We start from the raw sequence: 72,089 nt of genomic DNA on the forward strand, positions 1-72,089 counted from the left end.
GGAGAATGAGCACATTGGGCTGGAAAAGTTGCTTAAGACCAGGCTATACAATGAAGGGTTTGTTCCATGAGGGGCCCCAGAGGACACACATTCATTAAGGTTCTTAAGAGTGAGCTGCAGTGATCACCAAACCAGGATCATCAATCCCCATACCTAGGATGATGCCTGACATAACAGAAACCAGAGAGTAGTGGGTAATTTCCAATAGCCAATGACTACAGTTATCACAAGCATCAGCAGGCCCAAAGAATAGACAAGAGAAATGAACAAATAACTGTTATTTTCACCTAGGAATATACAGAAACAAAACAAAGGGTCAGATAAAACCAAACCAATAATAAACCCTAGAAATCTGACTGAGAATTTGATGTTACCAGAGAGGGAGAGAGAGGAAAAGAACAATGTGGGCAACAGATGGTGGAGGACCATGGGTGGGTTTTATGTGGTATCATATCCATAAAGGGTATGATCCTATAGACCTCTAAATCACTACCTTCCAATGAAAATTTTATGAAAAATTCAAAAATTATTATTTCCTATGATATAACCAGATATGTTCTGGGTGTTTTTGATAATGCAAATACTATTTTTTTAAAAATGCATAGTCTTTGTGCTGCATAAAAATTATCACAAATGTAATTTTGTTAAAAGAAAGAAATTTTTCTTAAGGTCAACTTTCATTCATTTCCTTTAGCACAGCTGTAACCGGCTGCCCACCACCCCAGGTCCTTCAATCACAGCATGAAACTCTGAAGTTTTAGGTCCCATGGAAAGTGGCAGTGTCTACACTGGACAAACTGGAGAATCACTGGGCCTCAGGACTCAAGCACCATCTATCTGCTGTAGATGAGCCCTTCAAGTAGGGGCCAGTTTTGCCTTCTATATTCCTTCACTGGGGCAGATCATCTCTGGAGAGGAAGAACTGCTGGCTTCTCTTACTGTCCTTTCCTTAGTTCTTCCACAACCATGGGCACTGCCTGTTGCCTTCCCCAGAGTCTTCATCGGAAGGATGGCCTTCCACATCATCCAGAAGAGTGACTGATGCTTCAGCAATTGTTTCCTCTTCAAGTGCCTCCTCTTGGGTTTCTCTGATAAGGCCCTGTCCAGCTCAAACAGCTTCCTCTAGATGAAATTTCCCATAATTTCATAGGTCCAGTCTTGGTACAATTTCACTTAATCTGCTGGTCTATAAACAAAGTGTCATCAGGACCAGAGTCTCATTGAGAGTCCCCTGCAGCGGTTGTGCATTAGATCACAGGGTTGTTCACAGGATTCAACTAGTTCCTGTGTCCTGGGCGATTCAGGGAACCAGTTTTCTTGCCATGGACTCAAGGAGGCCACATTAATTCCTTTCTGCTCTTGAATGCAGACAGGCATCAATTCTTTGCCATTGGGCAATGAAACGTGTTACTGCTTAACAAAGCCAGGTGTTATGCGTCATAACACAGAAATGATATTATGTCATCTTTTCCATAATCATAATCACTTAGAACAAGTTGCAGGTCATACCCACATTCAAGAGCAAAGGATTATGCAAGGGCTCAAGGAGGCAGGATCAACCATGGACTATTTTATTATGTATAATCTGTCTGTTAGGGTAGAATTTAGGTAGGCATCTCAGTTAGACTGGAAATTCATTGATGGCATTTGCAGGGAAATTTTGCCTTGCTCAACACGGCTCATCACTTCACACAATCATTTGCTTAAGGCTCTTTTTTTTTTTAATTTTCTTTCTTTTTTTTTAATTAATTTATTTATTTATACAAGCACTGGGTACAGTCAGAAGCACGGGAGGCTGAGAGAATTCACCAGAGTCAGAGCGGGAAGCAGAGCAGGCAGAAGGACCGAAGTACACTGCTGAGGGGAGCAGCGGGCGGCAGGAGAGGTCTGCACGCCATGTGGGACCCTCCTCTGGTGGCCGGGGAGCAGCTGGGGATCGAATCGGCGCTGCAGAAGCTGCGGGCAGCTTCGCAACCCAGCGCTCAACTGCTGCGCCACCGGGGAGGCCCAAGTCTCATTTTTGTTGTTGAATTTAAGTACAAACACTTGGCAGGAATTCCGGGTAAATTTATGGTACTTAAACTTCTCATATTTTGTGCTATTAAGTCTTCTCAAAAAAAAAGGGCACAGAATAAAAGGCAAATAAAAATCAGAGAAAAGTCACCAAATGGGGAAATATTACTGGATTTATTGATATTAAACAAACACAAAACTCTCTGCCAATTCATACTTCCCTAAAAAGGAGAAGCATGTTTGGATGTGCATCCTCCCCTTTCCTATGAATCTAGACTTGCAAGATCTGGAAAGCTGTCTGCACCCATTACTGAACTGCTCACATTGAGAGGAACATCAAATTCCACCCAAGATGTGTAAGTCCTTGCACCTATTACCATAGGAAACAGCAGTTTTGAGAGAAAGAATGCATGCCCATGAGAACTCACCATTCACCCCAGCCACTAGCAAGTGGGGTCCAGTTAACAATTAGGAGTTGACACATTTCCTGGGGAAAATTCAGTGATGGCTGGACAGAGATTGATGGGGAAATGTCATGACATCTTACCTATGGACCAATGTGCTAGTGCAGGAGTAGGGGCCTGGAGACTGAGGCTCATAATGACCTCTCTCTTCATCATCACCATAATTATTCCAGCAAACACCAGTTTGCTGTCCTAGCTATCAACCATACTGATAACCCAGGAACAATGATAGGCATCTCTCTTTTCCCTGCTGCCTAGAACATCTAAACTTTCCATTTATGTGAATAATTTGGCTTCCTTTGCTTTGCATTTAAGCTAACTGGGGACACTTTTTGTTGCAGGATACTTGTCACTACAGTTAGTCACTGAAATTCTTCTGAGATTACACAGAATTCATGGTATTTATAGATAGAGAGAGAGGTAATTCCATTTTCCATACAACATATGGCCCCCGGGAGATTCATATTTTACCAGCGGTCCCAGAGCTCCATCCTCTTTACTATAAAGTCCAAGACTCCAGAACTATTTTCTGTCTGTATTGAAGACGGAAAAGGCTCGTGGTTACACATGATGCTGGTAAGAGCAGAGAAAGGGGTGCATTGTGCTGACTTGTGCTTTGATTGTTACCTATTCGCAAATAATCATGGGCTTGTAGAAAAGTCAGATAATATTAGGGGCCACCCTATCCTTAGGGATCCATAAAACCCTCAAATACCTGACCACCAACTGGTTAATCAAATAGTGCAATCTATCTCAGATTGAATTGACCACCAGTAATTGGAGACTAAAAAAGAATCACAGAAAAATACCCAAAAGTGGCCTATCTATGTGTCAGAGGGCTTTTACTCTTAGGAAGAAACATTAACTAGTATTTTTATAAGTTTGACTGAGCAAATTATATCACTAATGTGGATATTATTTGATTTTAAGTCCTCTTATAATTATTTTAACAACGTGATTTTCTTACTTAAAATTCATTTTTAAAATTGGGCCTCCCCTGGTGGCGCAGCGGTTGAGCGCTGGGCTGCGAGGCTGCCCGCAGCCTCTGCAGCGCCAGTTCATTCCCTGGCCGCCGGCAAGGGTCCCAAAAAAAAAAAAAAATTCATTTTTAAAATTTTAATTGCACAAATCATTATGTCATTTAAAAATTTATATGTGTAAAGTCAACTGCCTTTCCATGCAATGTCTTTGAAAATGTCTACCTTATCCTCAAAACAGCATTCAAACTTAATACTTTTGAACAGCAGCAATTTCCACAAGTAAGTCACAGAGAGAAAAAGTAGACACGGATTTACTAAGGAAAGAAATTCTAATTTAACACAAGGAACACAATTTAACACAATTCCAAATTGATGGATTACTTTTTTTAACTAATTCTCTATTCCTAGATTCTTATGATGTAATGGAGCTAAAAATTCCATCACATAGAAAATTATTATAATCCAATTGTATAAAATTAATAGACATATATTCCCAGTATTCAAAAGTACAAAAAGGTTTATGTTTTCTAAATATTCTTGATAATGATTGCAGATAATTGTTAGAATGCTTGAGTTTTCTCAGTGAGAAAATTTATATACCCATGAATTTAGGCACTGTTAAACAAAAGAAAAATGAATTTACATATTTTGTGCAATTGCATTATTTATTATTTCTATAGGAGGTGAATGTTGTGAGGACAAATGCCACAAATCCAAGACAACATGGAGAATCTCAGTAACCTGACATCTAAGTTTCCAACCTTCCTCTTGACCACCATTCCTGGCTTGGAGTCTGCCCAAGGCTGGATCTCCATTCCCTTCTGTTGTCTCTATGCCACTGCCCTTACTGGGAACAGCATGATCCTGTTTGTCATCATTACCCAGCAGAGTCTGCATGAGCCCATGTACTATTTCCTCTCCATGCTGTCAGCCACTGACCTGGGCTTGACTGTGACTACAATGTCAACAACATTAGCTATCTTCTGGTTTGATGCAAGACAAATCAGTCTAGATTCCTGCATGATCCAGATGTTTTTTCTTCATGGATTTACTTCCATGGAATCTGGAGTGCTGGTGGCCATGGCCTTTGACCGCTACGTGGCCATCTGTGACCCTCTCAGGTACACCACCATTCTCACTAACTCCAGAATCATTCAGATGTGTCTAATAATCAGTGCACGCACTGTAATATTGATAATGATAGTAGTCTTGCTCCTTAAGCGTCTCTCTTTCTGCAAAATGAATCTCCTTTCCCACTCCTATTGCTACCACCCCGACGTGATTAAATTAGCATGCTCAGATACTCGGGCCAACAGCATCTTTGCACTAATTGTTCTTGCCCTAAACACAGGAGTAGATATACCAAGTATTGGTATTTCTTATGTCTTGATCATTCGCTCTGTTCTCAGGATTGCCTCCCCTGAAGAACGACACAAGGCCTTTAGCACCTGTGTCTCCCACATTGGAGCAGTTGCTACTTTCTACATCCCCCTGATAAGTCTGTCCTTGGTGCATCGCTATGCTCATTCAGCCCCCAAAGTGGTTCATTCAATGATGTCCAATATATACCTGCTTTTTCCCCCAGTCATCAACCCCATCATCTATAGTGTAAAGACAAAACAGATTCGCAAAGCTATAGGCAGTATTCTCCTTCCAAATAAACAGTGATGATTAAGTAGAGAAAAACCTGATAAAGCGACTTCCACTGCAGAAAACATCCAAGGTAATTGACTGCCTATCAATAATTTTTTCACAGCTAAAAAAAAAGTTCATGATGTAAAAATAAGGAAGTTTGGGAAGGGAAGGGTTCATAAAATTTTGTACTCACAGTTTCTTTGGACTCTATTAAAATCCATGAACCTTTCCAAGAAAAAAAATTCATGTCAAGACACTCATATTTTCCATAAATTTTCAGAGGATTCACAAAAGCCATGAAGGTGTAACTGTGATTTTAACCGACAATGTACCACTAATTCATGATGCACAGACTAAAAACAGTTATACATAAGTAGACCTAAATTTTGACTCCTGAATTGGGACTCACAGTAACTACATCAATTCAAGAGTTAGGAATAACCTTAAAATTCAGTTGTATAAAATGATACTGTAATTCACTGAAAAAATAATGATGAAAAATTGATGAATGTCTCTCATGATTTTGATTTCAGATGAAAAGATGGTAATAGGAAGCATTTTTTCACGCATTTTTCAAACACAGGGTACAAAACAGTTGAATCAGCTGGCATAATTGCAACAGCCATAGGAGGCAATACTTCTTTTCTCAACTCTCTGTTCAATCTCACCACAACTTCATACAGATTATATTATGAACATTGTTAAGGCTAATATGAGGACTTTTCTTTCAGAAAATTACCTTAAAGGACACCAGTGATTGGGGGTCTTATGTTTGGCCTTGTGAGAAAAAATTGAAATTAAATTATCAACAAGTCATATTTTAATCACCCAGAAAGTATAAAGTCTACAGTGTGAAGTAACTAAATAGATAAAAATATTTCCCAATAATGTACAGTTATTATAGTTGACATTACATAATTATACTCTTTAGAGTACATTTGGAAAATTTGATTAATGACCAATATATTTTAAGACAATGGTTCCAATACTAGGGATTAAATGATTGACTAAATAGAAGGATATCTTAATTTTTAAAGATTCTCTTTTATTTTATAAAATTGCTCAAGGCAAAGTCCAAGGATTATAAAAGCACAGGTTAGATGAATAACAGAAGAGATACATAAAATTACAGATTCAAACACATGTAATAGGAGTTATATTTTTCTTCAGATTAGAAAAGAGTTTCATGTAATTTGAAAAAAAATTAAGAAGTAATAAAGATTAAAAAATCACTATTTTAGACAAAGAACAAAAAATCCCACTAGCATAATTTTGATCCAATTTTCATGTTTATGATATTCTTAAATCTATATTCTGTAGTCATTGTCCTTTGATATGTAAACAGGAAGAACAGAAATCCATTATAAACAACTATTTTCCACAAAATTTTATTTTTTTTCTATTGTGAATTTTATTTTACTTATCTTTTTCTACAAAACTTTAAATATATTCAGTGATTTAGGTGATTTAGTTTCCTTTTTAGAAAAATTTTGAACAAGTGAAAATGACTCTTGGCTACAAGTCCTTTTGTTTAAATTGTTCTTTAATCAGAACTAACAATGTTTATGTCCCTCTGTGACGCCATCTTCTTTTCAGCCTTCAGAACTTGATCTATGATATCACCTATGGCCTTTGCCTTTCTCTTCAACACTGAAACTCTTAGCATGTAACATAAACACACCATCATTGATATTGCACTTAACACTATTCCAAAACCGCTATTCCAGGACTTGGAATTTCCTGACTCTGGGCACATTCTGCCAGGTGGTTCTACATTCAGTCTCTTCTCATTGTGATTAATCCCCAAGCAAATGTCAGATCAATCTCATAAAGGAATCACATTGCTTCAAGTAACTTTCAAAGCTTTGCTTGCTGTTCAAATTGTCCAATTCTTGCCAACCAAGAAAAACTAACCTCCCACAGTTCTCTAAAATTTTCAGGCTACCTAGTTCATTACTGTTCTGCAAATAAAGAAACTGATATCCTTGGCTATACTGTCTGTTTTATGTGCTACACAGCTAATAGCAGAGCAAGGTTTTCTGCTTGTATAAGGCGGGATTCTTGGAATTCTACTATGCTATATCTCTCAGCCGTGAAAACACTTCAAATATGTGCATGCAATTCCTGGTGAATTTCTTTTTCCCTGTTTAGACACTTTTCTAAAAATAAATACAATTTTAATGTAAGTATTTCTATGTAGTAATCACTGGCATCCAACAATGTCTTTGAGATCCCAATTACAATACCTTTAGACAAATAACTAGATGTGGGGCATGTGTTAATTAATTTTTAAATTTTGAGAAAGTTACACTCTGTTTTCTGTACTTGGATTACCAATTTAAATTCCCTAATGTAGAAGACTCCATTTTCTCCATCCCTCCCAAGAGTTTTATCAATTCTTTTCATAATAAATTTTTTAACAACTCTGAGATAATATCTCGTGTATGTTTGATTTTCATTTCCTTAATGATTAGTTAATGAAAACATTTTCTTGTACCATCATTCTGTAGCTAATAACAATGCATTTTGTATATAACATTTTGTAAAGGGTTAGATTTTCTTAAGTGCCTTTACCACACAAAACAAAATAATAATAAGGGGCATGGGAAAACTTTGGAGATGACAGATATGTTTATCGCTTTGGTAATGAATATGGTCTCTGGTTGCATACTTGTCCCCTAATATATCAGACTATACTACTAAATAAATGCAGCTTTTCACATATAACTCACACTTCAACAGAGTAGGATTATGCTAAGTGAAATAGCCAGAAGGAGAGAGTTAAATACTAGGTAGTGTCACTTATATGTGGAATATAGAAAAGCAAACAAAGTGTCAAAGACAAACTATAAAACCAGTCCTTGAAAACTGACCATAGGCCTGAGGCATGCAAGAAGGGAGACAGACAGGAGGGGCAAGAATAAAGGGGGTGAGATCACAATGGACTATGGCTGTGGACAATTGGTGCTTTAGTGTTGGGAGAGCTACAATGACCACATCTAAGGAGTGAAAACCGATATTGTCAAAATATTAGAAATATGTAAAACAATGGCACTTTATTTTAAAAATCATTAAAAAAATCTCTGGGCAAATTCCACTATCTCAAGTTAAGAAATGAATTGTCTTCATTGTTGCCTCTGTAAAATGTATTGATTGATGCTAGCAGCTGGTTAAATACTCATAATTCATTCTCTAATTATAAGTTCTCACTATCCCCAATAAGTGAACTGTGGCCATTTATATTTTCCTGAATCATCATAATTATTACCATGGAAATTACATGGTTATTGAACATGTGGTTTATGACAAGTGGATAATATGGAATTCCAATTTGCAAAATACATTAGAAGACCCTAACTCCATATGAAACTTGATGAATAAATCACATATGAGAATTTTAGGTTCAAAGAAACTGCATCAATGAAGATTGAAAAATTGCATGAGTCCTATATTTAAACAAATACATTAAGTAATTAATCAAAAATCAACCAAGAAGAATTGAATAAAACGACTTCATTGTTCATATGATCACCTTTTATGGTGTGAAATACACCTTAAGAACACTGGATAAGTTAATTCAATAAAACTATTGACCACTTATTTTATGTCAAGCAAGGTGTTCATCAGTACTGTAAATTTAAAAAAATGTTGATTTCCACTTAAGTAAATTTAACTAAAGCTCAAGTAGATAAGGTTCCTGAAATTCCTTTACAAACATTAATCACTATGTAGATATTCATAAAATCTTGACCTACAATCAATTTTTCACCCTGGAAATTGTTTTCTTGTCAATTGGCATGTTGCTAAATCATCTTTCTCCTCTTACAAGCACTTACCCGCATGAGCCACTACATTTTATAATGTGCGTACCTATGAGCTGTAAGCATGCATTTGCAATTTTAACAAACATTTAATGTCATTTGTATTATGTACCCAGTACTACACTGTTACAGGGAGATACATTCAAAGAATCTGTTATTTCACATTTTTGTGCAAAGTCAATGTAGTAGATTTTTATACAAAAATAATTGAAGAATAAAAATCAAGAAGTTATACCTTCCCTCAAGTGCTATACCGCATTCAAACTTATGATACCTGAAATGGAATATTTTTAATTAAAACTTGTGAATATGATCTAATATGTCAATGTTCATCTTTGCTTGCCTTAGCATTCACATTTCCTCATGCCATTTACTAAGCCAAAATCAGAGGGGTGAAGCACAACAGAATGACAGAAATCTCCTCCAAGTTGTATTTCTCCTAGTGTGAATGAATACACTCTCAAGTTTCCCTACAAAATTCTCCACTCATAGGAATAAAAGAGTAACCTCTTATGCCCACTCTAAGTGGGAGTGAGCGAAGTTTCTCCTCCCTTTCTACGGATCAAGTCAAGCATTTGTGCTCTCACTCAATAACAGAACCTGTTTTATCTATGCCTGGTACCCATCTTATAATATTTTGACTTGATGTGTTTTAATTTTCAGTAGTGTGAGATTATAGCCCAGCCAGTGGTTAGAGAGGAAGGTGTTGCAGCTTTTCTGTCTATGCCTCAGGGAGGCTCAGACTTTACCCATAACCCCAGAGCTTTCTCCTCCTCACTATAAAGTCTATGACTGCTCTCAGAACTTGCTCTCTGCTGCCAAACACAGAAGGTTCTCCTCCCCCAGGGACTGTGGTAAGGAGATAGACAAAGGTGCTCACTGGGTTGACTTCCTGCTTTGTTACCTTTGCACAAGTAATCAGGTGGGCTTGCAGAAAAGTCTGATAACACTATTTTCACCCCATCCTCAGGGTCCCATGGAGCAGCCAGGTATCTGTTCCTACTAGTTCATGGTTGAATATGCTGACCTTTCTCAGAGTGAGGTGAAATTGGAGAGGGACAGTTAAAAGGAATCACAGAAAGCTAGCAGTTAAAAGACACAGTAACATGTATAATTATCTCACAGTCATGACTCCAGGAAGTAAGTTTTACCAACTATTTTTTACAGTTTGACTGAAAAATAATATTATAATAAGGAACACTGAAATTGTTTTATAAGTTTTCATTGAGTGATTTCAATGATGTAATGTTTAATTTAAAAATGAAATTTTAATTTAATTGCACATGATTTTTAATATTTAGAGCACTAACATCCGCATGTACGGTAAGTAAATATCCTCTCCTATACACTTCAATGTATCTTAAAAACCCTGTTTTCTCAAACTACCGTCCATTCTTCCTGTGCCTTCAACAGAAGCAAATTTTCTGCTAATAATTTACATTTTAAAAATCGACACTCAGTAAAAGGGAAGAAATGATTTTTAACACTCTGTAACATGTAATTCTCTGATGATGTTGTGGTACATGGATAGTCAGTGACAAACTACAAATATTTATGATTCCACTCACATGTGACACTTAAGAGTAGTCAAAAGCAGAGAGAGAGAGTACATGATGGTTGCCAGGGTTGCAGAAAAGGGGTGCTAGGGAGGGATTCACTATTTAATGTGTACACATTTGTTTTACAAGATAAAAATATGAACATGGGTGTAGGAGAGAATTGCCAGTAATCTGTACACATAATATTGCTCAGAATGATGTGTTTAACCACAATTTTAAAATAATGGAAAAAACAAAACTTGAAAGAGCTACTGGGTGATAATTCCTTGACCTTTTCAAAAGCTAATTACTATCATGCTCTATATTCAATCACCTAATACTTTCTAAAAATTTTTCTGTTACAATTAATTTCTATGGTTTAATATTCTTTAATGATTTAGCCACTGCTACTTTAATTTGTTTATAAATATGTACATTCTTGTGTGTTTTTCCCATTTTCAAGCAGTTAATTCACCTAACATTTTCCTTTACTCACAGCTTGTTTCTCTTCTTCACAGTTTCTGCAACAATGTACATTTTATCCCAACTGCTTATTTTTCCTTCATTGCTCAGATTTTAGCTTTGATCTATAGACATTAAAATCTTTTTTGGATCATTAAAATACTCTCAGCTATATTGGAAATTTTTAATCTTTGACCTGTTCAAGTAGTCAAGTGATTCAACACTGTCATTCACATAACACCCAGTCATGGCACTACTTTCCTGTTTTCAGTGGTTTATGTAAATGTGTCTGGTCTCATTTTGGTTTAATGGATATAGTCCCTTCCAATAACTTCTATAGACTTATACCTTCTTTGTTTTTTCTTGTAAATATGCCCTTTGAAGTTGCTCACCCAGAGTGTTAGATTGAAGTGGCACCTAACCAATGATAGCTTCTACCACCTAGAGAAAGTGATGCCTGGAGATTCACACCCACATGTGTACTGCAGACATGGATGTGTGGGGTGGATTTCTCTTATTCATTTCATACAGAACATATTCCAAACTGATGGATTACTTTTTAAACTGATTTATTATTCATAGAATCTCATGATACAATGGAGCTTGAATTACCATCATATAGTAAATAATTGTCATCAATATGTATAAAATCAATACACATATTTTTCTAAGAATTTGAGTACAGAAATTCTTATATTTTCTAAATATCATCAATAATGATTGCAGGTGAATATTAGAATGATCTAGAGTTTTATAAGTGAAAGAGCTTGTACCACAAATATAGACAATTTCCTAAACGAAAGAAAATAAATCTGCACATTTTGAACAACTTCATTATTATTTTTATAGGCTATGAGCATTGTGAGGACAAATGCCATAAATCCAAGACAACATGGAGATCCTTAGTAACTTCACATCTACATTTCCAACCTTCTTGTTGACCGGCATTCCAGGCTTGGAATCTGTCCATGGCTGGATCTCCATACCCTTCTGTTGTCTCTATGCCATTGCCCTTACTGGGAACAGCATGATCCTGTTTATCATCATTACCCAGCAGAGTCTCCATGAGCCCATGAACTATTTCCTCTCCATGCTTTCAGCCACTGACCTGGGCTTGACTGTGTCTACAATGTCAACAACATTAGCTATCTTCTGGTTTGATGCAAGACAAATCAGTTTAGATTCCTGCATTATCCAGATGTTTTTTCTTCATGGATTTACTGTCACGGAAACCGGAGTACTTGTGGCCATGGCCTTCGACCGCTATGTAGCCATCTGTAACCCTCTCAGGTACACTACCATTCTCACTAACCCCAGAATTATTCAAATATGTCTAATAATCAGTGCACGCACTGTAATATTGATAATGATCGTACTCCTCCTCCTTAAGCGTCTCTCTTTCTGCAAAAAGAATCTCCTTTCCCACTCCTATTGCTACCACCCAGATGTGATTAAATTAGCATGCTCAGATACTCGGGCCAATAACATCTTTGGATTAATTGGTCTCATCCTGACCACAGGAATAGATACACCAAGTATTATTGTTTCTTATGTCTTGATCATTCGCTCTGTTCTCAGAATTGCCTCCCCTGAAGAACGACACAAGGCCTTTAGCACCTGTGTCTCCCACATTGGAGCAGTTGCTACTTTCTACATCCCCCTGATAAGTCTGTCCTTGGTGCATCGCTATGCTCATTCAGCCCCCAAAGTGGTCCATTCAATGATGTCCAATATATACCTGATTTTGCCCCCTGTGATCAACCCCATCATCTATAGCGTAAAGACAAAACAGATTCGGAAAACTATAGGCAGTGTTCTCCTTCCAAATAAACAGTGACGGTTAAATTAGAGGAAAAACTAAAAAAAGTTACTTCCACTGCAGTAGGCATCCAAGGTAGTTGATTGTCTATCAGTAATTTTTTACAAGTAAAAAATTGCTCATGATGTAAAAATAAGGAAGTTTGGGAGGAGGTTCATAAGCTTTTTCTACTCATAGTTCCTTTGGATTCTTTTAAAATCCATGTATCTTTCCAAGAAAGCAAACACATGTCAAGGCACCCATATTTTCTATAAATTATCAGAGCATTCACAAAAGCTATGTAGGATTACTATGGTGATTTTAACTAACAATGTACCAGGTATAAAATTCATGATGCACAGACTATAAACAGTTACACATAAACAGAACTAAATTTTGACTCCTTATAGGGACTTACAGAAACTACATCAATTCGAGAGTTATGAAGAACCTCTAAAATCAGTTGCATAAAATGGTACCGTAATAATTCATTGAAGAAATAAAGATGAAAAATTGATGAATATTTCACATGAATTTGATTTCAGATGAAAGTTGGTTAAACCCCAAGCAAACGTCAGATCAATCTCATAAAGGATTCACAGCATCAAAATTACTTTCAAAACTTTGCTTGCTGTCCAACTTGCAAACAAACTCTACCAAGCAAGATAAACAAACCTCCCACAGTGCTCTAACATTTTCAGGCTACCTAGTTCATTACTCTGTTCTGCAAATAAAGAAACTGATATCCTTGGCTATAATTTCTGCTTTTTGTGCTACACAGTTAATAGCAGAACAAGGTTTTCTGGTTGTGTAAGGCAGGATTCTTGGAACTCTGTTATGCTGTTTTCCTCAGCAGAGGAAATACTTCAAATATATTCATGTAATTAATGATTAATTTCTTTTTCCCTGTTTGGGCACTTTTCTAAAAATAAATACAATTTTAATGTAAGGATTTCCATGCAGTAATCACTGGGATCCAACAATCTCTTGGAGATCCCGATTACAACACCTTTAGACAAACATCTAGATGTGGGCATGTGTTAATTAATTTATAAATTTTGAGAAAGTTACATTCTGTTTTCTGTACTTGGATTACCAATTTAAACTCCCTAAAACAATGTAGAAGGCTTCTATTTTCTCCAAACTATTTTTCATTTTTTTTTATAATAAACAGTTTTATAACTGAGATAATGTGATTTTCATAGTATCATTCGTAATAAAATGATTTTCATAGTATCATTTGTAATAAAATGATTTTCATCTCCTTAGTGATTAGTGCTATTGAGAACATTTTCTTAAACCCATCAGTGTACAGCTAATAACAATGAATTTTGTATATAATATTTGATAAGGGGTTACAATTTAGAAACTTTGGGCAATGACAGATATGTTTATGTGATGAATATGGTCTTTTGTGATGAATATGGTCTCAGGTTGTATACTTATCCTCTAATATATCAGGCTATAATACTAAACAAAGTAGCTTTTCATACACAACTCACAGTTCAACAGAGTAGGATTATACTATGTGAAATAGCCAGAAGGAGAGAGTGAAATACCAAAGGGTCAAAGACAAATTATAAAAACATTTCTTGAAAACTGAGAATTTCTTGAAAACTGACCAATACTCGAGGCCCCCAGGAGGGGAGGTAGATCGGGAAGTCTAAGAATGAAAGGGGGGAGATCCCAGTGGACTATGGCTGTGGACTGTGGGTCCTTCAGTGTTAGGAGAGCTACAATGACCATATCTAAGGGGCAAAAACCAATATTGCCAAAATATTAGAAATATATAAGATAGTGGCACTTTATTTAAAAATTCATTTAAAAATCTCAGAGCAAATTCTACTGTCTCCGGTTGAGAAGTGAATCATTCTTTGTTGCCTCTGTTAAATGTATTGATTGATCTTCACAGCTGGTTAAACACTCATAATTCATTCTCTAATGAACAAGTTCTCACTATCCCCAACAAGGGCACTGTGGCTACTTATAATAAGGGAACGGTGGATACTTATATTTTCCTTAATCATCATCATTATTACCATCAAAATTATATTGTTTGTTGAACATATGGTTTATGAAAAGTGGATAATATGGAATTCCAATTTGCAGACTATATAGAGGACCCTAACTCCATATGAAACATGATGACTAAATCACATATGAGAATTTTAGGTTCAAAGAAAATGCATCAATGAAGACTGAAAAATTGTATGAGTCCTATAGTTAAACAAATATACTAAGTAATTAATCAAAAATCAACCAAGAAGAATTGAATAAAATGACTTCATTGTTTATATATCCTCTTTTATGGTTGAAATATACCTTAAGAGCAATGGATAAGTTAATTAAATAAAACCATTGACCACTTAATTTATGTCAAGCAATGTGTTCATCAGTACTGGAGGGTAAGTTAAAAATATAAATAGATTTTCACCTAAATAAATTTAACCAAAGCTGAAGTAAATAATGTTCCTGAAATTCCTTGACAAACATTATTCACTATATAGATATTAATAAAATCTTGACCTACAGTCAACTTTTCCCCCTGGAAATTGTTTTCATGTCAATTGACATGTTGCTAAATCATCCTTCTCCTCTTGCAAGCACTACCCCCATGAGCCACTAGATTTTATACTGTGGGTACCTATGAGCTGTAAGCATGCATTTGCAATTTTAACAAACATTTGATGTCATTCATATTATTTACCTAGCACTACACTGTTGCAGGGAGATACATTCAAGAATCTGTTATTTCACATTTTTGTGCAAAGTCAAAGTAGTAGATTATTTATACAAAAATAATTGAAGAATAAAAATCAAGAAATTATACCTTCCCTTAATTACTATAATCTAAATTCAAGCTAATGATACCTGAAATGGAATTAATACTTGCAAATGCAGATCTACTATGTCAATGTTCATCATTCCTTTGACTCTTCTTTGCTTGCCTTAGCATTCACATTTCCTCATGCCATTTAACTAAGCCAGAATCAGAGGTGTGAAGCACAACAGAATGACAGAAATCTCCTCCAAGTAGTATTTCTCCTAGTGTAAATGAATACACTCTCAAGTTTCCCTACAAAATTCTCCACTCATAGGAATAAAAGAGTAACCTCTTTTGCCCACTCTAAGTAGGAGTGAGCAAAGTTTCTCCTCCCTTTTCTCAAGTCAAACATTTGTGGTCTCATTCAATAACAGAACCTGTTTTATCTATGCTTGGTCCCCATCTTATAATATTTTGACTTGATTCGTTTTAATTTTCAGTAGTGTGAGATTATAGCCCAGCCAGTGTTTAGAGAGGAAGGTGTTGCAGCTTTTCTGTCTATGCCTCAGGGAGGCTCAGACTTTACCCATGACCCCAGAGCTTTCTCCTCCTCACTATAAAGTCCATGACTGCAGACCAGCAACTCAGAACTTGCTCTCTGCTGCCAAACACAGAAAGCTTCCCTCACCCAGGGACTCTGGTAAGGAGGTAGAGAAAGGTGCTCACGGGTTGACTTCCTGCTTTGTTACCTTTGCACAAGTAATCAGGTGAGCTTGCAGAAAAGTCTGATAACACTATTTTCACCCCATCCTCAGGGTCCCATGGAGCAGCCAGGTATCTGATCCCTACTAGTTCATGGTTGAATATGCTGACCTTTCTCAGAGTGAGGAGAAATTGGAGAGGGACAGTTAAAAGGAATCACAGAAAGCTAGCATAAAGGGCACAGTAACACGTATACTTAGCTCACAGCCGTGACTCCCAGGAAGAAAGTTTTACCAACAATTTTTACATAATACAATAAGAAACATTGCTATTGTTTTATATACTTTCCTTGAGTTATTTTAATAAGGCATATTTCTTACTTTAAAAATTAAATTTTAATATAATTACAAATTATTATTAAGATTTATAACATTAACATTTGCGTGTACAGTGAGTACTTATCCTCTCCTATACACTTTAATGTATCTTAAAACCTCTGTTTTCTCAAATCAGCTTCCATTCTTCATGTGCCTTCAACAGAGTAAATATTCTGCTAATAATTTACGTTTAAAAAAGTGGACACTCAATGCAAGGGAAGAAATGATTTTACCAGTCTGTAACCTGCATAATTCTCTGAGGATGTTATGGTATATAAAAATAGTCAGTCATAAAGTACAAATATTTATGATTCCACTCGCATGTGACACTTAGAGTAGTCAAGTTCAGAGAAAGACAGAGTAGATGATGGTTGCCAGGGTTGCTGGAAAGGGGGATAGAGTGGGACTCACCTTTTAATATGTACACATTTGTTTAACAAGCTGAAAATATGAACCTGGACATAGGAGACTATTGCTCAACATTATGAATATATTTACTGCCAAAAATCTATACATTTAATAATGCTCAGAATGGTGTGTTTTTTTTTTCAAGAAAAAGAAAAGTTAAATTCCTCAAAACAGAATGTGACAAGCTTCCCTTATTAGGTTACATGCAAATCTACTAAGCACAGACTCCTCCTTAATAAATTCAAGACACACAAAATATGTGAAGATATCCGAATGATCAGAAACATAGCCATTTTAAGGCAAGAACCAGCTTCAGGGTAGCCATCTACACACCACCACACCAGCAGGCCTTCTATGGCTTTAGAAATACTACTACTGAAAAATCACAAAATCTTGTGAAAACCGAAACAAGAATGGTGTATTTTGTCATGATTTAAAAATAATGGAAAAACAAAACTTAAAAGAGCTACTGGGTGATAATTCCTTGACCTTTACAAAAGCTAATTACTATCATGCTCTAAATTCAATCACCTAATACTTTCTAAAAATTGTTCTGTAATTTCTACGGTTTAATATTCTTTAATGATTTAGCCGCTGCTACTTTAATTTGTTTATAAATATGTACGTTCTTGTATGTTTTTCCCATTTGCAAGCAGTTAACTCACCTAACATTTTCCTTTACTCATAGCTTGTTTCTCTTCTTCACAGTTTCTGGAACAATATACACTTTATCCCAACTGCTTATTTTTCCTTCATTGCTCAGATTTTAGCTTTGATCAATAGACACTAAAACCTTTTCTGGGTCATTAAAATGCTCTCAGCTGCATTTGAAGTTTTTAATCTTTCACCTATTCAAGTAGTCAAGTGATTCAACACTGTCATTCACAAAACACCCAGTCATGACACCAAGCTCTCCTGGTTTCAGTGGTTTATGTCAAGGTGTCTTGTCTCATCTTGCTTCAGTGCATATAGTCCTTTCCAATACTTCTACAGACTTACGTCTTTGTTTTCTCTTGTAAATATGCCCTCTGAATTTGCTCACTCAGAGTGTTGGATTGAAGTGGCACCTAACCAATGATAGCTTCTACCACCTAGAGAAAGTGATGCCTGGAGATTCACACCTACATGCAGACATGGACGTGTGGGGTGGATTTCTCTTACTCATTTTATACAGAACATATTCCAAACTGATAGATAATTTTTTTAAATGATCCTTTATCATAGATTCTCATGATGCAATGAAGCTTAAATTGTCATCACATAGTAAATAATTATCATCAAAATGCCTAAAATTAATAGACATATTTTTCCAGAATTTCAGTACATAAAGTCCTATATTTTCTAATTATCCTTGATAAGGATTGCAGATGAATATTAAAATGATCTAGAGTTTTATAAGTGAAAGAGCATGTACCACAAATATAGACAATTTCCTAAACAAAAGAAAATAAATCTGCACATTTTGAACAACTTCATTATTATTTTTATAGGCTGTGAGCATTGTGAGGACAATGCCACAAATCCAAGACAACCTGGAGATCCTCAGTAACTTCACATCTACATTTCCAACCTTCATGTTGACCGGCATTCCTGGCTTGGAGTCTGCCCAAGGCTGGATCTCCATTCCCTTCTGTTGTCTCTATGCCACTGCCCTTACTGGGAACAGCATGATCCTGTTTGTCATCATTACCCAGCAGAGTCTGCATGAGCCCATGTACTATTTCCTCTCCATGCTGTCAGCCACTGACCTGGGCTTGACTGTGTCTACAATGTCAACAACATTAGCTATCCTCTGGTTTGATGCAAGAGAAATCAGTCTAGATTCCTGCATTATCCAGATGTTTTTTCTTCATGTATTCACTTTCATGGAATCTGGAGTGCTGATGGCCATGGCCTTTGACCGCTACGTGGCCATCTGTGACCCTCTCAGGTACACCACCATTCTCACTAACTCCAGAATCATTCAGATGTGTCTAATAATCAGTGCACGCAGCATAGTATTGATAGCAACTGGACTCTTCCTCCTTAAGCATCTCTCTTTCTGCAAAAAGAATCTCCTTTCCCACTCCTATTGCTACCACCCAGATGTGATTAAATTAGCATGCTCAGATACTCGGGTCAACAGCATCTTTGGATTAATTGTTCTCATCCTGACTACAGGAGTAGATACACCAAGTATTATTGTTTCTTATGTCTTGATCATTCGCTCTGTTCTCAGGATTGCCTCCACTGAAGAACAACACAAGACCTTTAGCACCTGTGTCTCCCACATTGGAGCAGTTGCTACTTTCTACATCCCCCTGATAAGTCTGTCCTTGGTGCATCGCTATGCTCATTCAGCCCCCAAAGTGGTCCATTCAATGATGTCCAATATATACCTGATTTTGCCCCCTGTGATCAACCCCATCATCTATAGTGTAAAGACAAAACAGATTCGCAAAGCTATATTCAGTACTCTCCTTCCAAATAAACAGTGATGGTTACATTAGAGGGAAAAACTGAAAAATTTACTTTCACTGCAGTAGGCATCCAAGGTAGTTGATTGTCTATCAGTAATTTTTTACAAGTAAAAAATTGCTCATGATGTAAAAATAAGGAAGTTTGGGAAGAGGTTCATAAGCTTTTTCTACTCATAGTTCCTTTGGATTCTTTTAAAATCCATGTATCTTTCCAAGATAACAACCACATGTCAAGGCACCCATATTTTCTATAAATTATCAGAGCAATCACAAAAGCTATGAAGGAGTTACTAAGGTGATTTTAACTAACAATGTACCAGGTATATAATTTATGATGCACAGACTATAAACAGTTACACATAAACAGAACTAAATTTTGACTCCTAATAGGGTCTTACAGAAACTACATCAATTTGAGAGTTATGAAGAACCTCTAAAATCAGTTGCATAAAATGGTACCGTAATAATTCATTGAAGAAATAAAGATGAAAAATTGATGAATATTTCACATGAATTTGATTTCAGATGAAAGTTGGTTAAACCCCAAGCAAACGTCAGATCAATCTCATAAAGGATTCACAGCATCAAAATTACTTTCAAAACTTTGCTTGCTGTCCAATTTGCAAACAAACTCTACCAAACCTCCCACAGTGCTCTAACATTTTCAGGCTACCTAGTTCATTACTCTGTTCTGCAAATAAAGAAACTGATATCCTTGGCTATAATTTCTGCTTTTTGTGCTACACAGTTAATAGCAGAACAAGGTTTTCTGGTTGTGTAAGGCAGGATTCTTGGAACTCTGCTATGCTGTTCTCCTCAGCAGAGGAAATACTTCAAATATATTCATGTAATTAATGGTTAATTTCTTTTTCCCTGTTTGGACACTTTTCTAAAAATAAATACAATTTTAATGTAAGGATTTCCATGCAGTAATCACTGGGATCCAACAATCTCTTTGAGATCCCGATTACAACACCTTTAGACAAACATCTAGATGTGGGCATGTGTTAATTAATTTATAAATTTTGAGAAAGTTACATTCTGATTTCTGTACTTGGATTACCAATTTAAACTCCCTAAAACAATGTAGAAGGCTTCTATTTTCTCCAAACTATTTTTCATTTTTTTTATAATAAACAGTTTTATAACTGAGATAATATGATTTTCATAGTATCATTCATAATAAAATGATTTTCATAGTATCATTTGTAATAAAATGATTTTCATCTCCTTAGTGATTAATGCTATTGAGAACATTTTCTTAAACCCATCAGTGTACAGCTAATAACAATGAATTTTGTATATAATATTTGATAAGGGGTTACAATTTAGAAACTTTGGGCGATGACAGATAGATTTATGGCTTTTGTGATGAATATGGTCTCAGGTTGTATACTTATCCCCTGATATATCAGGCTATAATACTAAATAAAGTAGCTTTTCATACACAACTCACACTTCAACAGAGTAGGATTATACTAAGTAAAATAGCCAGAAGGTGAGAGTTAAAAACCAAAGGGTCAAAGACAAATTATAAAAGCATTTCTTGAAAACTGAGAATTTCTTGAAAACTGACCAATACTCGAGGCCCCCAGGAGGGGAGGTAGATCGGGAAGTCTAAGAATGAAAGGGGGGCGATCCCAGTGGACTATGGCTATGGACTGTGGGTCCTTCAGTGTTAGGAGAGCTACAATGACCATATCTAAGGGGCAAAAACCAATAATGTCAAAATATTAGAAATATAAAAAATAGTGGCTCTTTATTCAAAAAATACATTAAAAAATCTCTGAGCAAATTCTACCATCTCCGGTTCAGAAGTGAATCATTCTTTGTTGCCTCTGTTAAATGTATTGATTGATATTTGCAGCTGGCTAAACACTCATAATTCATTCTCTAATGAACAAGTTCTCACTATCCCCAATAAGGGCACTGTGGCTACTTATAATAAGGGAACGGTGGATACTTATATTTTCCTTAATCATCATCATTATTACCATGGAAATTGTATTGTTTGTTGAACATATGGTTTATGAAAAGTGGATAATATGGAATTCCAATTTGCAGACTATATAGAGGACCCTAACTCCATATGAAACATGATGACTAAATCACATATGAGAATTTTAGGTTCAAAGAAAATGCATCAATGAAGACTGAAAAATTGTGTGAGTCCTATAGTTAAACAAATATACTAAGTAATTAATCAAAAAACAACCAAGAAGAATTGAATAAAATGACTTCATTGTTTATATATCCTCTTTTATGGTGTGAAATATACCTTAAGAGCAATGGATAAGTTAATTATATAAAACCATTGACCACTTAATTTATGTCAAGCAATATGTTCATCAGTGCTGGAGGGTAAGTTAAAAAATATAAATAGATTTTCACCTAAATAAATTTAACCAAAGCTCAAGTAAATAATGTTCTTGAAATTCCTTAAAAACATTAATCACTATGTAGATATTAATAAAATCTTGACCTACAATCAATTTTTCCCCCTGGAAATTGTTTTCTTGTCAATTGGCATGTTGCTAAATCATCTTTCTCCTCTTGCAAGCACTACCCCCATGAGCCACTAGATTTTATACTGTGGGTACCTATGAGCTGTAAGCATGCATTTGCAATTTTAACAAACATTTAATGTCATTCATATTATGTACCTACCTAGCATTACACTGTTACAGGGAAATACATTCAAAAAATCTGTTATTTCATATTTTTCTGCAAAGTCAATGTAGTAGATTTTTATACAAAAATAATTGAAGAATAAAAATCAAGAAGTTATACCTTCCCTCAAGTGCTATATCCACATTCAAATTTATGATACCTGAAATGGAATATTTTTAATTAAAACTTGTGAATATGATCTACTACATCAATGTTCATCTTTGCTTGCCTTAGCATTCACATTTCCTCATGCCATTTACTAAGCCAGAATCAGAGGGGTGAAGCACAACAGAATGACAGAAATCTCCTCCAAGTTGTATTTCTCCTAGTGTGAACGAATACACTCTCAAGTTTCCCAACAATTCTCCACTCATAGGAATAAAAGAGTAACCTCTTATGCCCACTCTAAGTAGGAGAGATTGTAGTTTCTCCTCCCTTTCTAAGGATCAAGTCAAACATTTGTGTTCTCACTCAATAACAGAACCTGTTTTATCTATACATGGTCCCCATCTTATAATATTTTTGACTATGTGTTTTAACTTTCAGTAGTGTGAGATTATAGCCCAGCCAGTGGTTAGAGAGGAAGGTGTTGCAGCTTTTCTGTCTATGCCTCAGGGAGGCTCAGACTTTACCCATGACCCCAGAGCTTTCTCCTCCTCACTATAAAGTCCATGACTACAGACCAGCAACTCAGAACTTGCTCTCTGCTGCCAAACACAGAAGGCTCCCCTCCCCCAGGGACTCTGGTAAGGAGGTAGAGAAAGGTGCTCACTGGGTTGACTTCCTGTTTTGTTACATTTGCACAAGTAATCAGGTGGACTTGCAGAAAAGTCTAATAACACTAGCAGCCAGGTATCTGTTCCCTACTAGTTCATGGTTGAAAACCTGACCTTTCTCAGAGTGAGGTGAAATTGGAGAGCGACAGTTAAAAGGAATCACAGAAAGCTAGCATAAAGGGCACAGTAACATGTATAATTATCTCACAGTCATGACTCCCAGGAAGTAAGTTTTACCAACTATTTTTTACAGTTTGACTGAAAAATATTATAATAAGGAACATTGCCATTGTTTTATAAGTTTTCATTGAGTGATTTCAATGATGTATAGTCTAATTTAAAAATGAAACTTTAATTTAATTGCACATGATTATTAATATTTAGAACACTAACATCTGCATGTACGGTGAGTAAATATCCTCTCCTATACACTTCAATGTACCTTAAAAACTCTGTTTTCTCAAACTACCATCCATTCTTCCTGTGCCTTCAACAGAAGCAAATTTTCTGCTAATAATTTACATTTTAAAAAGTCGACACTCAGTAAAAGGGAAGAAATGTTTTTTAACAATCTGTAATGTGTAATTCTCTGACGATGTAGTGGTACATGGATAGTCAGTGACAAACTACAAATATTTATGATTCTACTCACATGTGACACTTAAGAGTAGTCAGTCAAAAGCAGAGAGAGAGAGAGAGTACATGATGATTGCCAGGGTTGCAGAAAGGGGTGGTAGGGAGGGATTCACTGTTTAATGTGTACACATTTGTTTTACAAGATAAAAATATGAACATGGATGTAGGAGAGAATTTCCAGTAATCTGTACACATAATATTGCTCAGAATGATGTGTTTAGCCACAATTTTAAAATGATGGAAAAAACAAAACTTAAAAGAGCTACTGGGTGATAATTCCTTGACCTTTTCAAAAGCTAATTACTATCATGCTCTATATTCAATCACCTAATATTTTCTAAAAATTTTTCTGTCACAATTAATTTCTACCGTTTAATATTCTTTAATGATTTAGCCACTGCTACTTTAATTTGTTTATAAATATGTACGTTCTTTTATGTTTTTCCCATTTGCAAGCAGTTAATTCACCTAACATTTTCCTTTACTCACAGCTTGTTTCTCTTCTTCACAGTTTCTGGAAAATATACACTTTATCCCAACTGCTTATTTTTCCTTAATTCCTCAGATTTTAGCTTTGATCTATAGATGCTAAAATCTTTTTTAGGTCATTAAAATGCTCTCAGCTGCATTTGAAGTTTTTAATCTTTGAGCTATTCAAGTAATCAGGTGATTCAACACTGTCATTCACAAAACACCCAGTCATGACACCAAGCTCTCCTGGTTTCAATAGTTTATGTCAAGGTTTCTGGCCTCATCTTGCTTCAGTGCATATAGTCCTTTCCAATAACTTCTACAGACTTACATCTTTGTTTTTTCTTGTAAATATGCCCTCTGAATTTGCTCACTCAGAGTGTTGGATTGAAGTGGCACCTAACCAATGATAGCTTCTACCACCTAGAGAAAGTGATGCCTGGAGATTCACACCTACATGTGTACTGCAGACAGGGATGTGTGGGGTGGATTTCTGTTACTCATTTTATACAGAACATATTCCAAACTGATGGATTACTTTTTAAACTGATTCATTATTCATAGAATCTCATGATACAATGGAGCTTGAATTACCATCACATAGTAAATAATTGTCATCAATATGTATAAAATCAATACACATATTTTCTAAGAATTTGAGTACAGAAATTCTTATATTTTCTAATTATCCTTGATAATGATTGCAGATGAATATTAAAATGATCTAGAGTTTTATAAGTGAAAGAGCATATACCACAAATATAGGCAATTTCCTAAACAAAAGAAAATAAATCTGCACATTTTGAACAACTTCATTATTATTTTTATAGGCTATGAGCATTGTGAGGACAAATGCCACAAATCCAAGACAACATGGAGATCCTTAGTAACTTCACATCTACATTTCCAACCTTCTTGTTGACCGGCATTCCAGGCTTGGAATCTGTCCATGGCTGGATCTCCATTCCCTTCTGTTGTCTCTATGCCATTGCCCTTACTGGGAACAGCATGATCCTGTTTGTCATCATCACCCAGCAGAGTCTGCATGAGCCCATGTACTATTTCCTCTCCATGCTGTCAGCCACTGACCTGGGCTTGACTGTGTCTACAATGTCAACAACATTAGCTATCCTCTGGTTTGATGCAAGACAAATCAGTCTAGATTCCTGCATTATCCAGATGTTTTTTCTTCATGGATTTTCTTCCATGGAATCTGGAGTGCTGGTGGCCATGGCCTTCGACCGCTATGTAGCCATCTGTGACCCTCTCAGGTACACTACCATTCTCACTAATCCCAGAATCATTCAGATGTATCTAATAATCAGTGCACGCACTGTAATATTGATAGTGATCGTACTCTTGCTCCTTAAGCGTGTCTCTTTCTGCAAAAAGAATCTCCTTTCCCACTCCTATTGCTACCACCCAGATGTGATTAAATTAGCATGCTCAGATACTCGGGTCAACAGCATCTTTGGATTAATTGGTCTCATCCTGACACAGGAATAGATACACCAGGTATTGTTGTTTCTTATATCTTGATCATTCGCTCTGTTCTCAGAATTGCCTCCCCTGAAGAACGACACAAGACCTTTAGCACCTGTGTCTCCCACATTGGAGCAGTTGCTACTTTCTACATCCCCCTGATAAGTCTGTCCTTGGTGCATCGCTATGCTCATTCAGCCCCCAAAGTGGTCCATTCAATGATGTCCAATATATACCTGATTTTGCCCCCTGTGATCAACCCCATCATCTATAGTGTAAAGACAAAACAGATTCGCAAAGCTATATTCAGTACTCTCCTTCCAAATAAACAGTGATGGTTACATTAGAGGGAAAAACTGAAAAATTTACTTTCACTGCAGTAGGTATCCAAGGTAGTTGATTGTCTATCAGTAATTTTTTACAAGTAAAAAATTGCTCATGATGTAAAAATAAGGAAGTTTGGGAAGAGGTTCATAACCTTTTTGTACTCATAGTTTCTTATGATTCTTTTAAAATTCATGTATCTTTCCAAGAAAACAGCCACATGTCAAGGCACCCATATTTTCTATAAATTATCAGAGCATTCACAAAGCTATGAAGGAGTTGCTATGGTGACTTTAACTAACAATGTACCAGGTATATAATGCACAGACAGACTATAAACAGTTACACATAAATAGAACTAAATTTTGACTCCTAATAGGGACTTACAGAAACTACATCAATTCAAGAGTTATGAAGAACCTCTAAAATCAGTTGCATAAAATGGTACTGTAATAATTCATTGAAGAAATAAAGATGAAAAATTGATGAATATTTCACATGAATTTGATTTCAGATGAAAGGTGGTTAAACCCCAAGCAAATGTCAGATCAATCTCATAAAGGATTCACTGCATCAAAATTACTTTCAAAACTTTGCTTGCTGTCCAATTTGCAAACAAACTCTACCAAGCAAGATAAACAAACATCCCACAGTGCTCTAACATTTTCAGGCTACCTAGTTCATTACTCTGTTCTGCAAATAAAGAAACTGATATCCTTGGCTATAATTTCTGCTATTTGTGCTACCCACTTAATAGCAGAACAAGGTTTTCTGGTTGTGTAAGGCAGGATTCTTAGAACTCTGCTATGCAGTTTTCCTCAGCAGAGGAAATACTTCAAATATATTCATGTAATTAATGGTTAATTTCTTTTTCCCCGTTTGGACACTTTTCTAAAAATAAATACAATTTTAATGTAAAGATTTCCATGCAGTAATCACTGGGATCCGACAATCTCTTTGAGATCTCGATTACAACACCTTTAGACAAACATCTAGATGTGGGCATGTGTTAATTAATTTTTAAATTTTGAGAAAGTTACATTCTGTTTGCTGTACTTGAATTACCAATTTAAACTCCCTAAAACAATGTAGAAGGCTTCTATTTTCTCCAAACTATTTTTCAATTTTTTTTATAATAAACAGTTTTATAACTGAGATAATGTGATTTTCATAGTATCATTTATAATAAAATGATTTTCATAGTATCATTTGTGATAAAATGATTTTCATCTCCTTAGTGATTAGTGCTATTGAGAACATTTCCTTAAACCCATCAGTGTACAGCTAATAACAATGAATTTTGTATATAATATTTGATAAGGGGTTACAATTTAGAAAATTGGGCGATGTCAGATATGTTTCTGGCTTTTGTTATGAATATGGTCTCAGGTTGTATACTTATCCCCTAATATATCAGGCAATAATACTAAATTAAGTAGCTTTTCATACACAACTCACACTTCAACAGAGTAGGATTGTACTAAGTGAAATAGCCAGAAGGAGAGAGTGAAATACCAAAGGGTCAAAGACAAATTATAAAAGCATTTCTTGAAAACTGAGAATTTCTTGAAAACTGACCAAAACTGGAGGCCCCCAGGAGGGGAGGTAGATCGGGAAGTCTAAGAATGAAAGGGGGCGATCACAGTGGACTATGGCTGTGGACTGTGGGTCCTTCAGTGTTAGGAGAGCTACAATGACCATAGCTAAGGGGCAAAAACCAATATTGCCAAAATATTAGAAATATATAAAATAGTGGCACTTTATTAAAATAATTCATTGAAAAATCTCTGAGCAAATTCTACTGTCTCCGGTTGAGAAGTGAATCATTCTTTGTTGCCTCTGTTAAATGTATTGATTGATCTTCACAGCTGGTTAAACACTCATAATTCATTCTCTAATGAACAAGTTCTCACTATCCCCAATAAGGGCACTGTGGCTACTTATAATAAGGGAACGGTGGATACTTATATTTTCCTTAATCATCATCATTATTACCATGGAAATTGTATTGTTTGTTGAACATATGGTTTATGAAAAGTGGATAATATGGAATTCCAATTTGCAGACTATATAGAGGACCCTAACTCCATATGAAACATGATGACTAAATCACATATGAGAATTTTAGGTTCAAAGAAAATGCATCAATGAAGACTGAAAAATTGTGTGAGTCCTATAGTTAAACAAATATACTAAGTAACTAATCAAAAAACAACCAAGAAGAATTGAATAAAATGACTTCATTGTTTGTGTATCCTCTTTTATGGTGTGAAATATACCTTAAGAGCAATGGATAAGTTAATTAAATAAAACCATTGACCACTTAATTTATGTCAAGCAATGTGTTCATCAGAACTGGAGGGTAAGTTAAAAAATATAAATAGATTTTCACCTAAATAAATTTAACCAAACCTGAAGTAAATAATGTTCCTGAAATTCCTTGACAAACATTAATCACTATGTAGATATTAATAAAATCTTGACCTACAGTCAACTTTTTCCCCTTGAAATTGTTTTCTTGTCAATTGGCATGTTGCTGAATCATCCTTCTCCTCTTGCAAGCACTACCCCCATGAGCCACTAGATTTTATACTGTGGGTACCTATGAGCTGTAAGAATGCATTTGCAATTTTAACAAACATTTAATGTCATTCATATTATGTACCTAGCACTACACTGTTGCAGGGAGATACATTCAAGAATCTGTTATTTCACATTTTTGTGCAAAGTCAATGTAGTAGATTTTTATACAAAAATAATTGAAGAATAAAAATCAAGACATTATACCTTCCCTTAATTACTATAATCTAAATTGAAGCTAATGATACCTGAAATGGAATGATTTCAATTAAAACTTGCAAATGCAGATCTACTATGTCAATGTTCATCTTTCCTTTGACTCTTCTTTGCTTGCCTTAGCATTCACATTTCCTCATGCCATTTAACTAAGCCAGAATCAGAGGGGTGAAGCACAACAGAATGACAGAAATCTCCTCCAAGTAGTATTTCTCCTAGTGTAAATGAATACACTCTCAAGTTTCCCTACAAAATTCTCCACTCATAGGAATAAAAGAGTAACTTCTCACAAGTGAGAACTTGTTCATTAAAGAATGAATTATGAGTGCTTAACCACTCTAAGTAGGAGTGAGCGAAGTTTCTCCTCCCTTTCTAAGGATCAAGTCAAGTATTTGTGCTCTCACTCAATAACAGAACCTGTTTTATCTATGCTTGGTCCCCATCTTATAATATTTTGACTTGATGTGTTTTAATTTTCAGTAGTGTGAGATTATAGCCCAGCCAGTGTTTAGAGAGGAAGGTGTTGCAGCTTTTCTGTCTATGCCTCAGGGAGGCTCAGTCTTTACCCATGACCCCAAGAAGCTTTCTCCTCCTCACTATAAAGTCCATGACTGCAGACCAGCAACTCAGAACTTGCTCTTGCTGCCAAACACAGAGGCTTCCCTCCCCCAGGGACTCTGGTAAGGAGGTAGAGAAAGGTGCTCACGGGTTGACTTCCTGCTTTGTTACCTTTGCACAAGTAATCAGGTGGGCTTGCAGAAAATCTGATAACACTATTTTCACCCCATCCTCAGGGTCCCATGGAGCAGCCAGGTATCTGATCCCTACTAGTTCATGGTTGAATATGCTGACCTTTCTCAGAGTGAGGAGAAATCAGAGAGGGACAGTTAAAAGGAATCACAGAAAGCTAGCATAAAAGGCACAGTAACACGTATATTTATTTCACAGCCGGGACTCCCAGGATGCAAGTTTTACCAACAATTTTTTACAGCCTTGACTGAAAAATAATAATATAATTAGAAGCATTGCTATTGTTTTATATGCTTTCCTTGAGTTATTGTAATAAGGCATATTTCTTACTTTAAAAATTAAATTTTCATATAATTACAAATTATTATTAATATTTATAACATTAACATTTGCATGCACAGTGAGTACATATCCTCTCCTATACACTTTAATGTATCTTAAAACCTCTGTGTTCTCAAATCAGCTTCCATTCTTCATGTGCCTTCAACAGAGTAAATATTCTGCTAATAATTTACGTTTAAAAAAGTGGATACTCAATGCAAGGGAAGAAATGATTTTACCAGTCTGTAACCTGCATAATTCTCTGAGGATGTTATGGTACATACAAATAGTCAGTCATAAAGTACAAATATTTATGATTCCACTCACATGTGACACTTAGAGTAGTCAAGTTCAGAGAAAGACAGAGTAGATGATGGTTGCCAGGGTTGCTGGAAAGGGGGATAGAGTGGAACTCACTGTTTAATGTGTACACATTTGTTTTACAAGATGAAGATATGAACCTGGACGTAGGAGATTATTGCTCAACATTATGAATATATTTACTGCCAAAAATCTGTACATTTAATAATGCTCAGAATGTTGTGTTTTATTTTTTTTTCAATAAAAAGAAAAGTTTAATTCCTCAAAATAGAATGTGACAAGCTTCCCTTATTAGGTTACATGCAAATCTACTAAGCACAGACTCCTCTTTAATAAATATCAAGATACACAAAATATGTGAATATATCCGAATGATCAGAAACATAGCCATTTTAAGGCAAGAACCAGCTTCAGAGTAGCCATCTACACACCACCACACACTAGCAGGCTTTCTATGGCTTTAGAACTATTACTACTGAAAAGACACAAAATCTTGTGAAAACTGAAACAAGAACGGTTTGTTTTAATCACAATTTTAAAATAATGGAAAAACAAAACTTAAAAGAGCTACTGGGTGATAATTCCTTGACCTTTTCAAAAGCTAATTACTAACATGTTCTATGTTCAGTCACCTAATACTTTCTAAAAATTTTTCTGTAACAATTAATTTCTACCGTTTAATATTCTTTAATGATTTAGCCGCTGCTACTTTAATTTGTTTATAAATATGTACGTTCTTTTATGTTTTTCCCATTTGCAAGCAGTTAATTCACCTAACATTTTCCTTTACTCACAGCTTGTTTCTCTTCTTCACAGTTTCTGGAACAATATACACTTTATCCCAACTGCTTATTTTTCCTTAATTCCTCAGATTTTAGCTTTGATCAGTAGACACTAAAATCTTTTCTGGGTCATTAAAATGCTCTCAGCTGCATTTGAAGTTTTTAATCTTTCACCTATTCAAGTAGTCAAGTGATTCAACACTGTCATTCACAAAACACCCAGTCATGATACAATGCTCTCCTGGTTTCAGTGGTTTATGTCAAGGTGTCTTGTCTCATCTTGCTTCAGTGCATATAGTCCTTTCCAATAACTTCTACAGACTTACATCTTTGCTTTTTCTTGTAAATATGCCCTCTGATTTTGCTCACTCAGAGTGTTGGATTGAAGTGGCACCTACCAATGATAGCTTCTACCACCTAGAGAAAGTGATGCCTGGAGATTCACACCTACATGTGTACTGAAGACATGGATGTGTGGGGTGGATTTCTCTTATTCATTTTATACAGAATATATTCCAAACTGATGGATTATTTTTTAAAATGATCCTTTATTCATAGATTCTCATGATGCAATGGAGCTTAAATTGTCATCACATAGTAAATAACTGTCATCAAAATGCCAAAAATTAATAGACATATTTTCCAAGGATTTCAGTACAGAAAGTCCTATATTTTCTAATTATCCTTGATAAGGATTGCAGATGAATATTAAAATGATCTAGAGTTTTATAAGTGAAAGAGCATGTACCCACAAATATAGACAATTTCCTAAACAAAAGAAAATAAATCTGCATATTTTGAACAACTTCATTATTATTTTTATAGGCTATGAGCATTGTGAGGACAAATGCCACAAATCCAAGACAACATGGAGATCCTCAGTAACTTCACATCTACATTTCCAATCTTCTTGTTGACCGGCATTCCTGGCTTGGAGTCTGCCCAAGGCTGGATCTCCATTCCCTTCTGTTGTCTCTATGCCACTGCCCTTACTGGGAACAGCATGATCCTGTTTGTCATCATTACCCAGCAGAGTCTGCATGAGCCCATGTACTATTTCCTCTCCATGCTGTCAGCCACTGACCTGGGCTTGATGGTGTCTACAATGTCAACAACATTAGCTATCCTCTGGTTTGATGCAAGACAAATCAGTTTAGATTCCTGCATTATCCAGATGTTTTTCCTTCATGTATTCACTTTCATGGAATCTGGAGTGCTGATGGCCATGGCCTTTGACCGCTACGTGTCCATCTGTGACCCTCTCAGGTACACCACCATTCTCACTAACTCCAGAATCATTCAGATGTGTCTAATAATCAGTGCGCGCAGCGTAATATTGATAGCAACTGGACTCTTCCTCCTTAAGCGTCTTTCTTTCTGCAAAAAGAATCTCCTTACCCACTCCTATTGCTACCATGCAGATGTGATTAAATTAGCATGCTCAGATACTCGAGTCAACAGCATCTATGGATTAAGTGGTCTCATCCTGACTACAGGAATAGATACACCAGGTATTGTTGTTTCTTATATCTTGATCATTCGCTCTGTTCTCAGAATTGCCTCCCCTGAAGAACGACACAAGACCTTTAGCACCTGTGTCTCCCACATTGGAGCAGTTGCTACTTTCTACATCCCCCTGATAAGTCTGTCCTTGGTGCATCGCTATGCTCATTCAGCCCCAAAGTGGTCCATTCAATGATGTCCAATATATACCTGATTTTGCCCCCTGTGATCAACCCCATCATCTATAGTGTAAAGACAAAACAGATTCGCAAAGCTATACTCAGTATTCTACCTACAAATAAACTGTGATGATTAAATTAGAGAAAAACCTGATAAGTGACTTTCACTAAAGAACAGCATCCTTGGTAGTTCACTGCCTATCAATACTTTTTTCAAAACTGAAAATGTTGATGATGTAAACATAAGGAAGCTTGGGACAATTCATAAGCTTTTTCTAGAATAGATACCTTTGGATTCTGTTAAATCCATGAGCATTTAACATTTACAAGGAAAAAAACACATGTCAATACACCCATATTATTCATAAATTTTCAGAGGATATAAAAGCTTTGAAGGACTTATTATGGTGATTTCAACCAACAATGCACCAGGTATATAATTCATGATCCATGGACTATAAGCAGTTATACATAAGTAGACCTAAATTTTGGTTCTTGGAAAAGGACTCACAATAACTAATCAATTCAAGAGTTAGGAAGATGCTTAAAATCAGATGCATAAAATGGTACCATAATTCATCAAAAAAATAAAGATGAAAAATTGATGAATGCCACATCAATTTGATTTCAGGGCCTCCCCTGGTGGGAGGCAGTTGAGCGCTGGGCTGCGAAGCTGCTGACAGCCTCTGCAGCGCCTGTAGGGTCCCAGGCCTCAGACAAGGGTCCCACATGGCGCGCAGACCTCTCCTGCCGCCCGCTGCTCCCCTCAGCAGTGTACTTCGGTCCTTCTGCCTGCTCTGCTCCCCGCTCTGGCTCTGGTGAATTCTCTCACCCTCCCGCGCTTCTGACTATACCCAGTGCTTGTATAAATAAATAAATAAATAAATCTTTAAAAAAAAAATTTGATTTCAGATGAAAAGGTGGTAATAGATAAGGACATTTTGTAACAGGGTGTCCCCTAGGAAAGGGGGAAGTTCCATGTTCCCTACCCCACCCTACTGTGTGGAGCTGAGCTGGGAGGAGAAGAAGCTGAGAGGAGACTGCAGAAGGAAGGAAGACAGCTGGAGAGCAAGAAGGAGACCTGGAGGAGGCACATGGAGCAGAAAGACATGTGAAAAAGCAATACTTGCTTTTTGATCCTAGACTGGTTGTAACAGATGTGGCTGAGAGACCCATGGGAAGGTTAACAATGACAGCTTTTATTGTGATTTTGCTCCTTCTGTCTCAGACATACTGAGTGAATGGGTAACATTGGGTGCTTGATTTGGAAACTATAGTCTTTCCTTTTCTGTGTTGCACACTAATGTATTAAATATCTTTTCCACACCAGAGTATGTTTTGTCTTGATGAAGCATATGGCAGAATCTATTTCAAACAGGAAGATTTGGGGGTTCTGGGGTGCCCCTACCTTGCCCTATAAAAATTTCATGCATCTAAGAGGGGAGGTAAAATGGTAGGGTGAACAATGAAGGGTGGGAGAGTATATGGACTGTGGCTGTGGACTGTGGGTGCTTTAGTGTTGGGAGAGCTACAATCACCACATCTAAGCGAAAATCCTATACTGTCAAAATATTAACAAATATATAAAACAATGGCACCTCATTTCAAAAAATTAATTTAAAAAATTCTGAGCCTATTCTACTGTCTCAAGTTGAGAAATGAACCATTCTTCATTGTTTCCTCTGTAAACTGTTAGCAGGTGGTTAAACACTCACGGTTCATTCTCTAATTCACAAGCTCTTCCTATTCCCCAATAAGTGAACTGTGGCTCCTTATATTTTCCTTAGTCATCCCATTGTTATCATGGATATTATTATATACAATATGTTAAACAAGTAGTTTATGAAAAGAGGGTAATATATGGAATTCCAATTTGAAGACTATGTTGGAAGATCCAAACTCCATACCAAATAATGATGACTAAATCACATATGAGAATTTTAGGTTCAAAGAAATTCTTCAATGTAGATTTTAAAACTTTATGAGTCCTATATTTAAACAAATTTATTAAGTAATCAACCTAATCAAGACCAAATAGAATTGATTAAATTATTTCATTTATGTGATCCTCATTTCAGGACTATGAAATACACCTTCAAGGGCAATGGATAAATTAATTCAATAAAATTATTGACCACTAAGTTCATGTCAGGCAATGTGTTCATTAGTACATGTGGGGTAACTTAATATACTGTTTATTTTTACCTGAGATATTTTAACTGCCGGGGTCCAGTACCAGTGAACAGGTTGAGAGAGGAATCAGAAAGAACCGAGGAATAAAGAAATGACAGACACAAAATAGAGTTTAGGAGAAGCAGGACCTAGGTGACGCCAGGCCTCTCATTCCACGCTCAAGTGTCCCAAGTGCCCAGTGCAAATCATTTTTATTGATACAAACCACCCTCCTCCCCTCTATGTTAGTTATTAAACAATGAATCATTCTCTTGGTATTTTTTTAAATAAACTGGCACATTTATTTGAATTAAAATAGACTTAATAATAGAAAACAAAAATTTTCCTCAGACTTCTAGACACAGAAATTGGATATTTATATTATGAATCTTTGGGTCTCTTAGTATTTAGCCTTGTCCGGGCACACATTCACCACCAAGTCTCTGTGCTATCAGATTATTCTGTTTCTTTTCTAATCTAGTTTGTCCCCCAAACATCATTTCTCAAACGCAAAAAATAACATCCTGATCTGTACACGGGCCAGTCCTCTGACCTCAGACCAGTATTGATCAGTCTTAGCCATGGCCAGTTTTCCAGCCGTGACCTTGAGGTTTTCCTGGTCTCAGCACTTTATGCCTTAGGGGTCTCCAACATTAACTAAAGCTAAAGTAGATAATGTACCTGAAATTACTTGGAAAAACATTAATCACTATATAGATATTAACATAAATCTTGAGGCCCAAAGTATTTTTTATAGAAATCATTTCCATGTGAATTGCTCTGTTACCAAATCATCCTTCTTTTATTGAAGGCACCACCCCCGTGGAACTATTTGACTCTATAATGGACTTGCCTCTCAGTTGTAGGAATGCATTTGCAAATTTATATTTAATACTAAAGGTATTATTTATGAATCTAGTACTAAGCTACATGTAGGGATAGTATTAGATATGTAGGGATACCTTCAAAGAATCTGTTATTTCACCTTTTTTATACAAATTATATGTAGTAAATCATTTATAAAAAATACATAGAAGAATAAAAATCAAGAAATCATACTGATCCTGAAACGCAACATCCACATTCAAAATGATGATTCCATTTCACTTTTAATTAAAACATATAAACACAGAGATTATGAGGTATTATGTCAATAATATTGTTTCTTGTGTCCTTTGGGTAGATTCCCAGGGGTGGAATACTAGGTCATATGGTAGATCCATTTGTGGAGGAGGGAGTTATTTGTACAATAGTAACTTTTCTCTTTGTTTAAGATTTCCAAAAAGTGGTCGTGAATTAGTGAATTATTTCAGAGAAGAAAAAGGACTATGGATGTTCAGATATGTAAATAACAGTCTCCATCACACATAGTGCTCAAATTTTTTATCAGAGGAGGCCATTCCATGAAAGCAGTATTTCAATTTACACAACGATTTTGGAAGGAGTCACTAAAAAAACAATGTTAATAATAATATCATCTTTAATTCTTTGCTTGCTTTAGCATTCACATTTCCCCATGCCATTTAACTAAGCCAGAATCTGACAGGTATTGTACAACAGAATGACAGAAATTTCCTCACAGTTGTGTTTCTCCTATTTGAGAATACACTACCAAGTTTCCTTATAAAATTCTCAATTCACAGGAGTAAATAAGTGACGGCTTATTCCCACTCTAAGTAGGAATGAGGAACGTTTTTCTCTTTCCCTTTGTAAGGACCAAGTCAAACATTTGTGTTCCCAGATCAATAACAGAAACTTTGTTTCTATACATGGCCCCATCTTATAACTGTTTGACTTAATATCTTTTTATTTTCAGTAGTGTGAGATTATAGCACTTCCAGTGTTCAGAGAGGAAGGTGTTGCAGCTTTTCTCTTATCTACAGCCCCAGGGAGACTCAGACTTTACCCATGACCCCCAGAGCTTTCTCCTCCTCACTATAAAGTCCATGACTGCAGACCAGCAACTCAGAATTTGCTCTCTGCTGCCAAACACAGAAGGCTCCCCTCCCCCAGGGACTCTGGTAAGGAGGTAGAGAAAGGTGCTCACTGGGTTGACTTCCTGCTTTGTTACCTTTGCACAAGTAATCAGGTGGGCTTGCAGAAAATCTGATAACACTATTTTCACCCCATCCTCAGGGAACCATGGAACACCCAGGTATCTGATCCCTACTAGTTCATAGTTAAATATGCCAATCTTTCTCAGTGAGGTGAAATTCAGGGAGCTGGACAGTAAAAAGGTATCACACAAAGCTAGCATAAAGGGCATGGTAACATCTATATTTATTTCACTGTGTTCACTCTGATTAAGTGAGTTTTACTATTTTTTAAAGCTTGACTGGAAAACAATATTATATTAGAGATTATTGCCATTGTTTCTTAAGTTTTCCTTGAATGGTTTTAATAATGCAAATTTCTTACTTATAAAATTATATTTTAATTTAATCACACACAATTAATATTCATAACATTTAGTTGCACATGATTATTAATATTTATAACATTAACATATGTATGAAGCAAATTACCTCTCCTATACACTATAGTGTATCTTAAAACCTCTGTTATCAACAAACCAGCATCCATTACACCATAATCCTTCAACAAAAGTAAATTTTCTATTAATAATTCACACATATGAAAAAAGTGAACACTGGTTACAAAGGAAAAATTATGCTATCATGCTTTAACATGCATAACTCTCTGAGGATATTAAGCTAAGTCAGTAGAGTGAGTCACATAGTACAAATATGTTTGATTCCCCTCACATGCTATACTTAGAGTAGTCAAACTTAGAGAGAGAGTAGAAGGTGGTTGCCAGGGCTTGCAGGAAAGAGGGAGTAGGGGCTTACTGCTTAATGGGTGCACACTATTTCCACAAGATGAAAATATGAACCTGGATGTTGGAGACTATTGCTCAACATTACAAATGTATCTACTGCCAGTATACTATACACTTAAAATGGTCAGAATGGTGTATTTGACCACAATTATAAAAAATGGGGGAAGAAAGTAGGTACTGGGTAAAATTCCCTGACATAAACCTCCACCAACCTGTGCATTTTGAACATACACTCTCATGTAATTTCTTTTGGGATGATGATTCTCATCTTTTGGGGAGTTAATTACTGTCATGCTCTCTATCAGTCATGTAATACTCTCTTTTTTTTTTTAACATTTTAAAAGGGTAAGTTCTTTAGGAAAAGGAGAAAGAAAAAAGAGAAGTACCCACATAGTCACTGGTTGGCAGGAGAGCTCCACTCCTGTTTTAAAAGGGAAAAGGTTTGTGAAAAAAAAAGACACCTAATACTTTCTTAAGGAATTTTCTAATTAATTTTTTCTTAAATTTCCTTTACTTTCTTAAGGAATTTTCTATAGCTAGTAAGCCCCACCTTTTAATATTTTTGATCTCTTTATCTATTGCTTACTTTACCCTGAGTTTATAACTATGTACATTCTTCTACTTCTTACCATTTTGCAAAAAAACAATTCAGTCACCTCACATTTTCCTTTACTCATGCTTATTTCTCTCCTTGTTTCCATGGAATGTTTCCAGAATATAAACACTGTACCCTTACTACTTATTTTTTACTCATTCCTCAAATGTGCCAGATCCTTAATGTTTTTCACTGACTAAGCTGCTTTTTCTTGGCTTATTAAAGTACTCTGAGCTCTATTTGAATTTTTTAATCTTTGGCCCACTTACGTACTCAAGTGATTCAACACTGTCATTCACATAACACCCAGTCATGACTCATGGCCTCTTGGTTTTAATGGTTTCTGTAAAGTTGTCTGGTCTCACATTGGTAAACATAGTCCTTTCCAATAAATTCTATAGACTTACAGCTTCTCTCTTGTTTTTATTAGGTATGCTCTCTCAGATTATTCACCCACAGTGTTGGAGTAAAGTGGCACCTAACTAATAACTGATAAATCCTAAAAAGTTATACCTGGAGATTCACACCCACTTGGGCACTGCAGACATGGATGTACTGGGGTGGATTTCTTTCACTCATTTCCTACACAACATATTCCAAATTGATGGATTAACTTTAAACTAATTCTCCATTCATAGAATCTTATGATATAATGGAACTTGAAGTTGCATTAACGTAGAAAATATTTATGCTCAAAATGTGTAAAATAAATGGATATATTTTCCCATAATTCATCATTTAATAGGTTATATATAGTCTAAATATCCACAATTGGGCCTCCCTGTTGGCGCAAGTGGTTAAGCACCGCATTATGAAGCAATCCCTGGCCGGCCAGGGAACAACCCACATGGCAAAGCAGACCTCTTCTGTCTCACCCGCTGCTCCCCTCAGCAGTGTGTTTCAGTCAGTCTGCCTGTTCTGTTTCCCACTCTGTCTCTGGTGAGTCCTCTAACCCCCTGCATCTCTGGCCTGTACCCCCACTCTAGTATGCATAAATAAATATTTAAAAAAATAAATAAATATACACGATCATGAATGTAGAAGAGTGTTAGTGTTTGATTTAGACTTTTCTCAATGAGAAAGCACTTAACCATGAACTTAGACAGCTCTCCTAAACAAGAGAAAATGTATCTACATATTTGTGCATAATGATATAATATATTATTTCTATAGGATGTGAGCATTGTGGGGACAAATGTTACAAATCCAAGACAACATGGAGATCTTCAGTAACTTTACATCTACATTTCCAACCTTCTTGTTGACTGGCATTCCTGGCCTGGAGTCTGTCCATGGCTGGATCTCCATTCCCTTCTGTTGTCTCTATGCCATTGCCCTTACTGGGAACAGCATGATCCTGTTTGTCATCATTACCCAGCAGAGTCTGCATGAGCCCATGTACTATTTCCTCTTCATGCTGTCAGCCACTGACCTGGGCTTGACTGTGTCTACAATGTCAACAACATTAGCTATCCTCTGGTTTGATGCAAGACAAATCAGTCTAGATTCCTGCATTATCCAGATGTTTTTCCTTCATGGATTTACTTTCATGGAATCCGGAGTGCTGGTGGCCATGGCCTTCGACCGCTATGTGGCTATCCGTGACCCTCTCAGGTACACCACCATTCTCACTAACCCCAGAATCATTCAGATGGGGCTTGTAATGACTATACGCTTTATAGTATTAATAGTACCACTTCTTTTGCTGCTTAAACCCCTCTCTTTCTGCAAATTGAATGTTCTTTCCCATTCCTACTGCTACCATCCAGATCTGATTAAATTAGCATGCTCAGATACTCAGGCCAATAACATTTGTGGCTTAATTGATCTTATCCTGACTACAGGGATAGATACACCATGCATTGTCCTATCTTACATCTTGATCATTCGCTCTGTTCTCAAGATTGCCTCCCCTGAAGAACGACACAAGGCCTTTAGCACCTGTGTCTCCCACATTGGAGCAGTTGCTACTTTCTACATCCCCATGATGAGCCTGTCCTTGGTGCATCGTTATGCTCATTCTGCCCCCAAAGTGGTCCATTCAATGATGGCTAATACATACCTGCTTTTACCCCCAGTGCTTAATCCCATCATCTATAGTGTGAAGACAAAACAGATTCGCAAAGCTATACTCAGTTTACTCTTTAAAAAGTAATAGAGATGATTAAAATTGTGAAAAAAATGATGTAATTGAATTTCATATATAAAAGCAAACATGGTAGGTCAATGCTTATCAGTTTTTCTAATATTTTCATTCAATAAAATATATCTCAGCATTTTTTGTTCAAACCATAAAATATATGTATGCTATACCCCATGAATTTTATTTTTTCAGTAAGGGAATCTTGCAAATAATCCTTTTTAATAATTAAGATAATATTCCAAAAATTGACATTTATTCTCCATGTTCACTGCTAATGAATTTTGACACATATTACAATTTTCCTCAGTTCAATGAATTATATATTGTTATAGTTTTAGAGATGATGAAGTGAGGCCTAGGAACATTTTGACCATCTATGGGACAGACATCTAACATAAATCGGGGTCAAAGTTTATTTTTGTGTGTATGGGAGCATTTTTATTTTATTTTATATATTTTTTACATCATTTTTCATTTTTGCACAGTGTATGCATTTTATCTTGGTTATAGTCTCTATACAATTCCCAAATTCCACCCCCCCTTGTTTTGATCCTACACCCTCCTCCCCCACCCCCCATAGTGTGTCTCTTGTTTACAGTCTCTTGTTGATTTTGATTTTAATCCAGATTTTCTCTATCTCCAAAGCCCTGGTCTTCACTACTGCATTGAATACTATGTCAGAAGTATCTAGAAAAATTTTTCTGTGATCAAATGTAAGATAATGGATCTTCATGTTCAAATGTCATTTCTTTAAAAAATTGTGTTGTCCTCTTAGAATATATTCTCCATTCTTAATTATAGCAGAAAATTTATAAATAGATATATCCTAGATTCTAAGCCATAGACTAATATCCACTACTGAACATCCAATAGAAAAGTCTCAAAGATTAAGGACATTTGTTAATTCATTACAGCAAATATGGCCGTGAAGAACTCGGGAGCAGAACTGGGGCAGAGGGTCACAATACTTTTTTTTTTTTTGCACAATGATCTTTTTTGGTATGTAATGAAAAAGAAAGTTTCTAAAGAGAAAACTCACATATAAACTTCTTCATAAAGTTTTAAAGATTTCACAAATGCCATGGAGTACCTACTATCATGCTCTTAACTAATCAATGAACCAAGATGAAGAATTCATAATGCTCTGACTATTAAAAGTTATACACAGTTAGACTTAAATATTTGGTTCCTAAAAAGTGACTCATGGTAACTACATAAATTTAAGAGGTAGGAAGCAGGTTCAAACTCAGTTGCATAAAATGGTAGATAAATTTAGCTAGGTGATAGAAGTCTATTCAAATGATATTAACAAAGAGGGAAGGAAGCACAATGGTCTATTGTGGTGGAATATGGGTGAGTTGGTGGTGGGGGTACTGTGGTGGTAATTCCTGATGGGTGGACCCCAATATTATCTAAGTTAAAAATGAATTAGTTGATAAATTTTATAAAACATGATCTCTGGTAGAAAGGATACCTCATGTATCCCACAAACTCTGGAGGGAGACTTGTGCTGAATCCAGCTCACACAGGCTTGCAAGGAATGTTAGTATCTAGATATTCTCGATTTTATTTTCAGTATGTCATACAGCACCTTAAAATCAGCATTTATACCAGGGACATTGGCAAACACTGAAAATGAGGACTTTTTTATACAAACATTGTTTATCAGCACACGGTTGACTGGTGGTCTATCTTATGTTTTGCTTTATGAGAAGCTATAGATCAATAAAACATGTTGTCCCTCACTCAAGTAGCTTACTGTGTATGAAGTAGTGACATAGACAAAAAAATTATAAAATATTAAGTTTTATGGTAGTTGATAATACATTATAATACCCCTTCTTTGTGTTATCTGAGTTGAAGGTGTTTTCATTGGTAAATGGATGAAGGTATTTTGGAAACAATTCTGTGGAAGGAAGGAAGTAGGATTTTGTCACAATTTTACTTTTCATGTGAAAAATACTGTATTGAGCTTTAAATTCAATGGGCCCTACTGGACATAGCACTGAAGTATATAAAAACACAAAAACTCTACTTGTTTTTCTATCTGTTTTCTCTGTAATCAGATGCTTTCCAGTAAATTTAGAGCAAAAGATTTGCACTGGTGATTCAGTTTGCTTGAGAAGTGCTATTTTATAACAGAATTGATTTGTAGATTTGGTTTAGAAATCTTGTTTACTTCCTGATACATATGTTTAAGAGACTTGTTCCAGCAATTCAAGGCCTAGCAGTTATGTTTTTCTATATACTGTGTATGTCCAAATTTTTCACATATATAAGCATCTTGTGCTCCCTGTCTTTACTTTCTCTTCAAATGATCCTCCCAATATAATATAAGCACATCAATATATGATTAAAAAATAAATAAATCTAATGTTTCCGCCAGAAGGATGGATTTAATTGAAGTTCTAAGCATTAAAGCAAAATGCTCAGCATATCTACTTCATTATCCAGGTTTCCAAAATCATCACCATTTCTCAGATTCAACAGGTAAATTCAAGTTGAATCATACTACTTCCTGTTCTGTAATACCTTTGCTTTTCACCTATATTGTATTCATAATTCCACTGCTTTTATGAACCACATTTAACCAATAGAACGATGGCAGTATAACATGAGCATACAAGGCTGGATAGATATTATATAAGACCAGAAGGTCCACCCAAGGATACACTCCATGAAAGATCCCAGAGGATTCCTTCAAAACACACCATGGTTATTATGAATGAGCTGTGAAAATGAATCCAGCATCATAGCAAGTTAAGATGTGGCTCTCAGCTGACCAGGGATGACAATAGATGAGGTCAAAAATCAGTATCACTGTATCCATACATAAGGTGAAACCATGGCACAGTAAGAGCCAGATAGCAGTGGTTAGTCACCAAGAACAGGGAGGCTGCAATTATAAGAACAAAAAGGGTCTTAAGGGCAGGCAAGCTTAATATTCAAGTACTCTTGGGGATGATCAATTGAGTATGATATTTTTGTGCCCTCCAAAAATGGGCTGGCTTAGTTTTGCTGTCAGTTTCAGTCATACCCTGAGCAGATGGAATGTGATAATGAATTTAAGGTCTCAGAGCCTAGAAGTATTATTCCCCATGATTCCAAATGTGAAAGGCACATTGTAGTATAAAAGGAAAATAAACAGAGGAGCCAGAAAACTGAAACTTGAGTTAGAGAAGTTAGAGCAACTTTGGGCTCAGTAGAAATTTAACAGTCTGCCATTTTCCACCCTTCATGCATCACCCTTGAAATTTCAAATGCTCAGAAATTGGTAAATCATGGATAAGGATATATGAAAAATTAAGTTATTCATATGAATTTAGAAGATTTGATTAATGATAAATATTTTTAAGAAAATAGTTATGATATTGGGACTAAATGATTGACTAAAGAAAAGAATATCTTCATTTTTAACACCTCTTTGAATGCACTCTGTTGGATAAAGAGTGAGTAACAGAGTGTTGTTGTATAGCTGTTAGCTACATTTCCCACTTCTGATAACAGCCCCAAATATAGAGGCAGACCCTATATAAAGTTCAGAACACTTGAACATGATTGATCAATACAAAGACTCCGATATCTGACATGAGCAAGCAAATCAGAGCTATTTCATGTGACATGTGACAATATACTTTTCACAGTATATTTCAAAACATTTTCTGAGTTATAAAAAAACTACATATGTATTAATTAAATGCTATTCTCATTTCAATAACTTAGGCTTTTAGCCAAAAAAATGTAATAAGAGAGAAAAGAGATATACTACATAATGATCAAGAGGTCAATCTATGAAGAAGATATATTTGTAGTCAATATATACGTTGCCAAAATAGTCACAACTAAAAATGTCAAACAATTATTAACAAACCTAAAAGAATATATTTACAGCAATGCAATAATAATAAGGGGTCTCAACATGCCACTAACAAAAATAACAGACCATCCAATCAAAAAATTGAATAAGGATATAATGAACTTAATAAATAAAAAAATTGGGCCTCCCCAGTGGCACAAGGGGTTAAGATGCAACCTATGAATCTATCCGCAGCCACTGCAGCATGAGTTTGATCCCCGGCCAGCCAGGGAGATACCCACATGGCACAGCAGACCTCTCCTGACTCACCCACTGCTCCCCTCAGCAGTGTATTTCAGTCAATCTGCCTGTTCTATTCCCCGCTCTGTCTCTGGTGAATCCTCTCACCCTCCTGAACATCTGGACTGTACGCGGGTGCTTGAATGCATGAATAAATAATAAATCTTTAACAAAAAGAAAGAAAGAAAAACAAACATAAATAAAACCATTTTAGAATAGGACCAGCATTTGTTACCTTAGAAATCCTGCTTTAATGTCTCACATGTACTGAACCAAAAGACCTTTGGATTGGGCCAAACAGGGATTGTGTCATGAGCTTTGTTTGAGAAACCAGCAGAATAGACATCCCAATCAGAGACTGGTGGCTGTGGCCATTTTCCAGAGGATAGTAGAATCAGTAGCCAGTTATACATAGCCAAAAAGAATTTGAACTAATCAACACTAGCTCTTTTCTTTAACCACCTACCTCATCTTCCTCTTTTCTTCCCATAAAAATTCCTAACTTTTATCCTTTCTCAGGGTGCATTTTAAGATTCTACCTGAAATTATACACCTTGATTTGCAATTTTGTAATTCCAAATAAAGATTTGATTACCTCTCATTTTAGCCTTTTATTATTAAGTTAATACTTCATGGGATTTCACATTGTGGTTCATAGGGAAAGGAGGAAAGTGTGGTTCATTGATATTAAAAATTCTGACTTTTATTATGTTAAGTCATGAAACTGTGACATATAATAGATAAATATTAGCAAGGGGGGGACTCATGGCCCCAGATATGCCTTCCCTCAAATCCATTTCTTTCCTTTATTCTAGTCTATTCAATATCAACAGTTCCCATGGAACATACAAGAAATTCCTCTCAAGGTCATATCAATCTTGATTATGTTGCATGTACATTACCTGCTGTGCTGGCTTGAAACTAGAATCTCCCAGCATCAAAACCACCATTCTGTATATTCTGCTGTTGATACATGTGCAGAGAATCATGTACCACCATCACTTGCCAGCTGTTTCCCTACTATATTTTGTTAATTGGAAGATATTAGAAGGATTCTGGAGAAACTACTGGAAGGAAAAATATCTCATGTTTGCTTGTTATTCCTTCCGATGCCACACAATATTTCCAGTGGCATTGGTTCAGCCTCTAATTTTTTCCCACACTTTCAGCAAAATCTCATCATGCTCTCTCAGAAGAAACAGGACCAGACAAATGTGGGTATCTTTCCAGAGGTCTGAGCCCCATTCCCTGAAGGGTCTTCCTCGGGGCCCCTGAGGAATACGATCCAGCTACAAAGCCCCCCAGAGGGGCAACGCTATCTCATTATAGGTATGAGTGTCTGGGGAGAGCCTCCACCAAGTTTCTAGGCTTCCATAACCCCCAAATCTTCTCTTTGCTACCATAGACATACATGTGGAAGTGACATCCTATAGTTATTATGTCTATCACTTCTGTGCTCCCTTTATGCGTTTTCAGCCCTCCAATGACAGCTTATCCAGGTCTTCACATTAAACACACCCTGTGTTAACCCATGGTATGATTTCTGTTTTCCTGTTTAGAATTGATCTACAATATTCACCTCAAGTGCCCTCATCTACTGGGGATGCAATGCTGAGGACAGATTTAGCATAGTAAATCCAACCAGATTAAAATATATCCATAATTGGTCCCTCATAATCTTGAGAGTTCAAAGAATATTAATTTATTTTTAGTAGATATTTGCCAAAACCAAGAAAAGTTGTATTAAACATTAAGTATGACATTAGTATTTCAAAGAAATGGCACAGATTAAAGTTAAATCAAGGAGGGTTTTGTTGTTTTGGTTTTTTTCCCCACAAAATACTTGTGCCAAAAAAGCTTCCTGAAAAAAGTGGGAGAAAATAGGAAGACTTGATTTAAAAAAAGATTGGGTTAATGCAAAGTGGTAAAACAATATATTGATGATGATGCAGCTATTACATTAAAGATCAAATGCAAAGAAGAAAAGTAAGAATATTTGGAGCAATCCCTTTCCTATCATCAATGTCAGTTACATGTGCCAGATACAGATGATAAAATTCAGTAATTTTCAATTAATATATTTTATTACAATCTTCCCCTTTAAAAATACAATAAATAATAAATCCCCCTTTCAAACATAAACCAAACCATTGGTTTCTAGGTCATTGAAATGCCTTTATCTTAAATGTAGAAATGTTAATGTTATTGTGGTTATTTGAGGAATATAGTGATAGAGAAATCTCTACAATAACCAGTACTAGAAAAAATCCAATTTCTAGTCCAAAACACAATCCAACTGAAATCAAGAAAAATTTCATATCTTTCAAACTAAAAGTCATCTACTTCTTTGTTGCACCAAACTGGAGAACTTTTAGAACAGCCCTGCGTATCTGTTTGGTCTTCACACTGTAGATTATGGGGTTCATCACTGGGGGGATTAGCAGGTAGGCATTGGCAATCAGGGTATGGACATAGGGTGGGGCCCCTTTTCCAAATCTGTGAACAAAGGACAGACTGATCAATGGAATATAGAAAATAGCAACAGCCCCAATGTGGGAGATGCACGTGCTGAAGGCTTTCTTCCTCTCCACTGGGGATGCAATGTGGAGGACAGTTTTGATGATCAAAACATAAGAAAGGAAAATGAAGATCCAGTCCACCCCAGCAGTGCTGATCAGGGCAGTCAGCCCAAATATGCTGTTGATCCGGGTGTCTGTGCAAGAGAGCTTCATCACATCAGGGTGAAAACAGTAGGAGTGACTCAGCACACGGCTTCGGCAGAATGACAGACGCTTGAGGAGTAACTGTAAAGGTATCAGTATTAATGTCCCCCTGGTGACTATCGCTATTCCAATCTGTGCTATTTTAACTTCAGTTAAGATAGAGGCATATCTGAGAGGATTAGAAATGGCCACAAAACGATCAAAAGCCATGGCCAATAGAACTGAAGATTCCATGACAGTGAAAAGATGAATAAAAAACATCTGTGACAAGCAGGCATTAAAGCTGATCTCCCTGGCATTGAACCAGAATATGCCCAACATGGTGACCAGAGTGGATATGGACAAGAAGAGGTCAGTGGTGGATAACATGGACAGGAAATAATACATAGGTTCATGGAGGCTCGGCTGTGTGACAATGGCAAAGAGAATCAAGCTGTTTCCTGAAAGAGCAGTTAGATAGAGAAAGCAGAAGGGAATGGAGATCCAGCTGTGAAATTCCTCCAGCCCAGGAACACCAGTCAGCAGGAAAATGATGGAAGTGGATGATGTGGTGTTCTGGAAACTTGACATGTTGAGTTCAAACTGCAGAATCTTAAGTTGAGTGTCCATCAATTATAAACTCTTTTCACTTATTTTGTATTCAACATGAATGTAATTATTTCACAGGCAAACATTTACAAAATTTAATGTCTATATTAATTAAAGGGTTCAGATAAATGGTTGAGATCACCTCAAACAAAGGAAAAGAAAATAAGATGAATAATGACATGATGATGCAAAATTGGCACATGAACACATGGAGCACATGAACACATGGAGCAGTGGCCCACTTACGTAAGTTCACAGGTCTGCAAAGTGATGTGACTGGCATTTAATTTCATCACTTCCGGAATTCATATGGTAGAGTCAATAAATATTTGTGGAAATGTGTCAAAGAGTTTAATGAATTGTTAAATAATTAGGAAATGTTATATGTAGCCATTCTTATACAGTAAATGAATTATACCTTTAGGAGGCCCCAAAAGATTCTTTAAAGTATGAACAATCAAGACAATTACAAACCAAATTATTTGAGTACATGGATCTATAATGTGAGGATTATAAGAATTTGATGTAATTAATTTTTATGCTACATGCCAAGTCAGTGTTTCAAAATTGAATATGCTAGACTTGGATAAGGTTCAAATATAGGCTAATGTATGATCGACTAAGTTACCACAGGACAAGTTACTAAACTGTGTACCGGAATTTCTCTATATCTAAAATAACAATAATATACATGTCCCATAAGATTGCTCTAAGGGATTAAAGAATGTGGAAAACTTGGCCAAGTACCTCACTGTGGTAAAAGCTTACAAATTTTAGGTATTATCGCTTTTAAAAAAAATAAATTAGCAAATATTTCACCTCTCTCTTTTCCCTACTTCTTCCTACCCATCCTCACCACCCATTTCTCCCATTGTCTAGTCACTGACAAAGAAACCCGGGAATTATTTAGGTCTGACTTAGGTAATACATACTAGTTAATATCTTTTTCATGTGGCTCCTTCTTCCTCCACAGCTATAATTTTCTCAACCTTTTTTCACCCTTTTCTGATTTAGAAGAAGTCTTGCTGCTTTGCAGAGATGACCCTACCTCCTAGCATCTCAGTCAAGTTTGGACATTAGTTTAACATTAAATCACTGAGCAGGCTGTGCACCAGGCTATAGGGATGCAGAACCCAATTTGATATGACAAGTGTTTGCAGAGACACTTAGGGAAGGGTAGGATACGTAGGAAGACAGACTTACAAACAAACAAACAAATAAAATGTGGTGTATACAATAATGGGTCTGTGTTGAAAATACAAAGGTTATATATATCGGAAAATTGTGTAGGTCAAGAAACACTTCCCTTGAGAATATGAAGATCATTTGTGCAGGGTTGATAGGTGAAAATAACAATGAAAAAAAATTCTAAGCATGTCTATTAACTAGTATATGCGGGATGCATTTAAATGGTAAATGAGGCTGAGGCTGATGTTGGCTGTAGATAGTGTCGGTAGCATCTTAGACAATGGTTTTTAAATATGGTGCAAGAAACCACGAAACTCACAGCTGCAAAGGCCTGCTGAAAAATTGTTCTAAGCAGAAATAAGTATGTCCTATAAATGAAAGGAGCCTCATCAGTTAGAATATGTCCTCAGAATACAGTTTTCAGGAAAGAGCTTTCCACTATTTTCCTGAGAGCTTTGTGCAGTTAATAAAATCTCCCTAATTTTTAAGAAATCAATGTGCACACAAAGACTGGTATTTTCCCTGAATGCAGTCATTTTACTTACAAAGTATGGAGAGTGGTTCTTTCTTGCCTGTTTGCCAGGAAGGGGCTGAGGATCTGGGGAGAGTTACCATTCAGGGGCTGGCAGCTTATTTAAGGAGCCATGACTCAAGCTGTTTGAAATCTACTAATCAGGAAACTCTGAGTGAGCTTTTTATGGTCCCCAGAGTATGAAGCTTCCCAAGGACTCATTTTGCCCCTGGTCTCCCTCCCGCTATGCCTCATTACATTTACTTTCATCATTTCCATGAAGGGCCCAGTATTATGGTTCCTTGACTTTGTGTCCTAGTAAAATTTTTTCACGAGTAAACTTGTGTGCCCAGTGATGGAAGACAAGATTAAGAATCTGTGGTAGGGGCCTCCTGGTAGCACAAGGAGTTAAGATGCAGCCTATGAAGCTATCCGCAGCCACTGCAGCACGAGTTCCATCCCCCGCCAGGGAGCTACCCACATGGTGCAGCAGACCTCTTCTGTCTCACCCGCTGCTCCCCTCAGCAGTGTACTTTGGTCTATCTGCCTGTTCTGTTCCCTGCTTTGTCTCTGGAGAATCCTCTCACCCCCCACACCTCTGGCTTGTACCTTAGTTCTTGTATGCATAAATAAATAAATCTTAAAAAAAAAAAGAATCTGTGGTATATTCACACTATGAATACTATTCACATCAAGGAAAGGTGAAATGCTGACTTTTACAGCAAATGGAAGGAGTTTGAGGAATGATGGGAAGTAAAGGAAATCAGAATGGCAAAGACAAATACTGAACATTTACATAGTGGACAAGTTGATCAGGTAAAATACTTACAAAAACTATCATACATTAATAAATGAAGTAAGATTTCTGAGGTTAAGAGGAAAGGAAGGTAGGAAGGGTAAAGGGATATAAAGGATGGTGATATGGAGAAAAAATTAATAGAAGAAAAAGTAAATTTGTGAGTAAAAACTCCAAAACAAAATACCTCCTAAATGTATGAGGTCACTCTCAGTCCCCACATCACCCCCACATCCAGCCTCCAACATCATTTGGGTGACTTCTGCATAGTTTTAAGAAATCTCTGTATTTATGTAAAAAAGTCATTAATTCTTTCATAAAATGCATTACATGTCTATCCTATCATATCCTAGAATTTTGCCTGGGTAATACAGAAAGAAAACAGTTACTTCCATCCAAATGCTCAAAACCCAGTGAAAAAACAGATGGAAAACTTAGTGATCAAAATAAGATGCATTTATGATGAGAACATAGAAGAACATGTATTTATTTTGCAGGAGGATCTGCAACAGGGGATGCAGGAGAGCAGAGCACAGGAAAGACAGCAGTGAGGAATAATACATTCATCATACCTGGAACTCTGCGTCCAAGTGGAGGAGCAAGGGGGAAATGAAACTAAACAAGACAGGATCCATGTCATTCAAGACCTAGTAAGCACCCTAAAGCATTTGAACCAAAATAACATAATAGAAAGCACTCCGTATGGAATTTAATCTCTCTCAGTGAAATATCAACCTGAATGACAATCTTACATTTTTCCTCTAAGTCACACTCTTTCAGTTATATGGAAATATCTATTTTGGGTATGTTCTCAAACAGAACCTCAATGAGCTCATATGTTCTCAAAAGAACATTGCATCACTTGTTCTTCCCAATTCTATTACAGGTGAACCAAAATATTATTTTCAGCATTGACTTCACACCATTTCATATGGCTTATAAAAAATTTATACTGTTTAGAAATAAAATTTCAAGCATTATTTCATATGGTTTATAAATAAAAACAAAATCTGTGAAAAGGTATAGCCCCCAGATGTTGAATTCCAGAAAAATATAGCTGGTTGAAAAGTAAAAAGTATTGCCCTTAAGTTAAAAGGAAAGCAAAAACTTTACTTAGACAGTTTTCTGTGAATTGTATCACTTTATAAAGAAGGGAAAGGAATATAATCACAAATAGATTGCATGTATATATATATATGACTATACTATGTAAAATTATGTGTAATTGAAACTTCATGAGTTACTTGTTATTGAAGCATAAAGGAAAGTTGAAACTTTCATGAGAACATTCTTTAGTACATTTATTTTAAGACACCCTAAAATATATAGTTGCTATACCTTCAAATTTCTCCATTTACAAAATTTTACCGAGCATCCATGAAATGAGTTACTTATACTTATGCATTTATTGCTTAGATTTGAATGTATTTTATATATCTCCTCTGTTAAATAGTAAATTTCTAGATTCTAATTTTTTTCATGAGGCTAGGAGTTTCCTAAGTTGACGATTTCCTCCTTTATTTTATGGTCTTCCTGGGAAACAAAAGGATTACCATCTATACTCTTCTTAGTATCTGAGGCAAAAATATTAGTATTTGTGCACAGTATCATTCATAAGAAACAACTGGTTAAATTATTTCAATTTAGATTAATTTAGTCAGATTGTTACTCTTCAGAATAGAGACTGTATCTTCATTGCTCACCCTCCACTCCCAGTGCTTCCTACTGTTTAACAAAATGAACATTCTCAAAAAAGTTAGAAAAATATCTTCTAAATTATGTAAAAATAAAATTTTAAATGTAAGCTTATGTTAAGTCGCTATTATTATATAGCTATTATGCTTGTTCTCTCTTCAAGAGATATCAATTCCCAAAATATAGTGCCTATTTGTAAAACGTTTCGAATCAGTCAGGGAAGAAAGATATGATTGTTTACAAAACAAAAATGTATATTAAAGGTATGTGGGAGAAGGATAAAAGTAACATCAGAAAAGAAAAAGACAATGGGCAGGTTATTCATGGGACTGTGGGATGCCATTCAGAAGTGAAGACCTCGTAGAAGAGCATCACCCCAACATTTGTGACAACATACAGGTTGCTTGTTAAAGTGCAAATCCTTGCACCCCATCTGATGAGTTTCTACTAAAGTTCTAGGGTGGAGTTGAGGAATCTGCACTTTAAAAAGTATCAAGTGCTTCTGGTGTTCCACTGCTCAATCTCACAGAGAACATGATGGCTACAAATGGAAGTGGATGTCCTATCATAAGTGCATCCAGTGGGTGGTGTTGTGAAGACCCATAGGAATGAAGATCACACGGAAGATGAAGAATCAAAAAGTTGCTATGATTTTAGGTAAATGTCAAATGGAAATTATTTTGTTAACTGAATTAAAAAAAAGCAAAAAACTTCATTATTGAGCATTTTTAAGTCATAGGAAAATAAAAAGAAAATATAAACAGACCAATGTCCTTCTATCAAAAGATAAGCATTCCTGATACTTGGAACATGATTTTCCAAATCTTTGTAATATATTTGTGTGTGTGCGCGTATGTGTGCCTATGTGTATATATCAAATAAAATATATATACAACATCAATAAGTACCCTGCATACTAACATTTTTTCTTAACAACATATCCCTTATTGGGGCCTCCCTGGTGGTCACAAGGGGTTAAGATGCAACCTATGAACCTCGTCTCAGCCGCTGCAGCATGAGTTCAATCGCCAGCCAGGAGCTACCCAAGTGGCACAGCAGATCTCTCCTGACTTGCCTGCTGCTTCCCTCAGCAGTGTATTTCAATCAGTCCACCTGTTCTGTTCCTGACTCTGTCTCTGGTGAATCCTCTCACCTCCCATAACTCTGGCCTGTACCCCAGTTCTTGTATGTATAAATAAATAAATCTTTTTTAAAAACCAATATATCCCTTATATCTACCCTTATTTCATGATGTACTGAGCATTCATCCTCTCCCAATTTCCCCCTTTGGGCACATATTTGCTGCATTTACCAAAAGATCTGAAAAACTCTTAAGAACTGGTAAAGTACCCTTTTATTCATATTGCTTCTTTTTTGTTGTGCTTATTCATGTTTTTCAGTCATGAATAATCTATTTTGGGGAATAATAACCATTACAAATAAATGTAAGAATTAATAAAACCTTGGCTTTTCTACAGATCTAAATTATATCAGACAATTCTTGACAGCTGTATAACCTAGAGGTGAATTCAAAGGCAACTATGCAAAGAAAGGATTCACTGAAAATTTCCTAAATTGGCTTAGAAAGGAATATTTTGAGCACAGCCTTGCGGATTTGCTTTGTCTTCACGCTGTAGATTATGGGGTTCATTACAGGAGGAATGAGCAGATAAACATTGGCAATGAGAGTGTGCACAATCGGAGGAGCATGCTTCCCAAATCTATGTACCAGTGACAAACTGATCATGGGGATGTAGAAGATGGCAACAGCACTGATGTGTGAGACACAAGTACCAAAGGCCTTTTTCCTCTCCTCTGGGGAAGCAATGCTGAGCACAGAGTGGATGATCAGAACATAGGACAGGAGGATCAAGACAGAGTCCAAGCCAGCTGTAGAGATGACAATGGTCAGACCAAATGCACTGTTGATCTTGGTGTCTATGCAGGAAAGCTTCATCACATCAGGGTGGAAACAATATGAATGGTGCAGAACATGACTACGGCAGAAGGACAGACGTTTAAGGAGCAGGAGTAAAGGCACTAGAGCTGTTGTTCCCCTGATAACGATTGCAAAGCCCAATTTGATGATCCTTGAATTGGTTAAGATGGTGGCATACCTCAGTGGGTTACAGATGGCAATGAAGCGGTCAAAGGCCATTGCCAAGAGCACTGAGGACTCCATGAATGTGAAACCATGGATAAAGAACATTTGGCCAATGCAGGCATCAAAGCTTATTTCTCGAGCATTGAACCAAAAAACACCCAGCATGGTGACCAGTGTGGAAAGGCAGAGCCCTAAGTCTGTGAAGGACAGCATGGAAAGAAAATAGTACATGGGCTCATGGAGACTTGACTCAGTGATGATGATGAACAAGATCATGCCATTCCCAGAGATAGCTATTGCATAGAGACAGCAGAATGGGATGGAGGCCCAGGCATGGTAAGTTTCAAAACCAGGAATGCCGGTAAGAAAGAAGACTGTAGGATAGAAAATGCTCTGATTGAATGAAGGCATAATGCGTGATTTCCCAGGGACAAAGAAGCATGTCCTGCAAAAATAAGGAAGAAAAATGTTTATACTCTCTTCCACCTGTCATATAAATTAAGATCACTAGTGAACTTTGTCCTGTTTATCCATGGCAGTGCATACTGTTATTCTTAGATTTGGAGTCAATCTTGGGTAAACTAGAGGAAGAGACAAAGCACTAAGCTCCATGAGGACATCTGGCTTTCAGCAGGAGTCCCACATGTTATCAATGGGCAGTAAAAAAAATCTGAATTAAATTGTTAAGGACTTTCAAATCATATCCTCTTTGTTTTAAAGATAAAGAACCAGTTTCTCAAGTTTTAATCACAGCACATAAGTGATGAGGCCCCAGTGGATTATCTAAGTGTTGAAGCTAATCTTCATTTAATATCAAGAATGATAATGTACCAAGTGCCTCCTATATGCCAAACAATTTACTCCTCTTCTCTGCCAAACAATTTACTCCTCTTCTCGGAATCCTTCTTTGCATTGCTCTGAGTGCTTCTCAATGTAGCTTTTTTTCCAACTGGTATAATCAAAGGGAAAGAGTAGGGCTATTCTAATGCAGAAATTCTATGAATAAAGCTTGCAGCAGGAATAGTTTTCTTTTTGTTTTAATTCCAAGGATCTTAAACCACCCTTGGGAGTGCTTGCAATAAAACCAATCAGCAAATATTAAATAACTATTTCTCCAAAAGATATATTAAATACCACCTTTTCGCCCGTGAAAAAGTTTTCCAAAACAAGGGCTATTAATTAAACATCCTTGTTACCAGACCACCAGGAACAAATAAAAAGATAGTCCCAGTCCCAAGCTTTGCATTCATCACTCACAACATAGACTGGGTATTTTAAATTCCTGTTCATAGATGAGAAAACTTCACTTTAGATTAGAAACCCAAGGCTCAGAGAAATAATATTACTTTATCACATTTACCCAAACATGATGACCATGTCAAACGGAAGAATTGAACTCTGTCATCTCTCATTTCAAATGGCATGCTTTGCTACTCCTTATTTTAAAAGAACTTAATTTTTAAAAAGTCTGAATGAACACATGTCCATGACTATAGTCTACATTTTAATAACTATTTTGAACATTGAAATTGATTTTAAATTGCCCACTATATATTACTATATACATACATATATAACTATGAATTCACCAATTTCCTCTCTTTGGTTTTATAAATTATTTGAAGATTATACAGTTCCTGATATATTCAGAAAAGATTTCAATGCACGAAACATAGATCTCATGCAAAGATTTGTTGGACCTGGAAAGAGAAGTCATTGATCCTGATCCATGCCAGAAAGGAAGAGAGAGACAGAGACAGAGAGACAGGGAGAGAGAGAGAGAGAAACTATCTCAACTTCACAAACTTACAGGCAGAAAGGTCCTCTGTCCTAAGGCTGTGGAAACTGTCCCTGATCAGTCCTGCCCCCTTAAACCATCTCCAAGGAGATTCCCTTTTTCTAAGAGGACTCACAGGGAGTTCTTAGGAATAGGGGTGCTATGAGATTTGAGAAACAAAGCCTTTATAAGGAAACTAGAGTTGCCAGGTGAGAGAGCCTTTACCCAGCAGAAAAATTCCTAGGAGAAAACTATACAGCTGTGTCCTGCTAACCATTTGTGCCCCGAAGGACACACTCAGTTTTTCTTAGTCTAGCTTCACTCTTATTTCCCCAAAGGAGAATCCTGGGGGTGAATTGCAATTCAGGTGATCATTCATAAGCAGTTTGGCCCCTAAAGAGCTATAAGCCAATGCTTTGCAGAGGGTGAAAGTTAAGGAGCAGTGGATAGAGCTCCCAGGAGTTAAGTCACTGGGCATTTGCTAGCATTACAGCATTCATAAGATTCAGAACCCAGTCAGGAAAAGAGTTGAGCTACTGCGTTCACTGAGGCTAGAGGAAAGGGGTCAAGAGTTTTCCTGGGCATCAAATATCTTGGAAGTTGTTGCTAACTTGTCCACAGCCACAGAAAATAATGTGAAAGGAGGCAACTCAGCTAACAAGCGTATGAACACCTTCTTACCCTATGTTCAAGCAAATACAAATTCAAACAGCAATGACGTACCAATACATACCTAATAGAATAGCCAAAATCCAGACCACTGCAATACCAACTCCGGGCGAGCATCTAAAGTAACAAGAACTTTCATTCTTTCATTCATTGTTGGTGAGAATGCAAAATGACACAACCGCTTTGGTAAGTGTTTCCTCACAAAACTAAATAAACCTTCACATGTAATGGAGCCATTGGGCTCCTTAGCATCTACACAAAGGAGCTGAAAACTAACATCCAATCCTTCAGCTTCCCAGTTCCTTAGGACTGGGGCCTTGCAGTCCTTCTGGCTCTATCCTGAAAGCAGTTTCTTTCCACTGGGCCTTCAGCTCCACTGAACTCACCCGCCGTTCCCTGAATACCATGTTTTGTTTTATTTTATTTTCACTTTCTATTTATTGAGGTAAAGTAGGTTTATAGCATTGTATCTGTTTTGGGGGTTATGGGATTGAACCTCTTCAAATGTATATTTTCACACCCTGCCCACCACCAGTGCCCCAACAACCCTCCCTATATGCCATCGTGCCCCTCCCTGCCTGCTTGCCTCAGTTTTGCAGTCAGACATCAAGCATTTATTACTGGTTTGACTTTGCTCCCTTAGCTCATCTCTGAGCCTCGTTTCACGCTGTTCTCCAAGGTTGTATTGAGGTGTTTACTGATTCCCAAATTCTGCCTTAAATGTAGTTCAAAAAAGATTTAATTTTCATCATCATAGCACTATATTAAAATTAAATTCAATTAGTATCAATACTAAGTAACACTTGTATTAAAAATTAAGTGCATTAAAATTGAAATAGTTTTTTCCTAGATTTTTGTGACTTCTGAGTTGAATATAAAAGAGTGGAGGCTGAATTTTGTGGGACTTTTTATTTGAATTTTTTGTCTGTGTTTATTTGTGTGTTAGTTCCCCTTCTTCACAGTTTCCTAATATTGTACAGAGTCTGTGTATGAGATAAAACACCATAGCTGTTCACCATGCCTGGAACATTTCTTTAACCTTCTGTTATCTCCTTACTCTACCCTACTCTGACCTATTCTCTCTAGTTCCCCTGGAAAAAATCCTTACTTTCTCAGATCTCACTTTAGCAATTATCCTTGGCTCACTTCCCCTGACACATGGGCCCACATGCCCTGTATGTGATTTTAAGGTAAGTGATGCCCAGGCTTTTGCACTGCTGGCCTCTGTGGCTATCACTTGCTGCCTTGGACGCAGGAGGCACTTGGGACCAATGGCCCCGGGCACGCATGACTGATGGTGGACACCTGGAGGATGGTGTGGGCATGTGTGAGTGGGCACTCCTGGGCCTGGAGTTTAGGGTTATACCGGCAGTGTTACTCAGAGAAGGTGCAGCAGAAAAGAGCTACAACAGAACGAGTGACTACAGAGAGGCAGGACCACGAGAGAACGTCAGAGAGATCCCCCTCCTGACCTCCCAGCGCCCGTTTGCCCTGCCTGCCGTGCGCCTGGTTGCCTCACTGCAAGTGGTGTAGAAAAATCATTAAAAGCCTAAAAAATCCACTGAGGGCTCCAGGACTCTCTTTTATCTGTCTCCTGAATCTATAGAGTACCTGCCCTGTGCATGTTTGCACTACAGTGATCTACACCAGCACTTCTCACACTTGACTGTCACATGAGTCCCTCGGGTATCTTGCAAAAATGAAGATTATGATTCAGTACATCCAATATTCTGTATTTCCAACAAGCTTCCGAATGATGACAATACTATTGGTCCTTCAGTAGCAAAGATCTCTATTAATACCCCTGTCAGAATAATTAAAACACAGTATGTGATTTGTCATGTATTCATTTGTATCCTGTATTACATTCTGTAATGTCTGGGGCAATAGCCACCGTGCTATGGTTACACCTTCAGGTCTCATTCCATTTAGAGTGTGCATACGATATTTTTAATGGTAAATAAGGAAATGAACAATATTGATGGAAGGACGTGCAAGATGCATAAGACATGGGTGGGAACAGAGAGAAGAGGGGAAAGTAATAGAAATGTGCAGAAGCTGGAAGAGAGAAAAAAGGAACTACATTCCTTTATCCACTGAAACTGAATGGCCAAATTAACAGGGTGAGAGAACTGCTGCTGACTACACAGCTGAATCCAGAAACTGCGAGGCCTTCACAGACTGTGATGGGTTTTCTTCCAGTCAGGGACTCCAAAACACAAACTAAGCAGAATGAAGAAAAAGCAAATAAAACTTTATTTTTTGTACACTAAATTGTGGACTGAGATTTTTTACCTACTTGGCCTGTGCCTCTAAGATAACCTTCTCATTGTTCATCAGGCAATTGCCCGTTAACTTGTCTGTTTTCTACACTAGACAACTCTGGACTGTAAGAACTATGTTATATTGCTTTAAAAAAAAATCCATTACTGAGCATGAGGTTTAGAATATAGAAAACTTTTATGACATACTCACTAGATAAATATAGGGACGAATGAATTGCCTGTAAGAGAGAGACTGCTTGCTAAGAAGCTCATAGGCTAATGAAACAGGACTGCTGTGAACAGTAGACATTAAGGAGTTATGGGGTGGAGAATAAATTACAGTCATAGTAGGAGATACCTTTTAGCAATATAGATTCTTTTTCTTTTTCATTTTAATAAGATTTATTTTTTTTAAACTCTTGCCTTCAGCATTATTTTTTAAAATCTTAAGAGTAAGTTCAGGACGACCCCAAAAATCCTCTTCAGAGTGACTGCTGTTGGGTGTGGGTTTCTTATGTGGGTGAAGACTTTCTAAAATTAGACTGTTATAATGGTTGCTGCATAACTCTGAGAATTTGATCAAAACTATTAAATTGTATCCTTTAAAAGGGTGAGTTTTGAGTTACTTGAATTATATCTCAAAACAGTCCTTACAAAAAGTCCTTTAATGAAAGGTACAAGGACAAAAATAATTACATCAGTTATAAAGCACATAACCATAAAAAGTAATTGCAAATGAAACAGATTATAAAAAGACTGTGTTAGGCAAAAAAAAAAAATCCTCTGGGAACCGACATGCCCTGGAGACACGCAGAAGTGAACCAGCACCAGGAGCTGAGCTCATATCTCTCTCCTAACTGGGCTGGAAGAAGTCTCCTAGTTCACCAGGTCCTCCCTTGGAAACTCCAGCCTCCTCTGCCTTCTGAGTCAGCCTGAAAGGGACAAGCTGCTGTATGGGCTCTGTAAGTAAAATTGTTTTGTTCCATGAAAATACTCATGTATAGATGAGCTGAGACTTCTTATCCATAGGGAAGAATTTCCCCACAATTGTGGGATGGCAGGTGGAGGCAGACAGTAGAACTGATAGAACATGTTATTCTCAGGAACTCTGTATAGAATGACTGTTTTTGTTTTACCAGGTATGGGTTGGGTAACTGATGCTCACTAACCCAATGGCTTCATCAGTGTGGTGATGTTTGTATCAAGGTTGGTAGCTTCATGTTTGAGAAATCTGAAGAGGTTGTTGGGAATTGAAAACTTTATTGATAAACCCAAAGTTTCTTACTAAAAATGAAAAAAAAATGCCAATTTTGAACAATCACTGCATGCCAGGCACTATATTAGTCACATTTTCTTCTACCCTATAGAGGAAGAAACTGGATCATAAAATGTACATTATTTGTAGATAAAGACAAAGTTTTTAAGAGCATATGCATTGAAATTAGAAAGAACTAGGTTTAGAATTCCAGCTCTAACATTGACTAGTTGTGTGTGATCTTCAATATGTTTCATAACCTCTCTGATACTCAATATTCTTATTAGAAAAGTCAATTTAAAATGTGTTTATTAATACTTACCACCTGGTGTCATAGTAAGAATTACAAGAATATTTACAAAATGTTTACTATAGTAATTTTCACAGAACTAGTTCCAATAATTGGTAGTTATTATGAGTAATATTTTACTATTTTTACTATTTTATTATTATTGCTATTATTGTTATTATTATTGCTGTTATTTTATTATTATTGCTGTTATTGTTATTACTATACAATGTCTCAACTATAACCATGCTGTGGGCAATGACTTAGACACTATAGATAATACCATATGATTTATTTCAGCAGCTAGACACATAGCCATTCACTACAGCTCAGAGCAATGCACTAGAAGAAGAGCATCATTGTGACCTAAGTGGAATGGAAAATTAGTTGCAAGACTATAGCTTATTTCTCACAAAAGAAAAGACATTCAGTGTCTCCCTCTGATAAAATCCAATGGTCTCCCTATGTTCTTCAATATAAACTTAGATTTTTTTTTCTGTGTAAGAAAATGCAATAAAATACAGTTTCATGTACCCACTACCAACTAGGTTGCTATATCTTAGAAGCTCCGGTTTTTAATATTTTAGAAGTAGAATCAATAAACAGTTGCTGAGTATTTGTGTGTAGGGATGAGAGAGCTGAGTAGTGTGTGTATATGTGTGTGTGCATGAGGGCAACCATTCTAATTTGATGGTTTTCTGGAGTTTGATGCCATTCACTGATAAATGAAGCACAGGAGAAAGCCCCAGGTTTGGAATGGGGAAAGAATAAATTCTGTTTGACTCACATTGGGATTGAGGTGTCTGAGGGGTTGTGGGTAGAAATGTAACTCAGGGGTAGATAAAATATTTTATTCACCTATTATTCACTGATAGCAAGCAGAGAGCCTTGGTTTGTTATCCAAACTTTCAGTACTCCCAGCTACTAGGTCTTTTTCTAAATTGACTATTTGATTGCTTCACTATTTCCATGATTCATTACCACCTTCAAGTTTAAACCCAGAAACCTATCCTTAGCTTTAAGGATGTGTTAACTTTTGAAATATGAAATGCAAGAGGAGCCATAATCTGATTTCAGATTTGCAAGTCATCCAGAGACACGTGCTATTTGAAGGCATGGGAATAATTAAGATATCCCAAGGAAATTATGTGTTGAATAAGAAAAGAGGCACTCTTGAAAAAAAAAAATGACTTCTGAAGAAGACCACAATTTAAAAGACAAAGGACTAACACTGATAAACATATTTTTAACCCACACAATAACTATCATTGAAATTAATAAAAGAGAAATTTCAAAGACAAGGTGGTCAACATTGAAAAAATTTGAGATCAGGAAGAAGACAACAAATCTGAAAATAAACTTTTGCACTTTATATTTATACAGTCCTTGGTGACATCAGTTGGGACATTTTCTGCAGGTCTTAGAGGTAGAATACAGATTGTTCCTGAAGGTGAAGGAATAAGAGCAGGCTATCCTTCAATAAATGTATTTTGTTGTAATAAAAGATATGGGAGGAAACTCAGAGAAACAGAATTATGTCTTACTTTCTCTATTATTTAAGTATACTGGCCAATTATAAGAGATGTTCAATGGCTCTCGATTGAATTGAATGTGTTGTTTATATATATTCATTAATGAGTTGGTATAAAACTTCAGTATATGCAGACTGCAGAAAAGTAGTCAATGGTACTAAATAAGGAAAGGAATGTGGATGGCATCAAATTAGAAGAGATGGAGATGGTATGCTTACTTATTCACAAAATATTTGGAAATGCCTGGCTCTTAATGCTCTACAAACAAAATCAAAGTTCCCCATTTTCCCATGGATTTCAAAATTTTCATGTCCTGGCCCCTGATAATTTCTCTAACTTCATCCCTCATGGCACCTAGACTCACATTTAAGATTCCAGCACATCAATTTTTCTATAGGTTTCCAACAGACTGTCTTATGTTATTATTTTATTCAACCTCTGCTGGTGTTGTTACCTATGTCAATAGCAGCCTTTTCCTACTTTTCTTCCTCCTTGTGAACTCTAAACACCATTAATACTTTATCTACCATATTATGTATCGGTTGAAATACATTTCTGGCACTTATTTCATGGATTCTCTAAGGAGACTCTCATGACTATAATCTTTATAGCCTAAAGAGAGAGTTCACTTACTGGTCAACTCATATAACTAACCACTTCTTTTTTACTCTAAGTTTCCATTTTAAACTTTTAATTTCCATTTTAAACTTTAAACATTTTAATTTCTATTTTAAACTTCCCAATGCTTTAAACTAAGATTTCTTTATAATTCTCGAGGTGTACTTTTATCTAAGTGAACTAGATAAAGTATGGTCTGGAAACACTTAGAAGGAACAGTATTTTAACATAAACCACTTCTTACTGATTGGAACTTCTCCAGCCATAGCCTTAATTTTTGTTTTCCCCCAGAGCTCTTCTTCCCACGCATACATAGCCATCTGGCTAGTCTTCAAGTCTCCAGTTCTTACTCAATGAAAAAGAAATGCAATGTTTGTAATAAAGTTTTATCTTTCCCTCCTTAATCAAAGTTTCATTCTACTAGGTATGTCCTGAGAAGCATGCCTTAACAAAATGGAGAGAAACTGTTCTGGAGAACTAGTCTTCAGGTGGATTGAAGAGAGAAATATAGTTGAATAAGGCAGCACCTTATATCGGGGGAGAAAACCTCTATAGGTGGTAGGTCTGTATTCTAATGCTCTGTCGCTCCCAAATTTGACACCAGATGCTGATTTCCTTTTTTTTAATTTATGTATACAGGATCTGGGGTCAGGCCAGAGGTGCAGGGGGTGAGAGGATTCACCAGAGACAGAGTGGGGAACAGAACAGGCAGACTGACTGAAATACACTGCTGAGGGGAGCAGCAGGTGAGACAGGAGAGGTCTGCTGCACCATGTGGCAAGGGATTGAACTCGTGCTATAGTAGCTGTAGATTGCTTCATAGTGCTGACACTTAACCCCTTGCGCCACCAGGGAGGCCCCCAGATGCTGATTTCAAATGTTTCTTTACAGGTTAGCTACTGTAGACAACTGCATGTGAGTGTACTAGTGCCTAAGTCATATATTATCATTTCTATATGTCCCTTTGTATTATAAGTATTTCTCAATATTTTCTGACTTCCCAAATTGTCTGTGAACTTTTTCTGCTGCTCCATAACCTCAATCTACCTTTATTCTGATGTCAGCTCTACCATAAAAACTAACCTGCTACTGCTTCATCACAACTTAAGTATTCCAGAGAGGACGGGATGTGATCAGACCATCTTGGCTAAAGAACCGTCACTCGGTCCCAGTAAAAGAATGGGGGGAGAGGTCACTGAACATGAACATAGGTGCCAGCAATGGTCCTAGGGAAAGAAAATCATAAACTGAGGAAAATAAATAAATAAATACTCTACCAATTGAAATCTTTCATCAATTTAAATAAGTCATTCCTATTTACATAGTATATAAATACATTTGGTTATTTTTCAGCTAAATAAAATTGTCATTGGATTAAATTTTTAAATGCAGTTTTTTGTTGTTTCAGAATTTCATCTTGGAGTTCTATCCTTTTAATCCATCATGTCAAAGTTCCAGAGTATAACATCCTATTGCATCATTTTCATAAACTGATGTTCCTGGGCTGGAAGACTTACATATTTGGATCTGCATTACCTTCTGCTTTCTCTAGAAACTTTTCTCTTAGAAAACAGCCTGATTCTCTTTGCCATTGTCATGCTTTATGAGAAGCAATTAGAATTTACTAATTAAAATAATAATTTAACTAACATTTATTATTTCCTTTAACTAGTCACCGTTCTAAGTTTTGTTGCTTGTATTAACAGATTTTATATCCAAAAGAATATTATCAGGTAGTTACTTCTATGATCAATGAGAAAGTCAAGGCACAAAAGTAACTTGCTCAAAAAGTCAGTAAGTGATACAGCCTTATTTGACATCCATGCAAATCCTCACACTCTTAATTTTAATACTGCATTGCTGCCCATAACATAAAATGTTGATATTTTATATTTAGATAATACATATGCATATATGAGTGTGTGTGTATATATATATATATATATGTGTGTATGTGTATATATATATATATATTTCTCATTTCATGCAATTTGTACTGGGGGATATAAAAAAGCAAAAACAAAAACTTAACTATGTCTTTTCAACTGAATTGCAGAGGACAAACCCAAAACAAAATCTTTGAATTTCACAAGTGCATTTCTATCTGATGTTCTTTCCCAACAAAGCATATTCCAGAATTTCTCTTTACCCTCTATAAACTTTCTGCCCCAACATAAACTGAAAACCCAGTATGGATTACAAATGAAGTATAATTAATGTCATCTACTTAGACATGCTTAATATGTGGCATATGTTTCATGTAATGGCTTAATAGAACAAGTTAACATTTTTTTTCTAGCCTGGACATACCTACTAATTCTCAAAATTTTAGTACCTATTTCAAGGGCCTTCAGTGCCACTCAGTACAGGTGGGTTCTACAAATGCTATCAGATCCAGCAAGGAAGAAGAGGTAGTCATTCTTATCCACAGTTAATTTGTTTAGTGACAAAAGTACTTACTGCCTATTTAATAATAAGGATCATATAAAAGTCCTCAGCATTTTTGACAATGATATTTTCAGTCTAAATTATTTAATTTCCATCTTTCTGATCTCTGAGCATTGGAATGTCTCAGAACATTTCATTCAGCTTCATGGTTTTAAATACCATCTACATACTGACAATTTCCAAATTAACTTTTATAGTCCAGATTCATATTCAACAACCTATATATCAGTATCTCCACTTGAATGCCTAATAATCATCTTAGACTCATCATGTCCAAAGCCAATACCTAAGATTTGTATCAAGGAAAAAACATTCTCAACTACAGTCTCCCATAACTCAAAAACTCTATTGAGATAGAACACATGGATAGAACACATGGAGTTGAGATAGAACACATGGAGTTAGCCCTGATGTCTGCCTGTTTCTCCCATTCCACATCCAACCAACCAGCAAATACTGATCACTTTTCCAGATATTCTATATACTGATATCTGAAATTCAAATACTTTCCAAAACTTCTATCGCTACTATTTTATCCAAGCCATCATCTTGGACCTGAAATATAAAAGTCTCTGAAACCATGATGGTCATGATGGTCTTTTCCTATTTCTACTTATCTTGGAAGAATGGCAGGCTGGGCATACAACAATGGGATGAAAATACCCCTACCCATTTAAAAAAAAAAAAAAAAAACATTTCTCATAAGTTGACAAGTTGTGTTTCATAGTACAGGTCCAAAAGAATGCTATCTATCCTCGAGGTGTTTTCTCATTGTCCAGATGGAAAATAGCCATGGAAGATGAAATACGATGCCCAGTCATGGTTAGATGGATAACATTTGGAAGTGAGGGGTGCACACATGGTTGCAGTTCTTGACCCAAATTCGAGTTACCCCATGATTTAGCAGAAAGCAACCAACCAGACTCTGCCAAACTGCATTTTCTATATTTATTCTTCAACCCCATAAAAACTACCCAAAGCCCCATCCTTAGGAAACCAATTTAGCCTTGCCTCCAGTCTCCTGCCAGGTGACTTTACATTAAACTGGTTATTTTCCCAAAAGCTGGTAGCATGGTTTTTGACTCAATGTCATCAAACAGTGGGCCCACTTGAGCAACATTTCCTGGGGACTCTTGCTTCATTCCCCACAGTAAAGCAACTACTTTAATACACAAGACAGATGATGTCACTTCTTCTGTTCCACATGTTCCAGTGACCTCCTGTTTTGTCCAGGGAAAATTCATAGTCATTATTATATTTCATAAGGATTTATGTGAGCTGACTCCCCTCTACCATGCCAACTGCATCTCTTACTATTCTTCCTCCCCTTTCTTCACTCATTACACCTACTCTAGCCTCCAAATAAACTCACCTTAAACTCATCAAGCACTCTTCAACATCAGACCTGACACTTGCTTTTCTCCTTATTTGAAATATTCTTCCCCTAGACACCCACAAGTTTCACCGCCTCAGTTCATGTACCTCTTTGCTTAAGTGTCACCTTATTACAAGGCCCTTGACATAATAAGTATATGACAATATGTAAAGATACATAATATAACATATATACAATATAAATAATAATAGTAATCTCTCTTCTCTAAATCCCGTCTCCTCTCACTCTCACCTGCCTTGTTTTTAATTAATTCCTCCACCCCAACATATTTACTACTTTCTATTCTAGTTTACTCATTACAAGGTAAGATCTTTGAGAGTAAAGACTGTTTAGTTTACACTGTCTTCCAGACCCCAAAACTGCCACATTATAAATATTAATACATAAAATATATAAATATATAATATATATTTTATATATATATATAATATGAATGATCTGGCTCTATTTATCTTTCAGGTCTGCTACTTCTCTTCTATACAACGTTCCAGGCACAGCTAACAGCTTCCTTAACCCTGATTGTCCTGTCTCAATTACATGACTTTGCACAAGCTGTACCGCCACCTTTAACACGCTGAGTTCTCTTGACTTAGAATAGAAGGGCTGCTGCAGAACCCTTTTCCTGCTTTCTGAAGTATCCAGTCTGTCTGGTGTTCTTCCCAGGTGTTTCTTCAGATTGTGGGCATCATTCTCACTCCCACAGCCCCCATCTCTTTTCAGAAGCTGCTGTAAACATTCTCCCTACAGCAGATGCTGTGTCCACCTCTCAAGACCAGGGACTGTGACTTATTCATTGTTGGGAATAAGTGGAAAAGTCCCTTACAGTCTGGGGTTTCATTTTCATGTGTTACTTAAGGTGGGGTGCGGAGAGAGGGGGCAGCGAAAAAGGAAAGAGCAACCTGGGCTTGAGAAGAATGGAGATTCTCAGAGTCCTGAAAATAGAATGGAGAAAAAGAAATTTCAGTTCAAGTACCAGACAGCTAAGATGTTCACCCGCCCTATTGCTACAGAAATCCACCCCACACCTCACACCCCCAACACACACACACACATACACACTGATCTGCAGTTAACCCCACTGTCCAACAAACCTGGCTACTTGTAAGTTTCGGTGCCAAGGGATTAATGTGGACACTTTAAGAGGGTGGCTAGCAGGGTTCATGTCATCTGTGACGAAGACTTTCCTAAAAAATAAATAAATAAAGCAGTCACAGACATAAGGCTGCTATTGTAGCAACTTGTATTCATAGTCCAAAGAGAAATTCTTAAATGTCCTGTATGATACAATTCCCTATTATCTATGTGACTTTATCTCCCCACTGCTTTCCCTCTGTTGTCTCTGTTCAGGCAGTGATCTCCCTATTGTTCTAAACCACCACATACACTCCCTTCTAGAACTCTATTTGTAGTTTCTGTTCCTTCTTCCTGGAATTGTCTTCCTCAGAAATCTCCACAGATCTATTTCCCATGTCTTCAGGCTTCCTCCTCAATGTCTCCAATATGTAAGTCCTTCCCTGGAAACTTCATTTAAAATTTCAGTGACCACTCTTTTCACAAATGAACCACTTGGGCCCTGGTCTCAGAGCCTGTAACAGGTGAAGCAAGCTGAGGCCAGAGGCACTGCCCAGCAGGGCAGCAGCCTGCAGGAGGGAGGCAGTCAGGTGCAGCCAGGGCCCGGCAGCAGCTCCCTGGCTGGGTGAGCAAGAGAGACTGCAACCTCCCTAGATCTCCAGGCCCCAGGCGCCCCCTGCTGAGCCAAGGACTGCTCTCTCTGGAGCACAACCTGAGGAAAACCCTGAGGAACTTGCAGCAGCTCAGCAGCCAGGTGGGGCATGCAAGGAGAATGGAAGACAAGGGAGACCAGCCCAGGGCCAGGGCTGGGGCCAGCGGGGAGGACATGATTTCAGTAGGTATATTTATAGGATATGTTGGATATGTTTAATAGTGTTAATTCATGTTATTTGGAACATGGGATTCAAAGGCAGAGCCTTCAGAAAAGAATTTTTGCCCAAGCTAAACTTAATCAACATGGCCACATTCTTGATTGACAACTTATGAAATTATCCCTACTATCTTCAAACTCTAAGTGCTGTAAAATATATTTCTTACTACTCTTGACTAAATCTTGTTTGATCATGAGAAGAACTATGTACGTACATATCAGCCATCTTTAAAAAGGATATTTTGACTGGGTAATTAATTTTTAAATACCTACCTTTAAAGAATGTTTCAAAGTTTTCCTTTTGTGGTAGATATTTGAAACATTAAGGAAGGGTCTCATTAATATCATTTTCTGGAAATCATGTGTACCTGTCAATACACTCATGGAGAACTTTATATAGAGAATTGAAAAAACTGTGTTTCAGCTGTCCTTCCCTGATATTTACCTGTTTTCTTTTCCCTTTATCTTTTTCTCCTTCTGGCTACCTACAGCCTATTTAATTTTTCCTATTAATTCTACTTATAGTTTCTCTTACCAGAATGCATACTTCATGAGTCCATGAAGATTCTCTTTTAATATTACACTATAGGCACTTGATAAATATTTGTTGAATGTGAATGAATAAAGAGCTGAAATACTGGATATCCGACCAGTGTTATCACTATTTAACTCCATGACGTAAGGCAAGGAATTTTTATCTCATCTGTCCTTTATCTGTAACACAGGTGCAATAAAGAGGGGCTTCCCTACCTCAGGGTCTATTTCAGCAACTGAAAGAAAAGCTAGGAAAAGAAAAAGTGTAATGACCTGATTTTTTTTTATTTATATATTTATATATTCAAGGACTGGGGACCAGGCCAGAGTTGTGGGAAGTGAGAGGATTCACCAGAGACAGAGTGGGGAGCAGAACAGGCAGATGTACTGAAATATGCTGCTGAGGGGAGCAATGGGCGAGACAGGAGAGGTCTGCTGCACCATTTGGGTAGCTCCCTGGCTGGGGATCAAACTCGTACTGCACTGGCTGCAGATAACTTCACAGGTTGCGTCTTAACCCCTTACACCACCAGGGAGGCCCCATAACCTGATTTTTAATTATGGCCATTATTGGTTTTATGTACCCATCATGGTTTTTAAAGAAATTCCTAGAATCCAAGGACATAACTATACTCATTGCCTGTTGTGTTTAGCAAAGTAGCTAATAAGGAAAGTACTAACCACTATTGATTGCTTACTGGGAATTTGAGTTACTTGGAAGAGTAGAAATAGATGGTCAAGAGCCCCGAAGTATACATGTGGGATTGATTGTGATTGCTTCCCCTGGACACTAGGAAGCCTATGGGAGTGACATACAAGTGGACATGGAGACATGGAGTCTCCTGTCTACTAGGCCCCTGGGATCTCAGTCCTGGGCCTGCTCCCACAGCCTTTTCCCATAGGCCTCCTGGGCAGGACTATAAATAGGCCTATGTGTGCAGGCCAAGCCAGTTCCAGCTGCTCTTAAACAGGATTGCACCATTCTAAGGTGAGTGCAGTCTTACCTGGGGTTGACAGCTCAAGGCTCTTTGCCATCCTCATGGACCTTGAATAACCCACAAAATGCCTCATTTTAATTTAAGGACAGGAAGGCCCTTGTGTAGTACCCATAGCTTCCTGGGTTGAAAAGAAATGTATCAAAGCATGAACTGACTGTCCAGAGGAAATAAGAAGGGATGTAACTGCTACATTCAGAGCCAAAAGAGTCACTTTAGGCAGAAAGCCAGTTAAACTGGGAGGAAAATGAGGTCTGGGGTAGGTAAGTGGGAAAACAAGATGATGGCCCCAACACTTACATTGCGATCAGCAAAGAATAGATGCTTTGGTGGGGGGGGGGGCAAATTGGGACGTATCCAACTGTCTTCATAGACCCTTATTTTATCTGTGCTGAGAGCAGCAGCATGGCCAAAAGTCTTGAGAACAGGGAAATACATTTCTGAGCTCCCTTGCTACTGACCACACCTGCCCTTTTCTCCACCTGGGCCCCCTTCTGTTAGATACAGAGATCCAGCGGTCTGGCCTCCTTCCAGATAAGCCTCTTTGGCATTATTACATACCTGTCAGCCTGATTTGTTTGGATTCTGAATCTCCCTCCCCAAGAACTTGATGATAGATATTTAGATAATGAGATGGATATGAGGTACAAATCACCTTTATCTCACTGAAGGATACAATTATTCTGAAAAGGTATTTCTTTCTCTGACAGTAGCAGGGGGCCAAATTTGTGAAGGGGGTAACTGTTTTAGCCTTGCACAAGTTGTGAGAAGAGCAAACAGTAGTCAAACGTACAAATTTTGTGAAATTTAAATATACTTTGACCTTTGAACTCTGGATATATTCTTCCTTGCTTATCCAAGATGGGGTTAAGCCAGGTCAAATTTTTTACTTCTCATTTCATGATATTACATTATAAAACCACTGATCTCCAAAATAAGACTAAATGGAAGAACATCTGGTTGCAGTTAGAACCCAAGCTAGGGATGAAGAAGAATCCAGGGAGGGGGGAGTGGGAGGGGGATCAGCACATGAGCACATCAGCTTGAACATCACAGATAAGGATATCTGCAGTATATTCCCAAGATTCAGGGCCTTTTCTCAAAGCCAATCTCTTTACCCCTTAAGACAATTGCTTGTAAATATCAGGGCACTGTGGAAGCCTAGGTTAGTGAGGAGAGATGCTAGGTGTCCAGGGAGACAGAGCAACACTGGCCTTCCAAAAAAGAAATGGCTCCCCTTATATGAATGACTTGTTGGCAGAGGTCTTAGTGAAGACAAAGCTGCAGGAGAATCAGGACTCAACACAAGTTCTCCTCCTGGCAATGAGAAGGACTTTGAAGGCAACTTTCAGATGTGAGCAGAGACCATGGCAGGCAGCCAGGTGTGTAAGGAGGTGATACCTCCCAACAGCACCTTCCTCTCTGGACAATTCAGTGGAGGGAGTTGCTACCTCTGCTTTGAGGACCCCAAATAAGTTTCCCTTTTTTCCCTTAAGAGTTTGACTTTGGCCTGTTTTTTTCATAGTGCTTTTCTGTTTAATTTTTTTGTTCATTTTCACTTAATAGAATTTCTATTATTGTGTTTCTTCCTCCTACTAATGACCTTAGACCTGGGGACCTGGAATCCTAAATTATTTTTTAAGTTACCTATCTAGCCTCACGGACTCCATACACCTTTGTTCCGTTTCCTGTCTGTTTGATTTCTACTCATCTTTCAAGGCTGGATGAAAGGATCACCTTTCCCAAAGCTGTCCTCCAAAGCTGCCTCTCCCTCTCCCGTCATTAAATGCACACCTTATGCTAACTCTTATCCCAAAATGCTAACAATTTGATTACTTGTCTGTCTTATGCCTAGGCAGGGCATCTGAAAGGCAAAAGGTGTGTCTTTTACCTCTGTTTCAACAGCAGCTAACAAATAAGCTTGTACACAGTGAGTCATATAATAAAACCTATGGTGTGAATGAATAATTGAAGGACAGAAAAGAGAACACACTCTTAACACCCACCTGAAAAACGAGACTCCCAGTTTCTAGGCAATGAAGCTGTGGGACTGGAGAAGAAATGTGAGGGCAATTGGGAGTGATGTATTTTGGAATAAGCACCATTCTCCTTTTTAAAAATGAAGATGGACACTAAGAGTAATTATTGAAAAATAAATTTGAGCTATCACTTTCCCCTTTGGAAAGGGCTTCAGAGATAAGGAGAGGGCCTTCATGACTTGGAGGAGTGGAAGGAGAGAGTAGGGGCGGGGTGCTAAGCTGCACTCGGTTCCTCGGTTTCCAGGGCTGGCCTTTCTGACTATGCTCCGTGTCTTAGCAGGCTGCCAGTGTGACCTCACTCTCTCAAGGGCCCCCTTCTCAGTGCCAGCTATGAATTCCTGCAACTTCTCACACACCACCTTTGTGCTTATTGGTATCCCAGGACTAGAGAAAGCCCACTTCTGGATCGGCTTCCCCCTGCTCTCCATGTATGCCGTGGCAGTGTTGGG

General features: G+C 36.9%; 9 protein-coding genes across 9 annotated transcripts in view; 7 read left to right on the top strand and 2 right to left on the bottom strand.

Annotated features, from left to right (window-relative positions):
* The first annotated feature begins 4,159 nt into the window (after positions 1 to 4,159).
* On the top strand, positions 4,160 to 5,125 carry LOC119255022 (olfactory receptor 51F1-like). Its single transcript, XM_037522042.1, has one exon. The coding sequence runs from the start codon at positions 4,160 to 4,162 to the stop codon at positions 5,123 to 5,125; it is 966 nt and encodes a 321-aa protein (XP_037377939.1).
* A 6,659-nt stretch (positions 5,126 to 11,784) lies between these two features.
* On the top strand, positions 11,785 to 12,750 carry LOC119255024 (olfactory receptor 51F1-like). Its single transcript, XM_037522043.1, is given in 1 exon segment — positions 11,785 to 12,750. A coding segment is annotated over 1 exon segment (966 nt).
* Positions 12,751 to 18,473: 5,723 nt separating this feature from the next.
* Positions 18,474 to 19,439, top strand: LOC119255025 (olfactory receptor 51F1-like). Its single transcript, XM_037522044.1, has one exon. The coding sequence runs from the start codon at positions 18,474 to 18,476 to the stop codon at positions 19,437 to 19,439; it is 966 nt and encodes a 321-aa protein (XP_037377941.1).
* Positions 19,440 to 24,847: 5,408 nt separating this feature from the next.
* LOC119255026 (olfactory receptor 51F1-like) lies at positions 24,848 to 25,791 on the top strand. The gene is given in 2 exon segments (XM_037522045.1): positions 24,848 to 25,463; positions 25,466 to 25,791. Coding segments are annotated over 2 exon segments (942 nt in total).
* A 5,806-nt stretch (positions 25,792 to 31,597) lies between these two features.
* Positions 31,598 to 32,562, top strand: LOC119254677 (olfactory receptor 51F1-like). The gene is given in 2 exon segments (XM_037521778.1): positions 31,598 to 32,429; positions 32,432 to 32,562. Coding segments are annotated over 2 exon segments (963 nt in total).
* A 6,671-nt stretch (positions 32,563 to 39,233) lies between these two features.
* Positions 39,234 to 40,193, top strand: LOC119254678 (olfactory receptor 51F1-like). Its single transcript, XM_037521779.1, has one exon. It carries the CDS (start codon positions 39,234 to 39,236, stop codon positions 40,191 to 40,193), a length of 960 nt encoding a protein of 319 aa, XP_037377676.1.
* Positions 40,194 to 46,616: 6,423 nt separating this feature from the next.
* LOC119255027 (olfactory receptor 51F2-like) lies at positions 46,617 to 47,570 on the bottom strand. The gene has a single exon (XM_037522047.1). It carries the CDS (start codon positions 47,568 to 47,570, stop codon positions 46,617 to 46,619), a length of 954 nt encoding a protein of 317 aa, XP_037377944.1.
* Positions 47,571 to 53,348: 5,778 nt separating this feature from the next.
* On the bottom strand, positions 53,349 to 54,293 carry LOC119254679 (olfactory receptor 51F2-like). Its single transcript, XM_037521780.1, has one exon. The coding sequence runs from the start codon at positions 54,291 to 54,293 to the stop codon at positions 53,349 to 53,351; it is 945 nt and encodes a 314-aa protein (XP_037377677.1).
* Positions 54,294 to 71,921: 17,628 nt separating this feature from the next.
* Positions 71,922 to 72,089, top strand: part of LOC119254680 (olfactory receptor 51E2) — a 1,138-nt gene continuing 970 nt past the window's right edge. The window contains exon 1 of the mRNA XM_037521781.2: positions 71,922 to 72,089. This exon is cut by the window's right edge and continues 970 nt beyond it. Within this exon, the coding sequence (XP_037377678.1) occupies positions 71,971 to 72,089 (119 nt within the window). The 5' untranslated portion in view covers positions 71,922 to 71,970.

The sequence above is a fragment of the Talpa occidentalis genome, unplaced genomic scaffold, assembly GCF_014898055.3.
Source record: "Talpa occidentalis isolate TD23 unplaced genomic scaffold, MPIMG_talOcc4v2.1 talOcc4.3, whole genome shotgun sequence".
Classification (NCBI taxonomy): domain Eukaryota; kingdom Metazoa; phylum Chordata; class Mammalia; order Eulipotyphla; family Talpidae; genus Talpa; species Talpa occidentalis.

Coding starts and splice junctions, on each gene's coding strand:
- LOC119254678 (XM_037521779.1), top strand. CDS start 39,234: ATGTTACAAATCCAAGACAACATGGAGATCTTCAGTAACTTTACATCT.
- LOC119255027 (XM_037522047.1), bottom strand. CDS start 47,570: ATGTCAAGTTTCCAGAACACCACATCATCCACTTCCATCATTTTCCTG.
- LOC119255025 (XM_037522044.1), top strand. CDS start 18,474: ATGCCACAAATCCAAGACAACCTGGAGATCCTCAGTAACTTCACATCT.
- LOC119255022 (XM_037522042.1), top strand. CDS start 4,160: ATGCCACAAATCCAAGACAACATGGAGAATCTCAGTAACCTGACATCT.
- LOC119254679 (XM_037521780.1), bottom strand. CDS start 54,293: ATGCCTTCATTCAATCAGAGCATTTTCTATCCTACAGTCTTCTTTCTT.